General features: G+C 39.6%; 4 protein-coding genes and 1 pseudogene across 4 annotated transcripts in view; all 5 read right to left on the bottom strand.

The window, feature by feature from the left end:
• Positions 1-11,118: 11,118 nt before the first annotated feature.
• On the bottom strand, positions 11,119-12,098 carry LOC119054944 (olfactory receptor 18-like). The gene has a single exon (XM_053658649.1). The coding sequence runs from the start codon at positions 11,947-11,949 to the stop codon at positions 11,119-11,121; it is 831 nt and encodes a 276-aa protein (XP_053514624.1). The 5' UTR covers positions 11,950-12,098.
• Positions 12,099-17,513: 5,415 nt separating this feature from the next.
• Positions 17,514-23,184, bottom strand: LOC128626382 (olfactory receptor 18-like). Its single transcript, XM_053658641.1, has 2 exons — positions 23,064-23,184; positions 17,514-18,439 (listed from the first exon to the last, which is right to left on the bottom strand). Exons 1-2 carry the CDS (start codon positions 23,182-23,184, stop codon positions 17,514-17,516), a joined length of 1,047 nt encoding a protein of 348 aa, XP_053514616.1.
• A 5,359-nt stretch (positions 23,185-28,543) lies between these two features.
• On the bottom strand, positions 28,544-28,736 carry LOC119040553 (H/ACA ribonucleoprotein complex subunit 3-like; annotated as a pseudogene).
• Positions 28,737-42,861: 14,125 nt separating this feature from the next.
• LOC119040552 (putative gustatory receptor clone PTE01) lies at positions 42,862-47,116 on the bottom strand. The gene is given in 3 exon segments (XM_053658642.1): positions 42,862-43,787; positions 46,995-47,091; positions 47,093-47,116. Coding segments are annotated over 3 exon segments (1,047 nt in total).
• A 6,599-nt stretch (positions 47,117-53,715) lies between these two features.
• The window catches only part of LOC128626383 (olfactory receptor 18-like), a 5,299-nt gene continuing 1,409 nt past the window's right edge, over positions 53,716-57,605 (bottom strand). Inside the window, 1 exon segment of the mRNA XM_053658643.1 lies at positions 53,716-54,944. Within this exon segment, the coding sequence (XP_053514618.1) occupies positions 54,025-54,944 (920 nt within the window). The 3' untranslated portion in view covers positions 53,716-54,024.

Consider the following 57,605-nt stretch of genomic DNA (forward strand, 5'->3'; position numbering starts at 1 on the left):
TTTTTTAATTGGAGTGCTTTTCTTCCTGGTGTGGAGTGAGTTCTTTCTACATTTTGGAGATCAAAGTCTTGTCCAAGATATCATTGGCAAATATGTTTTCCCATACAGTTGGTTCCCTTTCCATTTTTGCTCAAAATAAAGAACAAACTTTCAATAACAGAGGGAAAGGGATAACAAGGGAAAGAATGAGAAAGGGCAAGAAAAGGAACTCCAATAGAGGACTTATAGTCACAGACAATGGGGGGGATTGACTGTGTGGGTGGTGGGACAGGGTAGAGGAGAGATGCAGAAAAGGCAGGACAATTGTGACTGAACAAAAATTTTTAAAAAGAGAAATATGGTATTTTCCCCAGAATTTAATGCCATAATTTCAGCATGTTGCTCAGTAAAGATTCACCAAGATGGAGGATGAGTGCATGTCTAATTTACAAGTATTGAAAATGTGAGCGGTATATATAGATAAATAAGTAGGGCGACTCCTAAACACACATACACACCCGCACACAGTTGATCAAAAACTAGTAAGTTATTCAGTCCAGTCTAATTTTCAGGTAAATTCATTAAGACATGAATCAGAATCCAGACAATGACAAAGTCTACCAGAAAGGGGGACATATCTTCAGATATGGTTCCAGGGCAGAGCACTGCATTATAGCTCAAGAGCACTAATTGAGCCTCAGAATTGCCACTCAAGGTATGTGATGCTGTGAGATTCAGGTGATACAGAATATGTTAGGACCTGTAGATTTCCTGATATATCATGTTTAGCTCATATTGATAGGGGACTCAAGAATTGGAAAATGTTAGTTTAAGGTAAATACTTATAAGCTGTTGGGAGCTGACCAACAGCTGTCCCTTGACACAGTCAGGATGCATGAGATGCATCTGCACAGCAAAGGCAACTGTGGCTGGATTTCCTGTCTATCTCTCCTGGCATGTTTGTTTCTGCAATTAATAGGTGGTGGGATTTTTAGACAACTGCATTTCAGGCCCAGTGATCCACATGATTCCAATGAAGTTATACAAAATAATTTCTTGGCCAGAGAATAAAGTCCCCCCTAATGAAGTAGCCCCTGAATATGTGAAAGTTGATGAGTAATAGCCCCTCCTCTACCTTGGACAGGAACAAATATTAATTAGAATTAGACAAAGAAACAGGAGAACCTGGTTAGCTATTACAAACTAAGCATGTTGAATCAATTACCAAGGAGTCAGAGTCCATATTACATGAAGAAACATTTTAGGCAGAAAGATAGATAGCCAATTTAGACATCCCAAAGGCCTTATTTTTTTTTTAATTTTTTAAATTTAATTATTGTTCAAGTACAGTTTTCTGTTTTATACTCCCATCTCAGCCCACCCTCCCCCAGGGGTCCCCACCTCCCTCCCATTTCCACCCCCCTTAGTTTTTGTCCATGTGTCCTTTATACTTGTTCCTGTGAATCCTTCCCCTTTTCCCCTGAAATTTTCTCCCCTTTCCTCTCTGGTCCCTGTCAGCCGGTTCTGTAATTCAGTGTCTTTGATTATATTTTACTTGCTTATTTGTTTTGTTGTTTAGGTTCCTGTTAAAGGTGAGATCATATATAATTTGTCTTATAATAAATTTCCTATAACCTCTGCTCAGTCTAGCATATCCTTTTGCCCCATGCCAAATTCTAAAAACTTTAATAAACAATAAGACATTTAAACTCTGTACAATCAGCTATTTCTAATTGTCTGATTCATGGCTCTCCTGGACAAAACGTTTGTTTAATATAACTGAAACTATGGAAATTCTTGTACTTTTCCTGGTTACCTCTGTATTGGTTTTTTCTGCTTAACTGATCACTCCATACATCTGTTCCTTTAATGTTATGTAACAATCTCTATAAAAATAAAGCCTAAATCAAACTCTGAGAGTTTGGTCAGACCCACAGAGGCTGGCTAGTTTCCGGCATCCAATCGGGTGTCTAACTCTTCATTTGTCGCCTGCACCATCCACCCTTCAGGGACCCTGAGACCTGCCCAGGCTGGACCCCAGCAATAAGCCTAGTAAGTAACACATATGTTAAAGCTATTGTTTCAGAAACTGCAGATAAGGCCAATCCTGACCCCTGGGAGGGACAGCTGGTCTCCTGGGGCACAACTAAAGATTATCACCTGGGACAAGTGGAGGCATCCTGACCATTGTGTTCTGGGAAGACTACCACCCCTGGGAACAGCAAAATGTCCAAGGCAAAAATACTGCAGTTTTTTATTTCATCTAATTTTTCCATATTTTCAAGACCCCTAACCACACTTTGTTCTCTGTTATAAAAAGGCTGGCTTAGAAGGAAATGTAAGTAGGTCTGTTAGGGTGCAAACCCTCCATCTTCTCAGATCACTGGACATCAGAATAAAGTGCCCAGATAGATGCAATTCCTGTCTCTGCTTATTGGGTTGAGTATGTGACAGGAAGCATGAGTGCCTGTCTTTTCTGGTTTCAATATCTTCTTCACCATAAAGAAATTGGGTTTCTTCCATCTTTGGATAGTGGTGTTTCTCAAGGCACAGTAGGCAGGAAAGGATGACATAAATGGAGGAATATTTATTTCCCTTGGTAAACATGAATCGCTATTAACCCCAGAATAGACGAAGTGCAATGGAGTCACCTTGCCACAAACTGATCTCCAAGAGGGGTATCTGCACCCAATTAACCTAGGATTTGAGTCTGAAAACAGGCTTGGGTTTGGTAACTGAAAAATGAATCATAATTTTTATTTGTGATAGCTGACATCTGACAGTTTCTTGCTTGCCATTGATATTTTTGGGGTTGTCTAAGTTGAGCAATGCTTTTCATGTTTCCTCATCTATGATATGTTTCCACCACAACAGACCTGTATGTCACAGACCCCAGCTGCCATTCTGGATTTGTTGTTCAATCATCTACCTACCTTGCCTCTCAGTTACAGCTGCCATCTGATTTTAAACCTTCAGGTACTTGTAAACATAATTTAAGGCCTCTACTTTGGTTAGGAGTTTTACTAAAGGGACCAAATTCAAAAACCAAAGAATTACAACATTAAAACAACAGTGGAAATTTTGGATATCAATTGACTCAACCTTTACCTCGTCTCAGCTAAACTCAAAGCATAGCCCTGTTTGGTTGTATGTGTCTCTGTGGGTTGAGTTCCAGCCCCAGTACCAAAGGCTTACCAGTTCAATTCCCAGTCAGGGCACACACATGTGATGTGTTCCAGGCCCCCAGAAGAGGGTGTGTGAGTACAACCACACATTGATGTTTCTCTCCTTCTCTGTCTTGCCCAACCCCTTGCCTTCCATGTATGAATAAATAAATGAAATCTTTTTAAAAAGGAAAATGTTTAAGCATATTACAAACTCAAGTATATTTAGTTTTGATTTGGCCTCTGACCTCTCTTTCCTCAGAACATTTACTTTGGAGAAGTTCTCACTGCAGATTTCTTAAACCCCTTTGAAATGTAGATAAATTTTCCTCCAGCCTCTAGTGAGTTTTGCAACCAAGGAATGTCTTTCTTAAACACCTGGAAGCTTTCCCTTTGAAATGTAGTCATCCAGAAGGGGAACGTTCCTATCACCCAGCTTCTGGAGGTGGCTAGGAGTCTAAATGCAGTAAGTAGCAATCAGTAAACACATAAAGCCTAATCACATTATCCAACCTCCTAAGAACATCTTCTGCTACTTATCTCTTGGCTCGCCCTTGCTTTAAAAATCCTCCTGCCTTAAACTGGACAGGTACATGCAAAAGAATGAAACTAGACCACCTTCTTACACCATACACAAGCACAAACTCAAGATGGATTAAAGTCATAATGTAAGAATCAAAGCATAAAACTCCTAGAAAAAAACATAAGCAGTAAACTCCTTGACATTGCTCTTAGTAATATTTTTTCTGATGTATTCCCCCAGGTGTGGGAAACAGAAGGGAAAATAAGTAAATAGGACTATATCAAACTAAAAAGTTATTTGCACAGCTAAGGAAATCATCAACAAAAGGCTAAGAATACCTACCTATTGGGAGAAGATATTTGCCAATGATATTGATAGGAAACTCAAGACTTCGAAAATTTTAGTCTAAGGTGAAAAGTTATAAGACTAGTGTATAATGTATGTGTTAAAGCTTTTGTTTCAGAACCTACAGATAAGACCCATCCTGAGTCCTGGGAGAAACAGCTGACCTCCTGTGGCACTGCTAAAGATTAACACCTGGGGACAACTGGAGGAATCTGGTCCATTGTGTTCCTGGGAGAGACAGACAACACCCAACCCTGGGAACAGCTAACTTCCCAGGACAAGAAAGCTGCAGCTCTTTTATCAAATTTTCCCTGAATGTCAAAACCCCTCATTGCACTTTGTTCTCTGTTATAAAAGTCTGGCTTGGAAAGAAAAAGCAAGATGGTTTGCTTTAGGGTGCAAACCTGCTGTCTTCTCAGACTGCTGGCCATCTGAATAAAGTGCCCATAAAGATTCAATCCCCATCACTGCTTTCTGGGTTTGGTAGTGACAGGCAGCCCAAACACCAGTGTCTTTTCAGGTGTCAGAATCTAAAAACAAAATAAACAAATAAGACAGAAGCAGACTCATAGATACAGAAAATAAACAGATTGTTGCCAAGTAAAAGAGTGATTAGGGGACTGGATGAAAAAGGTGAAGTAATTAACAAATATAAACGGTAGGTACAAAATAGACAGGGGGAGGTTAAGAATAGTATAGGAATAGTAGAAGCTAAAGAATGATATGTACAACCCAAGGGCATGAGCTAAGGGGCTGGGGGATGTGGGTGAGAGGGAGGTGCAGGGCAGAGGAGAATAAATGGGGGAAAATGGGACAACTCTAAGAGTATACTCAATAAAATATATTTTAAAAAATGAACAAATACAAATTCATAGTCACTACTAAATAGTCATGAAGATATAACACACAACATAGGAAATATATAAATATATGAATATATAAAATATAGTCAATAATATTCTAGGAACTCTTTATGATTAATTATGAGGAGATCACTTCATACATTATGTTAACGTCTAACCACTATGTTGTACACCTGAAATTAACATAAAATAATGTTGAATGTCAACTGTGATTAAGAAATGTTTTTGAAAAAATCTGGACCTGTGAAAAGTCCTTCCCCATTCCCACACTGCCCCTACTCCAGACAACTGGTAATCTACTTTCTGTCTCTATGGATTTCCCTCTGCTGGGAACCACACTGCCCGGTTTCAGAACCTGTAACCCACTGTGGCTAAGGCTAAGTGAGAGACCTGGAGATCCTAAGCCACTAAAGAGACAAAGTTTATCTCCCTACCAGTGGTGCCAGCACTGCCCTCTTTATGTCACCATGCCTGACCCTGAGTGGATAACTGGTTAGCCAATAACCAGTAAGATTCCTCAAAAAGTATGACCTAAGACAGGCAAGATTATGAAAGGACTCTCAGGGAAGAACTTGGGGGGGGGGGGACTATAGAAAACGGGAGTGATGGACTCTAACCCCCCAGCTTTAATATAGCCTGAGTCTTCATTCTGTCTGCAAGAAGTCTCCTAATGTCTTGGATGCCTTACTTCCCCTTCCTGACTTAAGCCTGAAACAATGCCAGAGGTGGGTGTGGCCCTGTGCTGGAAAGGGCAGGTTCCCTGAGGCAATCAGGCCTAAGAAACAATGCATAAAATGCTTGGAAACCTGCTTTTCTATTACCCTCAATTTAAATGATAAGAGTCTAAGCAGGAAATGAGTGTGTTTCCCCAAAGTTTAATGGCCCTTTAGCTATCTGACACTAACTCAAGCCTTCATATTTCTTTGAATGTTATCTATTGTTTGATTATTACTGCCTGACAATGACTCATGAGCTTTAAATATAAGCTCTGTATTCCTATGCAAATAAACCAAATAAAGCCCATTAGGGTACAGGCTCCTGGCCCCTCTCCTTTGAGAGATCAGACAGCTTTCCTCTCCTAGCAGATTGCATCTTGCTAGACTGATTCTCATTCTTGGTAGGCAGGGCAGGGCAGGCGGCCTCTGCAGGTGGAGACCGCCCCCCTTGAGGAGAGTCTCTTTTGAAAATTTCATATAAGTGGAATCATACCATTTTAGAAATCCTCCTGCCTTCTCTTTCAGTGGAGTTGAGTTCAATCTCTCCCTTACTGCAATCATCTTTGCCCACACTGTATAGTCTTAAGTAAACTCTTCCCTACCTGTTTGATGTCTAATGTAATTTCTCTTTGCTATATTCAACAACTATTACAGAACCTCCTTTATAATGAATTTCTACCAAAGAATCTTAATGGTAGTGACAGTGTCCAGTGTCTTCCCTGTTTATGCCAACAATACCACATTTCACAAAAAACTTTGGATTGGAAGAGGACCAAAATTCATTTACTTCAGGACTCAAATCACTTTAATTTAGAACAGAGTAGTTGAGGCAACATAGTACAAATATTTTCTTTTTTAATACTCAAAACATGTGAGTTCACTCCGAAGGTAATAACAGTATAAGAGGGATGCAGACTAAACTGGATGAAGAAACTATCAGGAGAATTTAGATGGGTGTTCAGGCATCTTAAGTGCAGTATTTAAATGGAGACTTGAGTAACAAAGAGGAAGAACATTCTAGACATAGATAATCAAGTTTGATGGTCTTCAGGTTAGAAAGAACATGGTTTGATTGAAGAACAAGAAAGACGATGTGGGTAAACAAACTTAGCAAGCAACAGAATCGCTTTTAATGGGTTCCAGCTGCAGAGGTTCTGATTCTCCAGGTCTTGAGCAGGGCCTGAAATTTAGCACATATAAGATCCCAGGGTAATTCCATTAAATGGACCAGTGACCAGTGATGGAGTTCCAAAGGTATAGAAAAAACTAAACCATGAAGGGTTTATACACCTTAGCAAGGAGTTCTGATTACACCTAGAACAAAAAAACAAAAACTGGCTTCCATATAAAAGGAGAGAAAGTGAACAGTCATAAGCCTTTTTGGACACTCTTGCAAGAGTAGGAAATACAAATCACCAGCAAATCTGAGCAGCTATACTCTCATAAATTTTGAGAGAGGAATCAAGAAGTGAACTAAGTAGTATGTCAGCCAGCTTGCAATTAAAGGTCCTTCTGTTACCGAACTAGAGGTCCAATGAGGGGGGGCAATATTTGGCCCACCTAGGGATGCCAAAAACTGCTACAGAACAACAGGAGCCCCTCCCAAGGACAGAATACTAATATCTACTGGGCTCTTCTGTCCACCGCCAATTGGAAGGACATCTCTCAATACCAGAGATTTGTGAAAAGGACCGCCAATTGGAAAGACATCTCTCAATACCAGAGATTTGTGAAAAGGAAACAAAATGTTATTTAATGCTAATTAGGCCTAATGCCGCCACTAAAATATCAAAGTCCTTTAGGGTATACACCTGCACATACACACACAGCTCTCCCTTCTCCCACTGTCCCAACTCCGGGTACCATAAATCAGGAAAAGAGCACACGTCTGTTTTTCAGGCCGCTGGTATGGTCAGCTGTGTCAGGCAGGATCTTTAGTTAATCCAAAGTACTGTGGTACCCTCTTTGGTCCACTGGCAAGAGTTCTTTGTACCCAGTTCCAGTCAAAGTCTCTCCTGCTTTCCAGGCCACGCGGCCAAAGGGGGCACCCCAAAGCCCGTGGGCCTTTTCTCCCAAAGCTGCAGGGGTCTGCACTCCACCAAAAGCATGTGCCTTTCTTCTTCACCTGGCTGCAGGGATCTCCATTCTGGCAAAGCTGCATGGTTTTCCCTTTCACCTGGGAAAGAGGGGGTCTGCACTCTGCCAAAACCACATGGCTCTCTCTTCACCTGTCCAAGAGGGGATGCTTACTTTACTGAAACTGCATGGCTCTCCCCTACATGACTGCAGAGGTGTGCCCTCTGGCCAAAAACGCATGGTTCTCCTCTCAGTGGCTGCCGTGTCTGGGTTCAAATCTCCGCACCCATCCTCCTTTGCAGCCCCATTTCCGACTCCTCCTAAAAGCAGTTACACCTGCCAGGACTCTCATACCTTCCCAGCTTTACTGGGCTGCCATCATTAGTCTGGGCAGATATGGCCCCATGGCATGGAGCCAATCAATTCCAAGCTCTCAGGCAGGCACTGTAACTCAGGGCAGCAGCCCCTAGTTAAATCCTGGGTAGAAGCTACTCCCTTCTCCCTGGCTCAAAACTTGGCCACAGCTACTTAACATATCTATGAAACCAGTTAAAGGTTATAGATATGTTAAATAATCATTCCAGAGGTTAGCTGCAAAACTGTCGCTATGCAAAACAACTCTCAATGGCCCTGCTCCATTTGTTCCTTCCCCAAACTGACATGGGGTGGCGGAGGGGGGGGGTGAGGACATCTTATATGTCTCTCCAATATTCTTATACACTTTGAATACTAGACATTATTCCAAATATTTTTTGCCCCCCCCCCTTGGCTGCACTCTGTATCACTCACTTCCAGTCTTTGAGGTCACCCATCTGTGCATCTCCATGTTCTAAAAACAGGACTTGGAATGTTCCTCAGGTTTTCAGACACCTCCTCTACCCAGGGAGGACAGCAATGTCCTGAGTGTTAGACAATCTCATGTTCTCAATGTCTTCTGAACCTCAACAACTGAAATCAGGGCAAGCAGACCAAATGTGGAACAAAAATGAGGGACAAATTGGACCATGTGGCCTCTACAAATTTCAAGAATATGACACAAGCCAAATAAATTATCATCCTTAACTCGTATTTTATTTACACTCTAAGGTTTAATATTTTAAAATGAACATTTTTTGAAGTATAATGCTCATGAACATTTTATTATCTCAGACTCTATTCTCCCTTTGTATGAGGCATTTCTAGTCAAGATTTCTAGATTCGTTAAAATTTTCTATGGGACCCACCTACTGTTCCAAAACTTCAATACTTCATTGCCACTCCTAAAATTTTCCATCACTGCACCAAGCACTGGGCTTCTTATTTATAAAGCACTGCTTACTATTTAAGAAAACTACCTTGGAACTGCCTTAAAAATATCCCAAAATAATTTTGTTAGTAACAAGATATCCCAAACTGGCTTCCTCACAAAGAGACTCAGAGACAGTAATAAACATGCAGGAAGGCTACCAGCTAGCACTCCTGAACTCAACACCTGTGGAAGAGCAGATGAGTGGGAATGAATTTGTCCTCACTTACACAGAGATATGAGCTTTTCCCAGGTCCTGGGAGGTAAGCCTTAAGTCCTTGACATTTAGCTAGTGAGAAAAGTGATTGGTTATTGTGGGGGAACCCATGGATGATACTTGATAGTTCATGCTAATGAGATGACTGAAGATGGCAATGGGTTGTGCCAAAGAAACCAAGCATGTATCAAAGTGCTCATACTTTAGGGGAACTGAAGGCAGCCCAGTGTCTGGGGAGGAAGGCTGGAGAGTGAGTTCAACCAAATGGGAAATGACTCAACTTATCCCACCGATGATATGAAGCCTTAATAAAATCTCTGGACACTAAACCTCATGTATATTAACTGGTTAGAAAGACTCTGACTGTTGTCTCACATTGTGGCCAGGATGAGGTAATTAATTTGAATCCCAAGGGCAGAGGACAACAGTAAGGTTTTCCTATCAGACCTATCACATATCTCCCCATGTGTATCTTCCTTTAACTAGTCCTGTTTTGTATTCTTTTGCTATAAGAAAAGTGTAATCATAAGTTTAGCACTATCTTATGTTCTGTGGCTCATTCTGGTGAATTATTGAACCTGAGGGAACTCCCTAAGGTCCCTTAGGTTCCCCTTGAGTCATTCTAGCAAATCATTGAAAGTAAGAGAGTCCCTTTATTGTGGCAAACTCATCTGAAGTGAGGGTGCCTAGGGACTCCTGAACCTGTGGCTGGTATCTTAAGTGAAGACAGTCCTGCAGAGACTGTTCCCTCACTGTGTGGTTTGGCAAACACTTTGTAGCAACCAAGGGCAGTGCAAAAATCAAGCCAAGCTGAAGCCCATCAAAGACCTCCTAAAATCACCAGGCAACTCTGGATCTAGGATGAATCTTTAGAGTTGGCTTGAACTGGTGCCAAGAGGCCAAATCTCATAGGATGTGGCAGCTGCAGAAGGAACCATGACTTTGGTTGTGGTGGCTCTCTGTAGATAGGGCAGGTCCCTGTGGGAGCTGATGCTGAGGGCTGAGTGGTAAATTTGGCATTTGGAGCAACATGTCACTCATCCCTAGTATGACGTCATTTCTTTTATGTAGTAAAATTATCAAATGGAAAATCTGCCATCTTAACTATTTTAAGTGTCCCATTCAGTATGATTAAGTAAACTCACATTGCTGTACCACCATCATCGCCATCCACCTCCACAAGCCTTTTCTTCTTGCAAACATGAAACTCGTTATTTCTCAATTAAATGCTAACACTCTATTCCCTCTTCCCCTATTCCCTGACAACCGATATTCTACTTCATGTCTTATGGATTTCACTACTTTAGGTGCCTCACATAAGTGAAATTTTACAATATTTGTCCTTTCATGTCTGGCTGTGAAATTGATGAGGAGACATTAGGTGGAATGGGAAAAAGAATTATCAGTATATTGAAAACCATACATCCCAGCTTACTACAAATGTCCTAGTTGATAAGTATTTATTCAAATTCAGTATTAATGCCATTCCATCTCAATTTCAAAATAGCTTGGATTGGAAAACGAATTAAATACTCTATCTTCTCAAGCATCAGACCATGATCATGAAAGAGCAAAAATATAGAAAAATGAAGAAGAATCATGGGGAAACTATAGAAAGAATAAATACCAAGCAGGAGAGAACTTTGATTTTTTATAATGATACCATCATGACAATCAGGACCAAGAGTCCTGGGTAATGCACAGGAAAGTGAGAGGGGTATACTAATGGGCTGGGCATAATACTGGAGGGACTCTCACTGAAGTACAGAGTCCAAACAACCTCTGAATTCATTGCGGCTGTGCTAAGAGAAAAAATTGTGTAGACAGAAAACAGATCCATATGGGTACAAACACACCGTGAGACTGCGGATTCAGAATTTCTTGTTACACATGTTTGACTTTGCTACTATTTCTGGTCTATGAGCAAAAAAAAAATCCATAGGTATAAAACTAGGTTATCCTTCTGATCACCCTCCATAGAGCACTCCTGATGTCCCTGTTTCTCAGGCAGTAGATGAAGGGGTTCAGCATGGGGGTGACAACAGTGTACATCACTGAGGCCACTGCACCATTCCTCAGGGAGGATGACACGGTGGAACTGAGGTACACACCAATGCCTGTTCCATAAAATAAGCAAACAACTGACAGGTGAGAGCCACAGGTAGAGAAGGCCTTATACTTCCCCCCTGATGATGGGACTCTCAGAATGGAGGAAACGATTCGAGTGTAAGAAAACAGGATCCCAGAGAGTGGAACACCACCCATGAGAGCACCAAAAAAATAGATAAATATGTTATTAGTGGAGGTGTCAGAACAGGCGAGGCTGAGGAGTTGAGAAGGGTCACAAAAGAAATGAGGAATTTCCACATAGGCACAGAAGGTAAGTTGTGACACCATCAAGTAGTGCAGCTGGGAGACCAAAAGGCTGATGGAAAATGACAGCAGGACACACAAGCCACAGAGGCGGGGGTTCATGATCACCAGGTAGTGTAGAGGCTGACAAATGGCCACCAACCAGTCATAGGCCATCACAGCCAGAAGTAGACTCTCCAAACTTCCAAATAAAGAAAGAAATGTGACCTGAGTTAGGCAGCCTGCATAGGTGATGGATTTGCTGTATGTCTGGAGGTTCGCCAGCATCCTGGGGACTGTAGTGCTGCTGAAACTGATGTCAGCCAGGGACAAATTGGAAAGGAAGAAGTACATAGGTGTGTGGAGGTGGGAGTCAGAACTGACAGCCAGGATGATGAGCAGGTTCCCCAGCATGGTCACCAAGTACATGGCCAGGAACAGCCCAAACAGAAGAGGCTGCAGCTCTGGATCATCTGACAGTCCCAGGAGGAAGAACTGGAAGTCACTTGTTTATTCTGTGTTACTATTCAGAGAGGACACAGTTTGAAAAAGAAGAGAGTGTTGAATAATTAAAACAAGTGTACATCATTACCAAGTGGGATTCATCCCAGGGATGCAAGGATGGTTCAATATTCTCAAATCAGTAAATGTAATACATCACATAAACAAAAGCAAAGACAAAAATCACATGATCATATCAATAGATGCCGAAAAAGCATTTGATAAGGTACTGCACCCAGTAGTGATAAAAACACCCAGCAAAGTGGGAATAGAGGGAGCGTTCCTCAACATAATAAAGGCCATATATGAGAGACCTACAACCACCATCATACTCAATGAGCAAAAACTCAAAGCTTTTCCACTATGATCAGGAGCAAGACAAGGTTGTTCACTTTCATGACTTCTATTTAATATGGTATTGGAAGATTTAGCCATAGAGATCAGACAAGAAAAGAAAATAAAAGGCATCCAAATCAGAAAGGAGGAAACAAAACTGTCACTGTTTGCAGCTGAAATGATAGTGAATGATGGTGTACATGAAAAATTCTATAGACTCCACTAAAAACTGCTTGACCTAATAAATGAATTGGCAAAACAGCAGAATACAAAGTCAATATCCAGAAATCAAAGATGTTCTTGTATACCAACCATGAAACAAGCAGAAGCAGTAATCAAGATAAAAATACCATCCCATATAGCAAAAAGAAAAATAAAATACTTAGAAATAAACCTAACCAATGAGGTGAAAGACCTGTATGCACAAAACTATACAACACTGAAGAAAGAAATGAAGGAAGACACAAACAAATGGAAACATATACCATGTTCATGGATTGGAAGAATTAATATCATCAAAATTTTCATACTACCCAAAGCAATCTAGAGATTCAATGCAATACCTATTAAAGTACAGATGGCATATTTCAGAGACATAGAACAAACACTTCAAAAATTTATATGGAACCATAAATGACCCCAAATAGCAGCCACAATTTTCAGAAAGAAGAGCAAAGTAGGAGGGATCACAATTCCTGATACCACACTGTATTACAAGGCCAGTATAATCAAAACAGCCTGGTACTGGCCTCAAAACATGCACATAAACCAATGGAACAGAACAGAAAGCCCAGAAATAAACCCAAGTCTCAAGAGTCAATTAATATTTGACAAAGGGGGCAGCAACACAAAATGGAGTAAAAATAGTCTCTTCAAAAAATAGTATTGGGAGAACTGGACAGCTACATGCAAAACAGTGAAATTCGATTATCAACTTACACCACACAAAAAATAAATTCAAGGTGGTTAAAAGACTTAAATATAAGCTATGACACCATTAAATTTGTAGAGGAGTACATAGGCAGGGAAATCTCAGATATTTCACGCAGCAACATTTTTATTGATAAGTCCCCTAGAGCAAGGGACATAAAGGAAAGAATAGTCGAATGGGATCCCATCAAAATAAAAAGCTTCTGCCTGGCTAAAGAAAACAGTATTGAATTAAAAAGACAACCAACTGTATGGAAAAACATATTTGCCAATGATACCTCAGACAAAGGTTTAATCTCCAAAATATATAAAGAACTTACAAGACCCCACTCTAAGAAGACATCTAACCCAATTAAAAAATGGGAAAAGGACTTGAACAGACACTTCTCCAAGGAGGACATACAGAATATCCAGAGACACATGAAGAGATGCTCAATATCGTTAGCTATCAGAGAGATGCAAATTAAAACCACAATGAGATACCACTTTACACCAGTCAGGATGGCTATCATAAACAAAGCAACAAACAACAAATGTTGGAGAGGTTGTGGGGAAAAGGGGTCCTTATTTCAATGTTGGTGGGATTGCAGACTGGTACAACCATTACGGAAAACAGTATGGAATTTTCTCAGAAAAATGAAAATCGACCTGCCTTTTGACCCAGCACTTCCACTGCTAGGATTATATCCCAAGCACCCTAAAACATCAATTTCAAAGAACCTGTGCACCACAGTGTTCACAGCAGCACAATTTACAATAGCCAAGAGTTGGAAGCAACCTAGGTGCCCATCAGTAAATGAATGGATCAAAAAATTGTGGTACATATACACAATGGAATTCTATGCAGCAGAGAGAAAGAAGGAGCTACTACCCTTTGCAACAACATGGATGGAACTGGAAAGCATTATGCTGAGTGAAATAGGCCAGGTGTTGAAAGACAAATATCATATGATCTCACCTTTAACAGGAAGCTAAACAACAAAACAAACAAGCAAACAGAATACAAACAGACCTGAAATAGAGGACAAGGGCACAGTGACCAGAGGGAAGAGGGAAGGGAATTTAAGGGGGAAAAGGGAGAGGGATTTGGAGGAACAAATATGAAGGACACAGGGACGAGAACTAAGAGGGGTGGAAATGGAAGGGAGGTGGGAGCACAGGGCGGGGGTGAGGCTGGGATGGGAGAAATAGACAAAAAAACTGTACTTGAAAAATAACTAAATAAAATTATATTTAAAAAATTAAAATTATAAATAAATAAGGGTTTATAGACCTTGGCAAGGAGTTCTGATTACACCTAAAACAAAAAAACAAAAACTGGCTTCCATGCAAAAGGGAAGAAACTGAACATTTAGAAGCCTTTTAGGACACTTTTGCAAGAGCAGGAAATACAAATCACCAGCAAATTGGAACAGCTAAACTCTCACAAATTTTGAGAGAGGGAACAGGAAGAATATTAAGTGGGATGTCACCCAGCTTGCAGTTAAAGGCCCTTCTACTCCTTGAAGTCACCTGTCTCTGCACCTCCATGTTCTAATAGACAAGATTTGGTACATTTCTCAGGTCATCTGATACCTTTTACCAAGAGGACAGCAATATCCTTAGTATTAGACACTGTCATATTCTCAGTGCCTTCTGAACCTAAACAACAGGAATCAGGTGAACCTGACAAAACTTGGAACAAAAAGCATGGCCAGTGGGTGCCTCTGATTGGAACTTAGGGCCTCTGAAAATTTCAAGAAGATGACACAGGCAAAATAAATTATCATCCTTAACTCACATTATATTTATACTCTAAGGCTTAATATTTTTAAATAAATATTTTTGAAGTATAATGCTCATGCAGATGTTATTATCTCAAACTGTATTCTCCCTTTATATCAAGCATTTCTGAAATTGGATTTGTAGATTGATTATGATTTTCTATGGGGACCTATGAGGCAAGCACTGGAATTGCAACTTATAAAGCATTGCTGAATATTTAAGAAAACTACCTTGGAACTGTGTTAAAATCATCCCAAAGTAATCTTATTAGTAAGTAGTTATCCCAAGCTGGCTTCCTCACAAAGAGACTCAGAGACAGTGATGAACATGCAGGAAGGTTACCAGGTAGCACTCCTGGACTCAACACCTGGGGAAGAGCAGATGTGTGGAAAGAATTTGTCATTATTTACACAGAGATATGGCCTTTTCCCCAGGTCCTGGGAGGTAACCCTTAAGCCCTTGAAATTTAGCTAGTGAGAGAACTGATTGGTTTTTGTGGGGCACTCCATGGACCGACCATACCTGATGGTTTATGCTGATGAGATGACTGAAGATGGCAATGGGTTGTGCCAAAGAGACCAAGCATGTATGTGAAGGGTTGGTGCCTTAGGGGAATTGAAGGCGGCCCAGTGTCTGGGGAGGAAGGCTAGAGAGTGAGTTCAACCAAATGGGAAATTATTCAATGTATTCCACCAATGAAATGAAGCCTCAGTAAAATCTCTGGACACTGAAATTCAGGTGTGCTACATCAGAGTACCACAGAGTCTTGCAAGGAAGACTCTGACTGTTGTCTCACATTGTGGCCAGAATGAGGTAATGGATTTAAACCTCATTGGTAGAGAAACACAAGAAGATTTACCTACGTGATATTTCAGATATTTCACCATGTGTATCTTCTTTTGACCAGTCCTATTTTGCATTCTTTTGCTATAGCCAAGTGTAATCATAAGTCTAACACTGTCTTAAGTTCTGTGGCTCATTCTGGTGAATTACTGAACCTGAGGGAATTCCTTTGCTTTGAGTCATTCTAGAAAATCCTTATAAGTAACGGAGTCCCTTAATTGTGGCCTGCTCATCTGAAGTGAGGGTGTCTGGGGACTCCTGAACATGTGTCCAGTATCTGAATTGAAGACACTCCTGCAGAGACTGTTCCCTCACTCTGTGGTTTGGTGAACACTTTATAGCAACCAAGGGCAGTGCAAAAATCAAGCCAAGTTGAAGCCCATCAAAGGCCTCCTAAAATCACCAGGGAGCTCTGGATCTAGGATGAATCTTTGTTTTTTTTTACTTTAAAATTTTTTTAATTTAATTGTTCAAGTACAGTTTTCTGTCTTTTACTCCCATCCCAGTCCACCCCCAGCCCCCACTGGATGAATCTTTCAAGTTGGCTGGAACTGGTGTCAAGAGGCCAAATATCATAGGATGTGGGCAGCTGCAGAAGGAGCCATGACCTTGGTTATGATGGGTCTCTGGAGTTCAGGCAGGTCCCTATGGAAGCTGAGGCTGAGGGCTGAGTGGTAAATTTGGCATTTGGAGCAACATGTCCCTCATCTCTAGTATGACATCATTTCTTTTATGTAGTAAAATAATCAAGTGGAAAATTTGCCATCTTAATTATTTTAAGTGTCCCGTTCAGTACCATTAAATAAATTCACATTCCTGTACCACACCATGACCATCCATCTCCACAAGTCTTTTCATCTTGCAAACATGGCACTTGTTATTTCCCAATTAAATGCTACCTCCCTGTTCCCTCTTCCCCTATCCCCTGACAACGAATATTCTACTCTACGTCTCTATGGATTTCAGTAATTTAGGTAAAATCTAAATTAAGTGAAATTATATACTATTTGTCCTTGTATGTCCAGCTGTGAAATTGATGAGGAGATGTTAGATGGAAGGGGAAATAGAATTATCAGAATACTGGAAACCTAACATCCCAGTTTTTCTACGAATCTCCCAGTTGATAAGTATTTATTCAAATTCAGTATTAATGCCATCACATTTCAATTTCAAAATATGTTGGTGTGGAAAAGAAATTAAATACTCTATCTTCTCAAGCAACTGACCACCATCATGAAGGAGCAAAAATATAGAAAAATTGAGAAGAATCATGGGGAAACTGTACAAAGAATAAACACCACACAGGAGGGAGTTGTGATATTTTGTAATGACACAATCATGACAATCAGGACCAAGAGTGCTGGGTAATGCACAGGAAAGCAAGATGGGTATACTGACAGGCTGCACATTATCCTGGAGGAACTCTCCCTGAAGTACAGAGCCCAAACAACCTCTGAATCCATTACAGCTGTGCTAAGAGGGAAAATTGTGTAGACAGAGAGAAGCTCCATACGGGTGCAAATACACCATGAGACTGTGGATTCAGAATTCTTATTGTACATGTTTGACTTTGTTAGTATTTCCAGTCTATGAGCAAAAAGAAATCCATAGGTATAAAACTAGGTTATCCTTCTGATCACCCTCCATAGGGCACTCTTGATGTCCCTGTTCCTCAGGCAGTAGATGAAGGGGTTCAGCATGGGGGTGACAACAGTGTACATCACTGAGGCCACTGCACCATTCCTCAGGGAGGATGACACGGTGGAACTGAGGTACACACCAAGGCCTGTCCCATAAAATAAGCAAACAACTGACAGGTGAGAGCCACAGGTGGAGAAGGCCTTATACTTCCCCCCTGATGATGGGACTCTCAGAATGGAGGAAACAATTCGAGTGTAAGAAAACAGGACCCCAGAGAGTGGAACACCACCCATGAGAGCACCAAAAAAATAGATAAATATGTTATTAATGGAGGTGTCAGAACAGGCAAGTTTGAGGAGTTGAGAAGCATCACAAAAGAAATGAGGAATTTCCACATAGGCACAGAAGGTAAGTTGTGACACCATTAAGTAGTGCAGCTGGGAGACCAAAAAGCTGGTGAAAAATGACAGGAGGACACACAAGCCACAGAGGCGGGGGTTCATGATCACCAGGTAGTGTAGAGGCTGACAAATGGCCACCAAGCGGTCATAGGCCATCACAGCCAGAAGTAGACTCTCCAAACATGCAAACAGAGAAAAAAATGTGACCTGAGTTAGGCAGCCTGCATAGGTGATTGACTTGCTGTATGTCTGGAGGTTCACCAGCATCTTGGGGACTGTAGTGCTGCTGAAACTGATGTCAGTCAGGGACAAATTGGAAAGGAAGAAGTACATAGGTGTGTGGAGGTGGGAGTCAGAACTGACAGCCAGGATGATGAGCAGGTTCCCCAGCACGGTCACCAAGTACATGGCCAGGAACAGCCCAAACAGAAGAGGCTGCAGCTCTGGATCATCTGACAGTCCCAGGAGGAAGAATTCAGAGTCACCTGTTTGATTCTGTGGTACTATACAGAGAGGACACAGTTTGAAAAAGAAGAGAGTGTTGAATAATTAAAACAAGTGTAGACACATCCAGTTTTTGCATTCAAGGAATTCACAAAAAAAGGAATCACACTTGAGCTTCAGGACCATACACCACCCACCATCACCCCTTAATCTTCGGCAACATTTCTCAGTTGTGAACCCTTTTAGAAGTATTTCTTAATGGATGTCTGGGCTATACCCCTGTTTCCATAAACACCCACTTTAGACCCCTGGCTCAAAGAATATTAGAGAGGAAAGGACTCTTGAGATAAAAAAAACTTCATAAACAGAGAAAGATATCAGCCTTGTACTTTGGAAGTAAAACTATTGAATGGGCCCTGGCTTGTGTGGCTCAGTGGACTGAGCGCCGGACTGTGAAACAGGGGTTGTCAGTTCAATTCCCAGTCAGGGCACATGCCTGGGTTGCAGGCCAGGTTCCCCAGTGTGGGGAGAGCAAGAGGCAACCACACATTGATGTTTTTCTGTCTTTCTCCCTCCCTTCCACTCTGTCTAAAAATAAATAAATAAATTTATATATATATATATATATATATAAAAATATATATATATATATATATATATAAAATGGGACATATTGTTTTCTAAGAATAAATCATCTTAATTGGAAACCACTAAGAAGCAGCTGAATGTACTTTATTTCACTTAGATGCAGTGCCAGAATTTCTCTTAATTTGGAATATAGTATTGAAGAGCTAAAACCACATTAATTGTATTCTATCTTCAAATAAAATGTTCATAAGCAGATAGACTTTTGTATGGCAATTATCTTCAAGGGTTTCATCTTTACTTGGATCTATGACATCCATCTTCCATGCAGATAAGTGTTCACTCAAATATGTGGGTTGTCTTGTCAAAGTCAGTCCTTCAACTGTAACTCAAATATGTATAATTTTGGCCTTAGTGGACTTCGTGTTTTGCAAAATATGTCTTTGTTAAATGCACAGAATTATACAGCATCCCTGATCTCAAAGATGGTGGTAGTTTACAGTGCACCAGTGATTAAATAATAATTCATGTTCATGAACACTCTGTACTCACTTTTCTTCTGTAAAAACTTATTTTCTGTCAGTGATACACAATCTCAGAGTAACATCTGTGCTTCAGTTTGTACTTTCCTGTTTTTGTTCATTGTGGCTAGGTAAAACTTACATTTCTCTGTAACCACAAACATTTGTGAAGTGTTGAGTTCTTATCAAATCCAACCCTCTAACAAACGGTTGGAAAACTGAGGACAAAGCCAGGCCTCAAACCATATGCTGGCTTTCTTATGCCAGCCTAAGTCATTTCAAGTCAATTCTTCTTGAGAGAGGGATTGCATTTCTCCTCAGTTCAGCTCCCTAAATGCTACTCAGGTCATTTCTCCTGACAGGTCAAACCATGATGAATTACTGAAGCATTACATTGTCAACATATTTCTTCCTGTGTGTGACATTCTAGATTCCTATGGATATAGCTGGTCATTTCTAATTTGTAAATACTACCTACATTTATATAAACTATATCATAACTATTTCGCATCAAAAGTGATATAGCTTGGGAAAATCAAAAGAGAAAAAACAAAGACTAATATTACCACATTTCGGGAGTTTGTTCATATGTAAAATAGGTATACTAATTGAACTGACATTATAGTGTTGTTGTAAGAAATAAAGTTAAATTTTTTCCATTTTCTAAACTTCATTATTGTTCAAGTACAGTTGTCTGACTTTTCTTCCCCCCACTCCCCCCAACCCCAACCATCCTTACCTTCCTCCCCTGACTCTACCCACCCTTGGTTAATAAAATTATATAAACATAAAATAGTTAAACGGTGGTTATCAATGCTGGTTGATATTATAATTACCTATCCATCTTTTAAAATTTAGAGAGAAGTGATATGAGCCAGTCAGAGAAACACAAGTACCATATGATTTCATTTATATGTAGAATCAAATGAACAAACCGAACTAACAAGCAAAATAGAGACGGACTCATAGATAGAGAACAGGCTGGCAGCTCTGGGAGTGGAGGACTTAGGGGAGGGGGAATTGAGCAAAAAAGAAAGAGAGAGAAAGAACTTATGGACACAGACAACAGTGTGGTCATTGTGGTGGGGATGAGTCAGTGTAGGTAGAAGGAGGTTTAGGGGAGATAAATGGCAACAGAAAGAATATGATAAAAAATAATAATTAAAAAATTTAGTGATGGGCTGGCCATAAACTAGAACCAGTTAAATCAGAAATTCCACACATAAGTCCTTTTTGCATACTATCATAAAGCTAGAGCAGATGACTATTGTCAGATAATAAATGTATTAATGTTATCAGTTCTTTTCAAAACCATTTTAATCACTACCCATATTAAAATATAAATATTTAATAATGCATGCTGTAGAAATTATATTGATTTTTATTGTCGTTCAATTACAGTTGTCCCCATAGACCCTGCCTACCCACCCCTGCCTCCCACATTCAATCCTCCCACCTGCCCTTGCCTTTGTCCATGGGCTCTTTATACACTTATTATTGATAAAACTTGAGGTTTTTTCCTATCCCTGCATGATCTTCTCCTGTGCTTCAGTTGTCCAAAAGCAGAAACTGTCATGAATCTAGTGGATGCATTTTCCTTTCAATATTTTCATATTGATAATGATTTATGTATTTTTATCAGTTTTCCTAAAAACTAGCCTAAATACTTACATGCTACAATATGGTTCCCTGAGTTCTCATTTACCATAGCTTTGCATTTTAAGTCTCTCTGTGAAATACATACATTTATTTCAGCACTTTATTTCTTAAAGATCATATTTATTTATTTTTAGAGAGAGAGGAAGGGAGGGAGAAATACATCAATGTGTGGTTGCCTCTCATGAACCCCCAACTGGAGACTTGGCCCACAACTTAGGCATGTGTCCTTACTGGGAATCAAACCAGTGATCCTTCAGTGCACAGGCCGGCAGTCAATCCACTGAGCCATACCAGCCAGGGCATATTTCAGGACTTTAAATGATGCACAGCATTGCCTGTGCGGTAAACTTTATTTTATTCTTTTTTTATGTTGTTTTTATTATGTTACTGTTGTTTAATTACAGTGGTCTGCGTTTACCATCCACCACTCCTCCCCCACCCCAACCAAATCCTCCTCCCTTTCTTGCTTCCACCCTTTTGGTTTTGTCCATCTGTCCTTTATACTTGTCCCTGAAAACCCTTCCCCCATTCTTCAATTTTTTGTTGCGACAGTAGTTAAGAAAATTCTTATGCCCCTTTCCACATCATACAAGTGAGAATCTTAAAGACATAAGCATAAAAGAATTGAGTTGTACAAAAATTAATATATGTTCCATTTTACTATTAATTACCTATACTTATTTTCTCAATTAAAAAATGAGACAAAAAATGATTGCCAAAGAATAAAATTAGCAAGTTCCCTGACGTCTGACTAGCAGTAGTCTTTTCATGGTAGAACCACATGAAAGTTCCCATCTCATACGGGGAACAGTATCGCCATATCTCAGCTTTACAAAATGTGCTCACACATGCATTGCTATTCATACAAACCCCCAGGATCCACACATTTATTCAGTAAAAGTCCCTGCAAACCTCTGGGTACATTTTGTTAATTCATGGGTGAGCTCACCCAATCGCAAGAGAGGAATTGGTGGTTGAACCCCTGTTTGCTGATCTGAGGATAAAGCAGGTTTGGAAATAAACAATCAGTGTGAATGGGACAGAGCCCTGGGGTCAGAATCAGGAACGGAGTCCCCCAGCTGTCACTCACTCAATGTGAAGTGTGTGTGATCTCTCCACACCTCTGGGAAGGTATCTCTTTATATAGAAATGAAAGAATAACACTCACCTCTGGGAAACATGTGACATCTAACAGAGGTTTGCCCTCAAGAAATGTTCAGTCATGCTTTTGAAATCAGGTTGAAATAGCAGGTTTGTTGATGAAAACAATTGTGAGAAAGGTGTAATGACATATTATTCCATCAGATAGTGGTGAAGGGAGGAAGCCTATCAAGTCCCAGGTAATTCCTTTGTGGAGTAAGTAGAAATCCTAACATATGTCTCAGTCCACATAGTAACATTGACTTTTCTTTCTTTTCCTGTGTTTTAATTTTTTTCTATTTATGAAAATCTCCACAGTTTTTCTTTATATTTAAGTGTTGTAAATGCTATTAAATGAACATTGATAGATTTCTTAGAAAATCAGTGCCATTGATACATGCAGGCACAGTCGTATCTCCCATCTGATCCTCTGAGACATTGCTGGAAGAATGAAAGCACAGGAAGGACAGCACCTGCTGTGTGGAAGCAATATTGCCTACTCTCTATTTCTGAGATCCAAGGCAGAGTCTGTTCAATATTTAACAGAGATTGTTGTTCTCTGCTGAGCAGAGTGTAGGTCCTGGGGGGTCAGGAATGAATTGGACCATTATTTCCCTCCACATATTCAGAATCTGCCTGTACAGGGATCGAAATATCTGAAACTTTCCATGTTGGTGCCCTCCCATCTGTTTGCACCAACTCTCCTATTTGTCCTAACGATGAAAGAGAAAATGCCCCTGACAGTCCCTGCTCCATCCATCATCTCCACAGTACTCACTGGGCTGTTCTGTCTCTGCTGCAGGAGGACCAGGCAGTGATAATCCACTGCTGCTGCCCTGCATGGGCACTGAAGGTTCAGGCTCCATCCCCAGGGCTGGCAGTATGGCGAAGTTTGTCATGGGCCTCCTGATGCAGTGACGTGAGATGGGAAGACTCCAATGTGAAGCCCACTGGACTGAGATGGAGAACTTCAAGGGCTAGAGGCAAAGCTGATGATTCATTTTTGCATGGACTTGGGAGCTCAATGCTCAGAGCTCATAATTAGCCAAATCAGTCTGTGTTATCCCAGTCTCTGAGGACTTGCTATTATTAACAGAAGGGGAAAATGGAAGGTACTTTCAAGGATTTGGGCCTTCCTTTTCCCAGGAGAAAGCTCACCTATACTCCTCACTTCCAACTTCCAAGTTGCAGGAATTTTATAAATTCAGACAAGTTTCTTTCTTCAATTAAAAAAAGCAGTGTCTGACTTGTATGTCTGCTCATTCATTGAATTGATCATTCTATGGGAAGATAATTATGTTGTCTCTACCAAGAATATGATATAAGTTCTATTTTCTCATTTAAGATTTATGTTTCTAAGGAGAAACTTTCTCTTTTTCTTCTGCAGCCTGCTTTGGGATTTTGAATATTGTGCATTAAGAGATGTTTGTTGTTACTATTTTGAAAGGCAGCCAAAATCCTAATTTTTCCATAAAATTTACATGTGTTATTAAATTAGAAAACCACCTACCATATTTTTTGGACTATGAGATGCACTCCCTCCCCCCAATTTGGGAGGAATAATGGTTGTTAATGCCGCTGTGGAGTTCTGTTTACATTTACATTGGTGAAATATGTTATTTATGTTATTAAATATTTTACCACATTTCTTGCTTCAATTTTTTTTCCTTATTTGCCTCCTCTAAAACCAAGGTGCATCTTATGGTCCAAAAATATAGCCCTTTAAATATGCGGAATGGCTATTTTCATAAATCCATCTGGGGGTCTCACAGATATCTGTGATGTAGATGTAGGGCTGCTGTCATATCAAGTCCTTTTCTTCTTTTTTTACATTGAATTTGTTGGGGTGACATTGGTTAATAAAATTATATAACTGCCAAGTGCACAATTGTATAGTACATCATTTGTATATTGTGTGTTCACCACCCCGAGTCAAGTTTCCTTCCATCCTCATTTAATCCCCTGTTCACCTCTTCTACCTCCCCCACAGCCTTTCCCTCTGGCAACCACCATACTGTTGTTTGTGTCTACATTGAATTTTCATTTTCCTTTTTTTTCCTTAATCCCATCACCATTTAACTCTACCCTCTTTCCCCTATGACAGCTGTCCATTCATTCTTGTTATCTATGAGTCTGTTTCTAGTTTGTTTGTTAGTTTATTTTGTTCATTTGGTTCCACATATAAGTGAAACCATATGGTACTCATTTTTCTCTGACTGACCTATTTCACTTAGCATACTACTCTCTGTGTCTAAAAATAATAATAATGAAAACTAAAATATAAAAAGAAGAAAAACTAATTCCCCAGGTCCATCCATGCTGTCACAAAAAGTAAGATTTCTTTTTAATTACAGCCAAGCAGTGTTTCACTGTGTAAATGTACCACAACTTTTTTATCCACTCATCTACTGATGGGCACTCAGGCTGCTTCCAAGTCTTGGCTATTGCCAATAACACTGCAATGAAAACTGAGGCACATATATTCTTTCAAAACAGTGTTTCAGGATTCTTTGGATATATTTCCAGAAGTAGAATCTTTGGGTCATAAAGCAGTTCTATTTCTAATTTTTTCAAGAAACTCCATACTGTTTTCCACAGTGGCTGCATCAATCTGCTTTCCCACCAACAGTGCATGAGGGATTCCTTTTTTCCACATCCTCACAAACACTTGCTGCTTGTTGATTTATTTTTTTAACTTTTCTTTACTGTTGCTTAAGTAGTTGTCTCCATTTCACCCCCTGATCACACCACTCTACCCCAGCCATCCCCACATCCCACCCTTGATCCTACCCGTCATGGGTTTTGTCCATGTGTCCTTTATAGATGTTCCTGAAAACTCTTCCCCCTTTCCTTCCCATTATCCCCTCCTACTTCCCCTCTGGTTACTGTCAGTTTGTTCTTAATTTCAATGTCCCTGGTTTATTTATTGATGATAGCCATTCTGACAGGAGTCAGGTGATAAGTCATTGTGGTTTTAATTGGCATTTCTCTGGTGATTAGCGATGTTGAACATCTTTTCATGTCTATTGGCCATCTGTATGTCCTCTTTGGAGAAGTGTCTATTCACATCCTTTGCCCATTTTTAATTGAATTGCTTGTTTTGTTTTGGTTTGGTTTTTTGGTTTGAGTTGTACAAGTTTATAAATATGGAGTATTAATCCTTTGTAATTGGCAAATATGTTCTCCATTTAATGGGTTGTCTTTTCAATTTGGGGATGGTTTAACTTGCTGTGCAAAAAATTTTTATTTTATTTTTTTAATTTATTTTTTTGTGAGAGAGGAAGGGAGGGACACAGAGAGGGGGAGAAACATCAGTGTGTGGTTGCCTCTCATGTGACCCCCACTGCAGAACTGGCCTGCAACCCAGGCATATGCCTGACTGGAAATGGAACCAGCAACCCTTTGGTTCTCAGCCCACGCTCAATCCACTGAGCTACATGAGACAGAGCAAAAGATTTTTATTTTGATGTAGTCCCATTTCTTTGTATTTTTGTTTCCCTTGCCCAAACAGATATATCATAAAAATATTGCTATGAGAAATGTCTAAGATTTTACGACTGCTTATGCTCCTAGAATTTTTATGGTTTCAGGCCTAAAATTTAAGATTTTAATTCATTTTGAGTTTATTCTTCTTATGTATGGTGGAAGAAGGTAGTTGCATTTAACTTTTTTTGCATGTATCTATCCAATTTTTCTAACACCATGCATTGAATACATTACCTTTATGAACTGTATTTTCTTGCCTCCTTCGGCAAACATTAATTGACCATAAAGGAATGGGATTATTTCTACACTCTTTGTTCTGATTCATTGATCCATATGTCAGTACCATGTTGTTTTGATTACTTTGACCTTGTTGTATAGTTTGATATCAAATAGCATTATTCCTCCAAATTTCCTCTTCTTCTTTGAAATTGCTGGGGCTATTCTGGGTCTTTTGTGCTTCCATTAAATGTTAGGAAATACACCATTGTGTTTTTATAGGAATTGCATTGAATCTATAGATTGCTCTGGGTAGTATTGTCACTTGAATAATGCTTCTTATTCATGAATACAATGTATGCTTCCAATTATTTGTGTCTTCTTCAATTTATTCCTTCAGATTTCTTTCAGGGGGGAGCATTTTCTTTTTATTTTTTAATTATTTGTGCTGTTCCTGTTGATACAATTTTTTCTCCATTTCCCCACATCTACCCAGTCACACTGTTGCAGCCTATCAAGGTCTGGATGGTCCACTCTAGATTCTGGGAGACAGAAGAAAATATGTAGAGCTGTGGGGATGCTAGGCATGCCTTTATTCACAGGTGGACAAGCCACGCACACTGCAAGCTGCATATCTCTCTGCATGTCTCTGCAAGTCTCTGCATGTCACCTGTCCCCTTCTGTGGCATGCAGTGTGCCCCTTGCTCCCCAGCATGGCACACAGCAGGGAACCCCTAGTCCCCTTTAAATACTAGAACAAACAAAGCCAGCTTCAAGCCAGAAAATTATATAATATAGCAAAATTCTGCCCATGTGAGCCCACTTATTGTTATGGGAACAGTTTATTGGACTCCATTTCAAGCCTATGGAACACGACTTATCAGGCCCATTCAAGGTTATGGAAACACTGCTTCCATTAGTTACCCAGGCACCTGGGTGAGAAAGTCAGACTGCCTCAATTTACCCTGCACTCACCCTCTGCCCATCCCAACCCAATCCATATTGTTGTCCATGGCCATGTGTTTTCCATAAATGTTCTTTAGTTAATCTCCTCCTCATCTTTCATCTCATCACCCACTCTGCTTTCCATCTGCTGTCAATTGGTTTTATGTATCTATTCTTCTGTTATTATGTTGTTCAATAGGTTGCTGTGTTCATTAGATTCCACATATAAGTGAGATCATGTGCTATTTTTCTTTCATTTCTACAGATTCTTATAACTTCCCCCATATAGGTCTTTTACATCCATGGTTAAATTATTCCTAGGTATTTTATTTTTTGGTGCAGTTGTAAACGAGATTGCAGTCTTAGTTTATTTTTTGAGTGTTATTGATATATAAAAATACAACTATTTCTGGATATTTATTTTGTGTACTGCTACTTTACTGAATTCATTTATGTTTTAGTAAAGTTTCTTGGTGGAGATTTTGGGGTTCTGTAATATATAGTATCATGTCATCTGTGAATAATGACAGTTTTACTTCTCCCTCTCCAATTGGATGCCTTTTAATTGTTCTTCTCTGATTGCTATGGCTAGGACTTCCAATTCTATGTTGAATAAGAGTGCTGAAAGCAGGCATCTCTGTCTTATTCCTGACCTTAGGGTAAACACTTTTAGTTTTTGTCTACTGACTATAATGTTGGCTGTGATTTTGTCATACTTGGCCTTCATAACATTGAGGTGTTTTTCTGTATTCCCACTTTGCTGAGAGTTTTACCAAAAGTGGGTGCTGGATTTTATCAGTTGCTTTTTCTGAATCTATTGACATAATCATGAGATTTGTATCCTTTAATTTGTTTAGGTGATATATCTTGTTTATTGATTTGTGAATGTACCAAACTTGCATCCCTAGAATAAAACTCACTTGATTGTGGGATATGATCTTTTTAATGTATTGCTAGTTCCAGTCAGCTAGTACTTTGTTGAGGACTATACTGTGTAAGTTCATTACAGATATTGGCCATAATTCTAATTATTTGTACCATCTGGTTTATAATTAGGATAATTCTGGTCTCATAAAATGAATATAGAAATCTTCCCCCCTCTTGAATTTTTGGAAGGGTAGGTGTTAGTTCTTGTTTAAATGTTTGATAAAATTTACCTATGAAGCCATCAGGTCTAGGAATTTTGTTTGTTGGGAGTTTTTTAATTACCTCTTTAAGTTCATTAATTGTAAACCTGACTATTCAGAATTTCTGATACTTCCTGATTCAGTTTTAAAACATTGTGTGTTTCTAAGAATTCATCCATTTCACCCAGGTAGTTTAATTTGTTGGCCTATAGGTTTTTATAGTATTTTCTTTTTCTTATTCTCTTTCAAATCATTTTAATAACCTGACAGTGAGTCAAATACAAAAAGCAAATTCAAACTTGTTCCTTTTAAGGCGATGTTACCATGATTGCCTTGCACATGCATGACAAAGGTAATGATGACACCAGATTCCAAAAAGCAAGGGTGGCCAGAAGGCTTCAAAGTTCACAAATCGAAGAGCTTGATTTTGGAAAGTCCAAGACAGGTTGCAGGCAGCAGAAAAGATGTGAAATTTAAGTGACCCTCAGAGTACAGGGCATGGTTGCTGGGTCATCAATACCCTGAAACGCTTCCTGATGGTGCTTTGGTGTCTAGAGTATTTGTTGTCTGGGGAGAACTGAGCAGGATGGGCAAGCAGGTCTGTTGTCCTGTTGGATAAAACTTCTTCAGGGTGTAGTACCAGTCTCCTGTTCATTGAGGTAATACTGGAGAAACATGATCATGCTGAAGCTGGAAGTTCCAATTCCATCTGCAGGTCAGTTTAACTGATGGCCTCACTTCATAATATTTTCTTACTATGCCTTATATTTTGTTGGAGTCAGTTGTCACTCCTCCTCTTTCATTTCTGATTTCCAGAGAAACAGCTATTAGTTTCATTGACCTTTGTCATTGTTTTGTAGACTCTTTTTCCCTTATTCCTGCTCCAATCTTTATTATTTATTTCTTCTACTCACTTAGGGCTTTCTTTGTTGTTCTTTTTCTAGTTCTTTTAAGTGTAAAGAAAGATTCCTTATTTGAGGTTGTTTTAGTTCCTCATGGTAGACCTGTAATGCTATGAATTCCCTCTTAGGTCTTCTTTCACTGTGACCATAAATTTGGGGTTGTTGTGTTATCATTTTCATTTGTTTCAGGGTATTTTTAAATGTTTTCCTTGATCTTATTGTTAATCCATTTGTTCTTTAGGAATATGTTCCTTAGCTTGCATGTCTTTGTATGTTTTTCAGTTTTTCTCCTTGTGTTTGTTTTCTGGTTTCATATCATTATGTTTAGAGAATAGAATTGATGTGAGATCACTTGTCTTAAATTTCATGAGTCTTCTGTTTTATCCTGACATGTGGTCTGTTCAGAAAAACTTTCCACATGTCCTTGAAAAGAATGTATATTTTGCTCATTGGGGTAGAATTCTCTGAACATATCAATAAAATCTATCTGATCTGGTGTGTCCTTTATGGCTGCTGTTTCCTTGTGATTTTTTTTTGTCTGCACAATCTGTTTATTGATGTCAATGGGTGTTAAACTTTCCTACTATCATGACTTTCATATCCATCTCTCCATTTATATCCATCAAGATTTACTTTATATATTTCAGTGCTCCTAAGTTAGGTGCATAATTGTTTTCAAGAGTTATATCCTCTTGTTATAGTGCTCCATTGATCATTATGCAGTATCTTTCTTACAATAGGCTTTGTTTTAAAGTGCAACATGGAGGTCATGGGGACTCTCCAGGATTTGTCGTTCAAGGTCCTAAGACAGTGTCCCTCACGCATTTGATCCTTTGGCATGATTTAAAAGTAGTTTCTCAGGATCCATCAATCAATGTCTAGGTAGTACTCGAAAGACTTAAAAAGAAAAAACTTACACAGATTCTTGCAGGCCAATATTCATAGCAGAATTAGCCAAAATATGAAAACAATCTAAGTGTCCATCAACAGATCAATGGATAAACAACATGAAATATATATGTAATGGAATATTATTCAAAATTTTAAATGAATGAAATTCTGAATCATGTACAATGCAGTTGAAACTTGAAATCATTTTGCTAAGTGATATATGCCAGACAACAAAGGGAAGGTATTATATGAGTTCACTTTTATGAGGTACATAAAATAAGCAAATTTATAGAGTTAGAAGTAAAATAAAGGTTTTAATGAGGAGGAAGTGAGAAGAATGGGGAGTTGGTGTTTAATAAGTATAGAGCTTCTTTTTGGAATGATGAAAATGTGTGGAAATGGATACTGGTAATGTTTTCATGATACTGTGAATATAGTTAACACTACAAATTGTATATTTATATATTTTAAAATAATTAAATGGCACATACACATAACACTTTATCTATATAAACATACATAGCCATGGTATATATATATATATAAATGAAAGTAAAATAAAGTAAAACCATTCCAATTTTTTTAAAAATGTAGATTCTTGTGCTCTCCCCCTGGAAATGTTGATGAGATGAGTCTAGCAAACATATAAGTCTGGAAGACACATATTAACAAGAGTCTCAGCTGATATTTTGATAAAGCTAAAAATATGAACCACTGCTCAACACAAATGAGTTTCAATGGATTATAACATGGATCAGCAAAATTTGAAAATTGTGAAACTTGTGAAAATTCCAAATTATTAGATCCAAACTCAGGTCCACAAAGGCAGAAATTGGGGAATGAGACCCTGAAATCTGTTCTGACAATTGCTCAAGATCATCTCGCTGCAAGATACAGCTTCAGAGCCATCCCCTAGTGAATGCTGGGACACCTTGCTACTCAATAGTCTATCCAATGAGGAAACTATAAATTGGAAAATGATGAAACCTGGCTCTGGCTAGTATGGCTCAGTTGGTCAGGCATTATCTCACAAACTGAAAGGCTGCTGATTCCATTATAGATCATGGCACATGCCTAGGTATCAAGTTTGGCCCCAGTCTAGACCATACAAGAGGAAATCAACTAATGTTTCTCTCTCACATTAATGTTTTTTTTCCTTTTTCCCCCTCTTCCTCTCACTCAAATAAATAATAAGACATAAACAAATATTTCAAACCAGAAAACGATGACATATTTTTCAAAGAGGAGATCCAAGGAAGACTAGAGTGATTCTTCCCAGAGGAAAAGGATCCAGGGGAAAAGAATCACAGCTGGTCCTGCTATTAGTCTCTCAAAGATAGGGAATTTCCAAGACTAAGACACTTTCCTCTGTGACCCTGCCCCTGAGGAGTCACCGGATCAGGGAAGCAAAGAGGCATTGATCAATTTATCTAACAAGCTTCAGAGAGGAATCTGCCCCCAGGGTCACATAACCTGTGACATATCAACTTATAATCAGCCAGCAAGGTTCTCACGTGCCAGACACAAGACACTCATGCCTTCTCCACCAGATAAAGCCAGGCCCAGTTCCACATGCCAGGCTCTGAATTCTTGCTATTATGGAGGACAGACCTTCCTTTTTCATCATCCACTTTCCATGAAAGAACAAGATTCACACTGTCAAGCCTTCAGAGACCAGTAAGTGTTGTAAGAAATAAGGAAAAGGGATGGGAGGGTGAATAGGGTATTGACCATTGTTAAACACAGGGCAGGGGAAACCTGTGCTGTCTATAAAGAATGAGCTCTAGAGGTTACTTGCTTGGGAGGGTGAATGGCTAGACTCCTTGTTTGAAGCCGCCATTGTGTAATGAGCTTTTCTGTCAGTTATATGTTATATGGTTAGACAGGTAATGAAAATTATAGGAATGGGAACTCAGAAGATACACCCCAATGCCTCTTTGACACCACTGCACTTCCCACAATCATGCTGTGTAGGAGTACAGTCACTAATCTTTGGTGTGAAAATGGATGCCCCCACATACTGATAGGGTTTTAGGTCCTTTACAGTGAAGACTTTTTATTTAGTTAGTTTTCTAGCATTCATGACAATTTATTGGTACTACTACAAGAGTCAAGAAGGCAGTGCAATAAAAAAATCAATGAACAATAATCAAAAGAATTTCTATTCCATAACAAACATCAATTACAGAACATGATAGAAAAAAAGAAACCATTTATGATCATAAGAACTGCAGAATACCTAAAGAAAGAACATAACATGAAATAAACAAAATCTATATGAAGGAAACAGTAAGACTTTACTGACATGTATAAAACATTTAAAAATGATAGTGACAGTGAAGTCTTGATATTCTTCTTTTCCCTTGTTACCTGGTCCAAGAGCTCCAGTGCCTCCATCTTCATTCAACCTACACAAATCTTTCTTAATTCTTCTTTGCCAGCTTCATTTACTTGGGAACACCACCTGTTCCTTAAAAAGGGTCTGTCCTTCCTCTCCTTCTGTACCATTATTCATTGTTCTCATTAGGGACCTTCAAGAAGGAAGAGTCTGAGGTCCCTGGTATGTAAAGCCAGTATATGAAGACTGGGTTGGGGTGGGTGAGAGAGGGAAAGTGAAGGATGTACAAAAGTCCAACAACTAGGCCCTTATTGACATCTTACCCTTCTGCTCTGCGAATTCTGGGAAACACTAGAACTGGCATGTCCCATTTCCATAGTTCCCCTTAACACCACTTGGTGTCTGGTCTAATCCTTAAGCTGGAACATGAAATTATTACCAAGATAAAATTATTTCTTCATCTATTTTGATACATATTCTTCTTATTTAAAATAAATGACTGGCAATATCCAGAAATCAAAGGTATTTTTGTATACAAACAATGAATCAGCAGAAGCAGAAATCAAGGGAAAAATCCCATTCAATATAGCAAAAAGAAAAATAAAATATCTGGGAATAAACCTAACCAAAGAGGTAAAAGACCTGTATGCAGAAAACTACACAGCACTGAAGAAAGAAATCAGGGAAGACACTAACAAATGGAAACATATACCGTGTTCATGGATTGGAAGAATTAACATCATCAAAATGTCCATACTACCCAAAGCAATATACAAATTCAATGCAATACCTATTAAAGTACCAATGGCGTATTTCACAGACATAGAACAAACACTTCAAAAATTTATATGGAACCATAAACGAGCCCGAATAGCAGCTGCTCTTCTGAGAAAGAAGAACAAAGTAGGAGGGATCACAATACCTGATATCAAACTATATTACAAAGCCACTGTAATCAAAACAGCCTGGTACTGGCATAAAAACAGGCACATAGACCAATGGAACAGAACAGAGAGCCCAGAAATCAACCCAACGCTCCACAGTCAATTAATATTCGACAAAGGGGGCAGTAACATAAAATGGAGTAAAGATAGCCTCTTCAGCAAATGGTGTTAGGAGAACTGGACAGCTACGTGCAAAAAAATGAAACTTGAGCACCAACTTACACCATACACCAAAATAAATTCAAGGTGGATAAAAGACTTAAATATAAGCCATGACACCATTAAAGTCCTAGAGGAGAACATTGGCAAGAAAATCTCAGATATTCCACGCAGCAACATTTTTACCGATATGTCCCCTAGAGCAAGGAATATAAAGGAAAGAATAAACAAATGGGATCTCATCAAAATAAAAAGCTTCTGCATGGCTAAAGAAAACAGTATTAAATTAGCAAGACAGACTTCCACCAAGATGGAGGTTTAGCTGGATGTGCCTGCCTCCTCACACAACCAAGTTTAGGGACAACTAAATATTAGCATCACAAAACACAACCAGAACACGGAAAACTGAACTTTTTGGAAGTCCGCTAACAACAAATTCTTCAGCCTGACCGGTAAGGGGCGAAACCGGCGTCGGGTGAGGACTTACAAAGGAGGGCTCCGTCGGACCGGGCGCTGAATCCAGACGCGCGAATCCAGTCGCGCGGGTTCCAAACCCAGGATTGGACCTAGTGAGCCACCGAGCAGCCCACCGGGGGAGCGACACAGTGGGGAGGCGGTGGCAACGAGTTGAATGTGGTTGCCTGGTTGCGCGCGAGTGAGGGAGTGAGCGGTTGGACCGGCCTGGCGGCGGCTGCGGCGGCGGCGCACCATTTCCCGCTCTGACCACGCCCCCACATACAGCGTCACAACCCAGCGACCTGGGACTCCAAGGCGCCGCTTGTCCCACTTAAAGGGCCAGAACAGACCAAAAATGTCTCAGGCAGAACTCAAAGCCCCAGAGATAAATCTAAATGACGAAGAAATAGCAAAACTCTCAGACGCACAGTTTAAAACACTGGTCATCACCTTCCTCACAGATCTGGTGGATTACAGCCACAAATTAGAGAAACATATGGAGGCTAAATTAAGGGAAATGAATGGAATTCCACAGGAATCCCATAGAGATGAAAAGGAAACTGGGACTCAAATCAATGCAGTGGACCAGAAGAAAGCAAATAATGGACAAACAGAAAAGAGTCAAGGAGCAAGAATTCAAAGAAATGAGGAGAGTCTTAGGAACCTCCAGGACATCTTTAAACGCTCCAATATCCGAATTATAGGGGGTACCAGAAGGGGGAAAGACACAACCACCAGTGGAAAAACTATTTGAACAAATAATAAAAGAAAATTTCCCCAATCTGGCAAAGGAAATAGACTTCCAAGAAATCCAAGAAGCCCAGAGAGTACCAAAAAAGTTGGACTCAAGAAGAAACACACCAAAGCATATCATAATTACATTAGCCAAAATTAAAATGAAGGAAAGAATCCTGGAAGCAGCAAGAGCTAAGGGGACAATCACCTACAAAGGAGTCCCCATCAGGCTGTCAGCAGATTTCTCAAAAGAGACCTTACAGGCAAGAAGGGGCTGGAAAGAAATATTCCAAGTCATGAAATCTAAAGACCTACAACCAAGATTGCTCTACCCAGCAAAACTTTCATTTAGAACGGAAGGACAGATAAGGTGCTTCTCAGATAAGACCAAATTCAAGGAGTTCATCATCACCAAGCCCTTATTATATGAAATGTTAAAGGGACTTATCTAAGAAAAAGAAGTTAAAGAAACATGAACAGTGAAAGGACAACAAACTCACAGTTATTAACAACCACACCTAAAACGAAAGCAAACTAAAAGGACAGCTAGATCAGGAGTGGAAACATAGAAATGAAGATCTCAAGGAGGGTTAGCAACAGGGGAATGGGAGGAGGAGATGGGGGGAGAAGGTACAGAAAACAGGTAGCATAGACAGTAGATAGAAAATAGATGGGGGGGCGAGAATAGTTTGGGAAATATAGAACCTAAAGGACTTGAGACACATGGACATAAACTAAAGGGGGGTAATGGTGGGGTTGGGGGGGCAGGGTGGAGGGGAATGGAGGGGGGAATAGAACAACTGTAACAGCATAATCAATTCAAAAAAATAAATAAATTTAATTAAAAAAAATTAGCAAGACAACCAACTGTATGGGAAAACATATTTGCCAATGATACCTCAGACAAAGGTTTAATCTCCTAAATATACAAAGAACTTACACGACTCCACTCTAGGAAGACATCGAACCCAATTAAAAAATGGGAAAAGGACTTGAACAGACACTTCTCTAAAGAGGACATACAGAATTTCCAGAGACACATGAAGAGATGCTCAATATCGTTAGCTATCAGAGAGATGCAAATTAAAACCACAATGAGATACCACTTTACACCAGTCAGGATGGCTATAATAGACAAAGCAACAAACAACAAATGTTGGAGAGGGTGTGGGGAAAAGGGGACCTTAGTTCACTGTTGGTGGGATTGCAGACTGGTACAACCATTATGGAAAACAGTATGGAATTTTCTCAAAAAATAAAAATCCACCTGCCTTTTGACCCAGCACTTCCACTGCTAGGATTATATCCCAAGAATCCTAAAACATCAATTTCAAAGAACCTATGCACCACAATGTTCATAGCAGCACAATTTACAATAGCCAAGAGTTGGAAGCAACCTAGGTGCCCATCAGTAAACGAATGGATCAAAAAATTGTGGTACATATATACAATGGAATTCTATGCAGCAGAGAGAAAGAAGGAGCTACTACCTTTTGCAACAACATGGATGGAACTGGAAAGCATTATGCTGAGTGAAATAGGCCAGGCATTGAAGGACAAATACCATATGATCTCACCTTTAACAGGAAGCTAAAGAATAAAACAGACAAGCAAACAGAATAAAAACAAAGACACTGAAATAGAGAACAAGTGGGCAGCGACCAGAGGGGAGAGGGAAGGGAACTTAAGGGGAAAAAGGGGGAGGGATTTTGAGGAACAAGTATGAAAGACACAGAGATGAGGACTGTGAGAGGGGGAGGGGAATGGGAGGGAGGGGGGAGACCGGGCGGGGGGGGGGGTGGGTTGGGATGGGAGAAATAGATTTTAAAAAAAAGTACTTGAAAAGTAACTAAATAAAATTTAATATTAAAAAAAATAATAAAATAAAATAAATGACTGGGTTCTTCAAATTTACAGTGTAAAATTCACCACTCAACTTCCTTTACCCTCAGTTTTGTCCCCTCTAAATGCATCTTTAACTATGGACACCAGGGAAAATCGTGATACAAATCATCACCGTCCTTTTCTTGCACTTTCTCCACAGCCCCATTCTTTATTTATTACTCTTTTCAAGGTTCCCACAGATGTGGTCACCTCTTCAATCTAATTCTTCACCATTCCCCTCCCCACAGTGTGCTTCGACTAATAGCTAAAATACTCTTGCCCATGGTGCCTCTTACTCAGGGTCTTTCCCCTGCTCTATCCTCTGTTAGCAAAGCTTCTATTCAGTAGTCCACCAGTGTAACTTCTTGCCTGCAGGAATTCTTCCCTAATTCCACCACTCCAGGCTGCATTTGGGATGCCTTAGAGTGTCCATCTCTCCAAACTGACTTTATCTTAAGTCAGTATTAAGTCACTGTAATACAATGACCTGTTTGTGCATCCACTTCTGGAAAAGGCGCCCCCTGAGGTCGAAGACCCAATAGCTGACACTTAGCCTGTCCCCAAAAAGCCCTTGTTACCAAGTAGCTGTCAGGAGTTCTTCAGTGTGTGACAAACAGCCTAGTGCACATTTCGGCACCCCAACAAGGCTCAACAAAACTGTCCATTACCATTAGCTACTAGAAACAGAAGAGAACATATTTATTTGGGGTATCACTAGACAGAAAGGTATAACTGGCAAAGGCCTATATCCTCCAGTTTTGAATTCTAACCTCTGATCCTAATGTTAAAGATTTCTAATATGTGGGAAACTTGTTAAGATGAATATCATTATTCTTTTCACAACACTTTAAATCATAATTCAGCTGCTTCTGCAACTCCAGGTGGTACTTATGTGCAAAAGAGTCACTGTGGTAGATTTCACTTCCGAGAAACTAAGAGCAAACACTGCAGTAGCCAGACCCCTGGCTTTGTCCATCAGAACAAAGTTATCTCTCATTAGTTTCTCTTCCTCATGTTCATTATTATCTTCATTGAATATATTACACTGTCTCAATCTTTTCATTTGTCTTGAGGAAGCAATATTTGCCAATCCTACCAAAAACCCATCTCGTACTTTTATCAAACACACTTCACTTCTTAACCTGGAAGGATTGCATGGGCTCCGCACCCTCCCTCAGAGGAGGCAATAAGCATCTGAGACCACGTGCAGCTTTACAGGCTGACCTCTTCTTTAGCAGTTCCTCCAAGTAAAAAGGTTTGGAAAAGTGTTTTAATACTCTCCTCCATGACCCTCATGAATAGAAGACACCAGTCCTCTATTAATGTCCTCAGTCTGTTCTTGAAACTGGGAAACAACAGGTAACAAAAACAATTTTACTATGAGTCAATCTAATGGATACAGAGAATAGTTCCATTCTATAGCAATCATCAAGCTTATAATAAAACAACATTGAATGAAACTATTTTACTTGAGGATCTGCTGTACTTGTAAGGAGAGAAATTACACCAGGATGTCTGCATATCAACCCAAAAACATGAGGGTCAGACAAGTGATGATGCTTAAAGTAGCACTGGGAAGGTGGAGACAGAGGGCATTGGTCCAGTCTCTGCCTACCTCTGGCTCTCTCCTTGCCAGGGTTTTGGGGTTCTACAATGAGAGGGAAAAGAGTGGGGGTCTTCATTCACTTTCCCATTATCGCTGTCTATTGGAAAGTGGATCTATATGTTCTAGGGAGAGAACACAAATGTGCCGTGTCTGTTCATACAGGGATGAGAGTGTTTAGCAGTTTCACACTGAAGAAAAAGGACTGAGAATGTGAATGCTGTAGGGCTTCCAGCAATGGAATTAAACGGTAATAAATGTCCTCATTTATAATCACAGCAAAATAATTATCTGACAATCTTTTGTGAAATTTGTATACACTTATCATTTCTCTGTGTTGTCTCTCAGTCATCTTCTGTTTGTGCCACTGGATAGTAAGGACAGAAAGTCAGAGGTGTGCACACACGTATTTCAGACAAAGGCTATGGAGAAGAAGTTGCTGATGTTGCTCTGGGTAAAGATCCCAGGTGAGCTGCAAGAACAGGAGCAAATAGGCTAAATTGTTTGGACCTGATAGAGGTCAACCCTGGGAATGCACATTACCCAGGACTGAGAAGAGGATGTGGCTATTTAATATACAGCAACTTTATATTCCTTTTCTGTCTCCATTTCTCTCTTTTCTTTCTCAACATCCTCTCTCTGCATAGTAACCTCCTTGTGGGTAAGAAGTGCTGAAAGTTTTGGAGCAGTAAACACCCAAAGACTATATGAGGAGCTGCAGCAATGAAATAATATTGGTCTGCAGCGCATCTTTTTATTAATTCTACCACCAAACCAATTCAAAGAGTACCCTCTGTGCTAAGAACTCACCTGGTATTGAGAACTGAGGTGGCTTGGAATTACCTAAGACAGTGACAGCCTGTACCATGTATATGGTGACAGGTCGCAATGAAGAGAAGAAAGTAGAGAAAGGTTTAAGCAAAGGGGGAAGGTCCTGACTAGCTTGAGAAATATATGGTGATATGGGCCACATAGGAAAACAAAAGCTTTGTAGAATGGTCAGAAATTAAAATACAAATTGAGAAGTGGTTAGAAATAAGGCTGGGGTGTCAAAATGGAGCCATGATACACTGAGGAGCTTGGATGTTTTTAGCATGTGGCACAAAGGCATTTCAAAGACTTTAGGCAGGAGAGTGATTCCATCCAATTTCCATTTTGAAAATCTCAGTTAGAGGGATGTGTGGAGGAATCAAAGGCGAAAAGAGTTCGGAAGGGAAGCCTGTTCAATAGATGGTAAGACATGAAATTGTTCCCTCTTTTCCAATGCAGTCATTGCTGTTAACATTCACAGCACATTCCAGGGAATATCTGGAATCTCTGGCATCTCCCATGTCCTCTCTCCTATTCTGCTCAATTAAAAAAAAAAAAAAAACCCAATGTGGGAAAGCAAGCTACACTTAGTGAAAGTGAAGAGAGAACCTCCGGCCAAGTTAAAGGAGTAGGTGGAATATTGTGCCTCCTCCCACAACTAAATTCAAGGACAATAAATTTAGAAACAAAAACACAAACAGGACAGACAGAAAATTGAACTGTACCAAAGTCAGACAACAATAAACCATTTGTCCAGACCGGTAAGAGGGGCGGAGTAATCAAAGAGGGGTTGCATCAGAAAAAAGCAGTGGAACATGGATCGAACTGGAAAGCATTATGCTGAGTGAAATAGGCCAGGTGTTGAAAGACAAATACCATATGATCTCACCTTTAACAGGAAGCTAAACAACAAAATAAACTAGCAAACAGAATAAAAACAAAGACACTGAAATAGAGAACAAGTGGGCAGCGACCAGAGGGGAGAGGGAAGGGAATTTAAGGGGAAAAAAGGGGAGGGATTTTGAGACACAGGGATGAGGACTGGGGGGGAGGAAATGGGAGGGAGGTGGGGAGCACGGGGCGGGGGGGGGGACGGGGATGGGAGAAATAGACAAAAAACTGTACTTGAAAAATAACTAAATAAAATTTTAAAAATAAATAAATAAAATATGAAACCTTAAAGTGTAAATAAAATATGAGTTAAAGATGATAAGTTATTTGGCCTGTGTCATCTTCTTGAAATTTGTAGAGGCCATATCACCCAATCTGTTTCTCATTTTTGTTCCAAGTTTGGTCTGGTGACCAGAGCAGAGAGGGGAGTGAATTTCAGGGGGAAAAGGGGAAAGATTTACAGGAACTAGTATAAAGGACACATGGACAACAACTAAGGGGGTGGAAATGGGAGGGAGGTGGGGAGCACTGGAGGGGTGGGCTGGAATGGGACTAAAAAACAGAAAACTGTAGTTGAACAATAATTAAATAAATTTTAAAAAATAAAAATAAAATAAACACTTTTGAAGTATAATGCTCGTGAAGATTTTATTATCGCAAAGTCTGTTCTCCCTTTGTATCAGGCATTTCTGAGTCTGGATTTCTAGATTCATTAAAATTTTCTATGGAGACCAACCGACTGTCCCAAAATTTCAATACTCCACCCAAAATTTTCATCTCCACTTCTCACATTTTTTATCACTGAGTCAAGCACTGGGCTTGTAATTTATAAAGCATTGCTGACTATTTAAAAATACTACCTTGGAACTGTCTTAAAATCATATGGAAATAATTTTATTAGTAAGAAGATATCCCAAGTTGGCTTCCTCACAAAGAGACTCAGAGAGTGATGAACATGCAGAAAGGTTACCAGGTAGCACTCCTGGACTCAAGGGGAGCAGGTGTGCTGGAAGAGCAGATGTGTTGGAATGAATTTGTCCTCACTTACACAGAGATATGACCTTTTCCCACGTCCTGGGAGGTAACCCTTAAGCCCTTGAAATTTACCTAATGAGAGAAGTGAGTGGTTATTGCAGGGGACCCCATGGACCACACTTGACAGTTTATGCTGATGAGATGATTGAAGATGGCAATGGGTTGTGCCAAAGAGACCAAGCATGTATGTGAAGGGTTGGTGCCTTAGGGGAACTGAAGGCAGCCCAGTGTCTGGGGAGGAAGGCTAGAGAGTGAGTTCAACCAAATGGAAAATGATTCAATTTATCTCACCGATGAAATGAAGCCTCAATAAAGTCTCTGAACACTGAAGCTCAGGTATCCTACCTGGTTAGCAAGACTCTGACTATTGTCTCACATTGTGGCCAGGATTAAATAATGGATTTGAACCTCATGGGGAGAAGAAAACAACAAGATTTACTTATGGGACCTTTCAGATATTTTCCCATGTCATGTGTATCTTCCTTTAACTAGCCCTATTTTGTATTCTTTTGCTATAGGAAAAGTGTAATCATAAGTCTAGCACTATCTTATGTTCTGTGGCTCATTCTGGTGAATTATTGAACCTGAGGGAATTCCATTGCTTTGAGTCATTCTAGCAAATCATTGAAAGTAAGGGAGTCCCTTTATTGTGGTCAGCTGATCTGAAGTGAGGGTGCCTGGGGACTCCTGAACCTGTGGCTGGTGTCTGAATTGAAAACAGTCCTGCAAAGACTGTTCCCTCTCTGTGTGGTTTGGCAAATACTTTGTAGCAACCAAGGACAGTGCAAAAATAGAGCCAAGTTGAAGCCCATCAAAGGCCTCCTAAAATCACCAGGGAGCTCTGGATCTAGGATGAATCTTTCTACTTGCCTGAAACTGGTGCCAGGGGGCCATATATCATGGAATGTGGGCAGCTGCAGAAGGAGCCATGACCTTGGCTATGTTGGCTTTTTGTAGCTGAGGCAGGTCCCTAGGAAGCTGATGCTGAGGGCTGAGTGGTAAATTTGGCATTTGGAGCAACATGTCCCTCATCTCTAGTATGACATCATTTCTTTTATGTAGTAAAATAATCTAATGGAAAATTTGCCATCTTAATTATTTTAAGTGTCCTGTTCAGTATCATTAAGTAAATTCACATTCCTGTACCACATCATGACCCTCCATCTCCACAAGTCTTTTCATCTTGCAAACATGAAACTTGTTATTTTCTAATTAAATGCTAACTCCCTGTTACCTCTTCTCCCATTCCCTGGCAACCAATATTCTACTTTATGTCTTATAGATTTCACTACTTTAGGTGCCTCACATAAGTGAAATTATACAGTATTTGACCTTTCATGTCTGGCTGTGAAATGGATGAGGAGATGTTAGATGGAATGGGAAATAGAATTATCAGAATATTGAAAACCGCCCTGGCTGGTGTAGCTCAGTAGGTTGAGCGTGGGCCTGCAAACCACACGATCGCGGTTCGATTCCCAGTCAGGGCACATGCCTGGGTTGCAGGCCAGTTCCCAGCAGGGGACACATGAGAGGCAACCATACATTGATATTTCTTTCCCTCTCTCCTTCCCTTCCCCTCTAAAGATAAATAAATAAAATCTTTAAAAAAAGAATATTGAAAACCATAAATCCCAGTTTTCTACTAATGTCTTAGTTGATAAGTATTTATTCAAATTCAGTATTAATGAAATCGCATCTCAATTTCAAAATACCTTGGACTGGAAAAGAAATTAAATGCTCTATCTTCTCAAGCATCTGACCATGATAATGAAGGAGCAAAAATATGAAAAACTAAAGAAGAATCATGGGAAAACTGTAGAAACAATAAATACCAAACAGGAGAAAGCTATGATATTTTGTAATGATACAATCACGACAATCAGGACGAAGAGTCCTAAGTAATGCACAGGAAAGTGAGAGGGGTATACTGATGGGCTGTGCATAATCCTGGAGGAAATCGCACTAAAGTACGGAGTCCAAACGACCTCTGAATCCATTACAGCTGTGCTAAGAAGAAAAACTGTGTAGACAGAGAGCAGATCTATATGGGTAAAAATACACTATGAGACTGCAGATTCAGAATTTCTTATTACACATGTTTGACTTTGCTACTATTTTCAGTCTAGGAGCCAAGAAAGATCTATAAGTATAAAACTAGGCTATTCTTCTGATCACCCTCCATAGAGCACTCTTGATGTCCCTGTTCCTCAGGCAGTAGATGAAGGGGTTCAGCATGGGGGTGACAACAGTGTACATCACTGAGGCCACTGCACCCTTCCTCAGGGAGGATGACACGGTGGAACTGAGGTACACACCAATGCCTGTTCCATAAAATAAGCAAACAACTGACAGATGAGAGCCACAGGTGGAGAAGGCCTTATACTTTCCCTCTGATGATGGGACTCTCAGAATGGAGGAAACAATTCGAGTGTAAGAAAACAGGATCCCAGAGAGTGGAACACCACCGATGAGAGCACCAAAAAAATGGATCAATATGTTATTAGTGGAGGTGTCAGAACAGGCAAGATTGAGGAGTTGAGAAGCATCACAAAAGAAATGAGGAATTTCCACATAGGCACAGAAGATAAGTTGTGACACCATCAGGTAGTTCAGCTGGGAAAACAAAAGGCTGATGGAAAATGACAGCAGGACACACAAGCCACAGAGGCGGGGGTTCATGATCACCAGGTAGTGTAGAGGCTGACAAATGGCCACCAAGCGGTCATAGGCCATCACAGCCAGAAGTAGACTCTCCAAACTTCCAAATAGAGAAAAAAATGTGACCTGAGTTACGCAGCCTGCATAGGTGATGGATTTGCTGTTTATCTGAAGGTTCTCCAGCATCTTGGGGACTGTAGTGCTGCTGAAACTGATGTCAGCCAGGGACAAATTAGAAAGGAAGAAGTACATAGGTGTATGGAGGTGAGAGTCAGAACTGACAGCCAGGATGATGAGTAGGTTCCCCAGCATGGTCACCAAGTACATGGCCAGGAACAGCCCAAACAGAAGAGACTGCAGCTCTGGATCATCTGACAGTCCCAGGAGGAAGAATTGGAAGTCATCTGTTTGATTCTGTGTTACTATTCAGAGAGGACACAGGTTGAAAAAGAAGAGTGTTGAACAATTAAAACGAGTGTAGACACATTCATATTTTGCATTCAAGCAATTCACAAATAAAGAAATCACTCTTGAGCTTGAGGACCATATACCACTCACCACCCCCCTTAATCTTCAGCAACATTTCTCAGTTGCGAACTCTTTTAGAACTCTTTCCCTGTAAATCTCTGGGCTCTTTACCTGTTTCTATAAACGCCCACTTTAAAGACCCTGGCTCAAAGAATATTAGAGAAGAAAGGACACTTCAGATTCAAAATTTTATCAATAGACAAAAATATAAGCCTTCTACTGTGAAAGAAAAAATATGGAATGGGACATATTGCTTTCTAAGAAAATATCATCTTAATTGAAAGACACTAAGAAGCAGTTGAATGTACTTTAATCATTCAAATGCAGTACCAGAAATTCCCTTAATTTAGAATGTAGTCTTGAAGAACTGAAACCACATTAACTGCATTCTGACTTAAAATAAAATGTTCATAAGCATATAGGTTTTTGTATGGCAATTTTCTTCAAGAATTTTCATCTTTACTTGAATTTATGACATCCATCTTCCATAGAGATAAGTGCTCACTCAAATATGTGGGTTGTCTTGTCAAAGTCAGTCCTTCAACTGTAACTCAAATATGTCTAATTTTGGCCTCAGTGGACTTCATGTTTTGCAAAATATGTCTTTGTTAAATTCACAGAATTATACAGCATCCCTGATCTCAAAGATGGTGTTAGTTTACAGTGTACCAGTGATTAAATAATAATTCATGTTCATGAACACTCTGTACTCACTTTTCTTCTGTAAAAACTTATTTTCTGTCAGTGATACACAATCTCAGAAAAACATTTGTACTTGAGTTTCCACTTTACTGTTTTTGTTCATTGTGGCTGTCTAAAATTTTTAAATTTGTCTCTAACCACATACATTGGTGGAAGTTGATTTTGTATCAAATCCAACCCTCTAACGAACAGTGGACAAACTGAGAATCAAAGCCAGGCCTCAAACCATAAGTTGGCCTCCTTGTGCCAGCTGAAATGCTTTTCAAGTCAATTCTTCCTGAGAGAGAGATTGCATTTCTCCTCAATTCAGCTCCTGGAACTTACAGATACAGACCACAGTGTGGTGATTGTGGTAGGGGTGAGTGGGTGTACGTGGAAGAGGGTTAGGGGAATTAAATAGTAATGAAACAAATACAATACAGTGAAGACATAATAAAAATTTAGCAATGGGTTGGCCATAACCTAAATGGGTTGGAACCAATTAAATCAGAATTTCTACATGTAAGTCCTTTAGCATACCATCATAAAGCCAGAGCAGAGAACCATTCTCAGAAAATGAGTAAACATTGTATTAAAGTTATGAATTCTTTTCCACATCATTTTACCCACTTTTCATATTAAACTATGAATATGTAATAATACATGCTGTAAAATTTGTATTTATTACTGATAAAACTTGAGGGTTTTTTCCCATGCCTGCACGAACTTCCCATGCATTTTAATTGTCTGAAGGCAAACACTGTCATGAATCTGGTGGATGCATTTTCCTCACAATATTTTTATAATATGAGTAGTGAGTTGTGAATTAGGAAAATTCATACTAATTTTTCTAAAAACGTACCTATATACCCACATACTACACATACTGTTCCCTGAGTCTCATTAACCACAGCACTGCTTTTTAAGTCTCTCTGTGATATGCATACATCTATTGCAGCACTTTAAATGATTTCTAATATTACCTGTGGATAAAACTTCACTTTACTATTCAATTTTTTCTGTGACAGTGGGAAGAAAATTCTTATGCCTCTCTCCACATCACACAAGTGAGAATTTCTTAAAGACACAGGCATAAAAGATTTGAGTTGTAAAAAAAGTTGATATATATACAATTTTACTATTAATTACCTATATTTATTTTCCCAATAGAAAAAATGAGACAAAAATGATTGCCAAGGGATGAAATTAGCAAGTTCCCTGACGTCTGACTAGCAGTAGTCTTTTCATGGTAGAGCCACATGAAAGTTCCCATCTCATACGGGGAATGGTATCGCCATATCTCAGCTTTACAAAATGTGCTCACACATGCATTGCTATTCATACAAACCCCTAGGATCCACACATTTATTCAGTAAAGGTCCCTGCAAACCTCTGGGTACATTTTGTTAATTCATGGGTGAACTCACCCAATCGCAAGAGAGGAATTAGTGGTTGAGCCCCTGTTTGCTGATCTGAGGATAAAGCAGGTTTGGAAAGAAACAATCACTGTGCTGCAGTGGAGGGGACAGAGCCCTGGGGTCAGAATCAGGGACAGAGTCCCCCAGCTGTCACCCACTCAATGTGAAGTGTGTATGATCTCTCCACCCCTCTGGGTGGGTATCTCTTACATAGAAATGGGAGAATAACACTCACCTCTGGGAAACGTGTGACTAACAGAGGTTTACCCTCAAGAAATGTTCAGTCATGCTTTTGAAATCAGGTTGAAATAGCAGGTTTGTTGATGAAAACAATTGTGAGAAAGGTGTAATGACATATTATTCCATCAGATAGCAGTGAGGGGAGGAAGCCTATCAGTTCCCAGGTAATTTGTTCACAGAGTGAGTGGAAATCCTAACATGTGTCTTAGTCCATACAGTAAGATTTACTTCCCTTTATCATTTCTGGTCTTTTAAGAAATTTTTTTCTATTTATGAAAATCTCCACAGTTTTTCTTTATATTTAAGTGTTGTAAATTCTATTAAATGAATATTGATAGATTGCTTAGAAAATCAGTGCCATTGATACACGCAGGCACGATTGTATCTCCCCTCTGGTCCTATGAGACATTGCTGGAAGAATGTCTGTGAATGTCTTCACAACAGGAAGGACAGAACCTGTTGTGTGGCAGCAATATTGCCTACTCTCTATTTCTGAGTACCAAGGCAGAGTCTGATCAATATTTAACAGAGATTGTTGTTCTCTGCTGAGCAGAGTGTAGGTCCTGGGGGGTCAGGAATGAATTGGACCATTATTTCCCTCCACATATTCAGAATCTGCCTGTACAGGGATCAAAATATCTGAAACTTTCCATGTCGGTGCCCCTCCCATCTGTTTGCCTCAACTCTCCTGTTTGTCCTAATGATGAAAGAGAAAATGCCCCTGACAGTCCCTCCTCCATCCATCATCTCCACAGTACTCACTGGGCTGTTTTGTCTCTGCTGCAGGAGGACCAGGCAGTGAAAATCCACTGCTGCTGCCCTGTGTGGGCACTGAAGGTTCAGGCTCCATCCCCAGGGCTTGGCAGTATGGCTGAGTTTGTCATGGGTCTCCTGATGCAGTGACGTGAGATGTGAAGCCCACTGGACTGAGACAGGGAACTTCAAGGGCTGGAGGCAAAGCTGATGATCTATTCTTGCATGGACTTGGGAGCTCAATACTCAGAGCTCATAATTAGCCAAATTGGTCTGTGTTATCCAGTCTCTGAGGACTTGCTATTATTAACAGAAGGGGAAAATGGAAGGTACTTCCAAGGGTTTGGGCCTTCCTCTTCTCAGGAGGAAGCCCCCCTATACTCCTCACTTCCAACTTCCAAGTTGCAGGAATTTTATAACTTCAGACAAGTTTTTTCCAATTAAAAAAAGAAGTCTCTTCTCCAAGGAGGACATACAGAAGATCCAGAGACACATGAAGAGATGCTCAATATCGCTAGCTATCAGAGAGATGCAAATTAAAACAACAATCAGATACCACTTTACACCAGTCAGGATGGCTATCATAAGCAAAGCAACAAACAACAAATGTTGGAGAGGTTGTGGGGAAAAGGGGACCTTAGTTCACTGTTGGTGGGATTGCAAACTGGTACAACCATTATGAAAAACAGTATGGAATTTTATTTTTTTTAATTTTATTTAGTTATTTTTCAAGTACAGTTTTTTGTCTATTTCTCCCATCCCAGCGCCCCCTGCCCTGGGCTCCCCACCTCCCTCCCATTCCCCCCCCCCCAGTCCTCATCCCTGTGTCTTTCATACTTGTTCCTCAAAATCCCTCCCCCTTTTTCCCCTTAAATTCCCTTCCCTCTTCCCTCTGGTCGCTGCCCACTTGTTCTCTATTTCAGTGTCTTTGTTTTTATTCTGTTTGCTTGTTTGTTTTATTCTTTAGCTTCCTGTTAAAGGTGAGATCATATGGTATTTGTCTTTCAATGCCTGGCCTATTTCACTCAGCATAATGCTTTCCAGTTCCATCCATGTTGTTGCAAAGGGTAGTAGCTCCTTCTTTCTCTCTGCTGCATAGAATTCCATTGTGTATATGTACCACAATTTTTTGATCCATTCGTTTACTGATGGGCACCTAGGTTGCTTCCAACTCTTGGCTATTGTAAATTGTGCTGCTATGAACACTGTGGTGCATAGGTTCTTTGAAATTGATGTTTTAGGATTCTTGGGATATAATCCTAGCAGTGGAATTGCTGGGTCAAAAGGCAGGTTGATTTTTATTTTTCTGAGAAAATTCCATACTGTTTTCCATAATGGTTGTACCAGTCTGCAATCACACCAACAGTGAACTAAGGTCCCCTTTTCCCCACAACCTCTCCAACATTTGTTGTTTGTTGCTTTGTTTATGATAGCCATCCTGACTGGTGTAAAGTTGTATCTCATTGTGGTTTTAATACTATGTTGCATCTCTCTGATAGCTAACGATATTGAGCATCTCTTCATGTCTTTGGATATTCTGTATGTCCTCTTTGGAGAAGTGTATGTTCAAGTCCTTTTCCCATTTTTTAATTGGGTTAGATGTCTTTCTAGAGTGGAGTCGTGTTAAGTTCTTTGTATATTTTGGAGATTAAATCTTTGTCTGAGGTATCATTGGCAAATATGTTTTCCCATACAGTTGGTTGTCTTGCTAATTTAATACTGTTTTCTTTAGCCATGCAGAAGCTTTTTATTTTGATGAGATCCCATTTGTTTATTCTTTCCTTTATATTCCTTGCTCTAGGGGACATATCGGTAAAAATGTTGCTGCGTGGAATATCTGAGATTCTCTTGCCAATGTTCTCCTCTAGGACTTTAATGGTGTCATGGCTTATATTTAAGTCTTTTATCCACCTTGAATTTATTTTGGTGTATGGTTTAAGTTGGTGCTCAAGTTTCTTTTTTTTTTGCACGTAGCTGTCCAGTTCTCCCAACACCATTTGTTGAAGAGGCTATCTTTACTCCATTTTATGTTACTGCCCCCTTTGTCAAATATGAATTGGCTGTAGAGAGTTGGGTTGATTTCTGGGCTCTTTGTTCTGTTCCATTGGTCTATGTGCCTGTTTCTATGCCAGGACCAGGCTGTTTTGATTATAACGGTCTTTGTAATACAGTTTGGTAACAGGTATTGTGATCCCTCCTATTTTGCTCTTCTTTCTCAAAATTGCAGCAGCTATTCAGGATCATTTATGGCTCCATATAAATTTTTGAAGCGTTTGTCCTATGTCTGTGAAGTATGTCATATGTACTTTAATAGATATTGCATTGAATCTGTAAATTGCTTTGGGTAGTATGGACATTCTAATGATGTTAATTCTTCTAACCCAATGAACATGGTATATGTTTCCATTTGTTTGTGTCTCCCTTGATTTCTTTCTTCAGTGTTGTGTACTTTTCTGCATACATGTCTTTTACCTCCTTGGTTAGGTTTATTCCTAGATATTTTTATTTTTCTTGTTGCTATATCAAATGGGATTTTTTTCTTGATTTCTGCTTCTGCTGTTTCCTTGTTGGTATACAAAAACACCTTGATTTCCGGATATTGACTTTGTATCCCACTGTTTTGCCAAATTCACTTATGAGATTGAGGAGTTTTTTTGGCGGAGTCTATAGGATTTTCTATGAACACTATTATGTCATCTGCAAACAATGACAGTTTTGTTTCCTCCTTTCTGATTTGGATGCCTTTTATTTCCTTTTCTTGTCTGATTGCTGTGGCTAAAACTTCCAATACTATGTTGAATACAAGTGGTGAAAGTGGACAACCTTGTCTTGCTCCTGATCTTAATGGAAAAAATTTTAGTTTTTGCCCATTGAGTATGATGTTGGCTGTAGGTCTCTCATATATGGCCTTTATTATGTTGAGGAATGCTCCCTGTATTCCCACTTTGCTGAGTGTTTTATCATAAATGGTGTACCTTATCCTAAGTGCTGTACCTTATCAAAAGCCTTTTCTGTACCTATTGATATGATCATGTGGTTTCTGTCTTTGCTTTTGTTTATGTGATGAATTACATTTATTAATTTGTGAATATTGTACCGTCCTTGCATCCCTGGGATAAATCCCACTTGGTCATGGTGTATAATCTTTTTAATGTATTGTTGGATGCAGTTTGCCAATGTTTTGTTAAGGATTTTAGCATCTATGTTCATCAGCAACATTGGCCTACAGTTTTCTTTCTTTGTTGTGTCTTTTCTGGTTTTGGGATTAGGATGATGTTGGCTTCATAAAAAGAGGTTGGGAGTGTTCCATCATTTTGGATTTTTTGGAACAGACTGTGAAGTGTATGGGTTAGCACTTTCTTAAATGCTTTGTAGAATTCTCCTGTGAAACCATCCAGTCCAGGACTATTGTGTGTCAGAAGTTTTTTGATTACTGCTTCAATTTCATCTGCTGTTATTAGTCTTTTCAGGCTTTCTGCTTCTCTTCATTGAGTTTTGGAAGATTGTATATCAAAATTTCTTTATAACAAATTTCTATCAAAGAACCTTTTTGGCAGTGAAAGTGCCCAGTGTCTTCCCTCTTTATGCCAAAAATACCACATTTCACAAAAAAACTTTCGATTTGAAGAGGACCAAAACTCATTTACTTCAGGACCCAAATCAGTTTAATTTAGAACAGAGTAATTGAGGCATCCTGGTAGAAATGTTTTATTTTATAATACTCAAAACATGTGAGTTCACTCAGAAGGTAATGACAATACAAGAGGAATTCAGACTAAGTGGATGAAGAGAATATCAGGAGAATTTAGATGGTGTTTAGATGACATCTTAAGTGCAATATTTAAATGAAGACTTAAGTAACAAAGAGGAAGATCATTCTAGACATAGATAATTAAGTTTAATGGTCTTCAGGTTACAAAGAACATGGTTTGTTTGAAGAACAACAAGTAAGAGTATTTGGGTAAACAAACTTAGCATGCAACAAAATCTCTTGTAATGGGTTCCAGCTGCAGAGGTTCTGATTCTTCAGGTCTGAAGCAAGTCCTGAAATTCAGCACGTATAAGCTCCCAGGGTAATTCTGTTAAATGGACCAGTGACCAGTGATAGGTTTGAAAAGGGATAGAAGAAAATAAACCATGAAGGGTTTATAGACCTCAGCAAGGAGTTCTGATTACACCAAAAACAAAAAACAAACACTGGCTTCCATGAAAAAGGGGAGAGAGTGAATATTCACAAGCCTTTTAGGACACTATTGCAAGAATAGAAAATACAAATCTCCGACAAATCTGAGCAGCTATACTCTCATGAATTTTGAGAGAAGAAACAGGAAGTGAGTTAAGTAGTATGTCAGCCAGCTCGCAGTTAAAGCTCCTTCCACTCTTTGAGGTCACCTGTCTGTGCATCTCTATATTGTAAGGATAAGACTTGAAACATTCCTCTCTCATATCGTCAGACACCTCCTTTTCCCAAGAAGACAGCAATATCCTTACTATTAGACACTGTCTTATTCTGAATGCTTTCTGTACCTACACAACCAGAATCAAGGGAAACTCACCAAACTTGGAACAAAGAGCAGGGCCAAGTGGGTGCCTCTGATTGGAACTTAGGGCCTCTAGATATCTCAAGATAACACAGGCCAAATAAATTATCACCCTTAACTCATATTATATTTACATTCTAAGGCTTAATATTTTTAAATAAACATGTTTGAAGTATAATACTTATGCAGATGTTATTATCATAAACTGTGTTCTCCCTTTGTATCAAGCATTTCTAAGTTTGGATTTCTACATTGACTAAGATTTTCCATGGGGACCTACCTACTTCCCCAGAATTTCAATACCTCATCTCCTCTTCTTGAATTTTTCCATCACTGAGCCAAGCACTGGCCTTCTAATTTATAAAGCATTGCTGACTATTTAAGAAAACTACCTTGGATTTGTCTTAACATCATCCCAAAATAATTTTATTAGCAAGGAGTTATCCCAAGTTGGCTTCCTCATAGAAAGACTCAGAAACAGTGATGAACATGCAGAAAGGTTACCAGGTAGCACTCCTGGACTCAACACCTGTGGAAGAGCAGATGTGTGGGAAAGAATTTGTCCTCATTTACAGAAAGATATGATCTTTTCCCAGGTCCTGGGAGGCAACCCTTAAGCCCTTGAAATTTACCTAGTGAGCAAAGTGATTGATTATTGTGGGGGACCCCATGGACCACACTTGACAGTTTATGCTAATGAGATGACTGAAGACGGCAATGGATTGTGCCAAAGAGACCAGGCATGTATGTGAAGGGTTGGTGCTTTAGAGGAACTGAAGGCAGCCCAGTGTCTGGAGAGGAAGGCTGGAGAGTGAGTTCAATCAAATGGGAAATGATTCAATTTATCCCAATGAAATGAAGCCTCAATAAAGTCTCTGAACACTGAAGCTCAGGTATCCTACCTGGTTAGCAAGACTCTGACTATTGTCTCACATTGTGGCCAGGATTAAATAATGGATTTGAACCTCACGGGGAGAAGAAAACAACAAGATTTACTTATGGGACCTTTCAGATATTTTCCCATGTCATGTGTATCTTCCTTTAACTAGCCCTATTTTGTATTCTTTTGCTATAGGAAAAGTGTAATCATAAGTCTAGCACTATCTTATGTTCTGTGGCTCATTCTGGTGAATTATTGAACCTGAGGGAATTCCCTTGCTTTGAGTCATTCTAGCAAATCATTGAAAGTAAGGGAGTCCCTTAATTGTGGCCTGCTGATCTGAAGTGAGGGTGCCTGGGGACTCCTGAACCTGTGGCTGGTGTCTGAATTGAAAACAGTTCTGCAGAGATTATTCCCTCTCTGTGTGGTTTGGCAAACACTTTGTAGCAACCAAGGACAGTGCAAAAATCAAGCCAAGTTGAAGCCCATCAAAGGCCTCCTAAAATCACCAGGGAGCTCTGGGTCTTGGATGAATCTTTCTAGTTGGCTGGAACTGGTGCCAAGGGGCCATATATCATGGGCTGTGGACAGCTGCAGAAGGAGCCATGACCTTGGCTATATTGGCTTTCTGTAGCTGAGGCAGGTCCCTAGGAAGCTGATGCTGAGGGCTGAGTGGTAAATTTGGCATTTGGAGCAACATGTCCCTCATCTCTAGTATGACATCATTTCTTTTATGTAGTAAAATAATCTGATAGAAAATTTGCTATCCTAATTATTTTAAGTGTCCTGTTCAGTATCATTAAGTAAATTCACATTGCTGTACCACCACCATCGCCATCCATCTCCACAAGTCTTTTCATCTTGCAAACATGAAACTTGTTATTTTCTAATTAAATGCTAACTCCCTGTTACCTCTTCTCCCATTCCCTGACAACCAATATTCTACTTTATGTCTTATAGATTTCACTATTTTAAGTGACTCACATAAGTGAAATTACATAATATTTGTCCTTTCATGTCTGGCTGTGAAACTGATGAGGAGATGTTAGATGAAGTGGGAAAAAGAATTATCAGAATACTGGAAACTATACATCCCAGTTTTTCTACAAATCTCCCAGCTGATAAGAATTTATTCAAATTCAGTATTAATGCCATCACATTTCAATTTCAAAATATGTTGGTGTGGAAAAGAAATTAAATATTCTATCTTATCAAGCATCTGACCACGTTCATGAAGGAGCAAAATATGGAAAAATGGAGAAGAATCATGGGGAAACTGTAGAAAGAATAAATACAAAACAGAGGAAAGAGCTATAAATTTTTATAATGATACAATAACAACAATCAGGACCAGAAGTCCTGGGTAATGCACAGGAAAGAAAGACAGGTATGCTTATGGGCTGGGATAATCCTGGAGAGACTCTCACTGAAGTACAGAGTCCAAATGACCTCTGAATCCATTACAGTTGTGCTAAGAGGAAAACCTGTGTAGACAGAGAGCAGATCCATATGGGTACAAATACACAATGAGACTGTGGATTCAGAATTTCTTCTTACATATGTTTGACTTTGCTACTAATTCTGGTCTATGAGCCAAAAAAGATCTATAAGTATAAAACTAGGTTATCCTTCTGATCACCCTCCATAGAGCACTCTTGATGTCCCTGTTCCTCAGACTGTAGATGAAGGGGTTCAGCATGGGTGTGAAAATGGTGTACATCACTGGGGCCACTGCACATTTCCTCAGGGAGGATGACACAGTGGAACTGAGGTACACACCAAGGCCTGTTCCATAAAATAAGCAAACAGCTGACAGGTGAGAGCCACAGGTGGAGAAGGCCTTATACTTCCCCCCTGATGATGGGACTCTCAGAATGGAGGAAACAATTCGAGTGTAAGAAAACAGGATCCCAAAGAGTGGAACACCACCCATGAGAGCACCAAAAAAACAGATACATATGTTATTAGTGGAGGTGTCAGAACAGGCAAGATTGAGGAGTTGAGAAGCATCACAAAAGAAATGAGGAATTTCCACATAGGCACAGAAGGTAAGTCGTGACACCATCAAGTAGTGCAGCTGGGAGACCAAAAGGCTGACTAAAAGTTACAGCAAGACAGACAAGCCACAGAGGCAGGGCTTCATGATGACCAGGTAGTGTAGAGGCTGACAAATGGCCACCAACCGGTCATAGGCCATCACAGCCAGAAGTAGACTTTCCAAACTTCCAAGTAAAAACGTGACCTGAGTTAGGCAGCCTGCATAGGTGATGGATTTGCTGTATGTCTGGAGGTTCACCAGCATCTTGGGGACTGTAGTGCTGCTGAAACTGATGTCAGCCAGGGACAAATTGGAAAGGAAGAAGTACATAGGTGTATGGAGGTGGGAGTCAGAACTGACAGCCAGGATGATGAGCAGGTTCCCCAGCACGGTCACCAAGTACATGGCCAAGAACAGCCCAAACAGAAGAGGCTGCAGCTCTGGATCATCTGACAGTCCCAGGAGGAAGAATTCAGAGTCACCTGTTTGATTCTGTGGTACTATTCAGAGAGGACACAGTTTGAAAAAGAAGAGAGTGTTGAATAATTAAAACTAGTGTAGACACATCCATTTTTTCCATTCAAGCAATTCACAAATAAAGGAATCACACTTGAGCTTGAGGACCATACACCACCCACCACCTACCACCCACCTTAGTCTTTGGCAACATTTCTCAGTTGTGAACTCTTTTAGAAGTCTTTTTTTTATGGATGTCTGGGCTGTTCCCCTGTTTCTATGAACAACCACTTTAGAGACTCTGGCTCAAAGAATATTAGATAAGAAAGGGCATTTGAGATTTTAAAATTCCATCAACAGAGCAAAACATCAGCCTTCTGCTTTGAAAGTAAAAATATGAATGATTGTTTTCTCCAAAAACAATCGTCTTAATTGGAAGATGCTAAGAAGCAGTGGAATTGGTACTTTCTCTCACTCAGATGCAGTACCAGAAATTCCCTAAATTTAGAATGTAGTCTTGAAAAGCTAAAACCACATTAACTGTATTCTAACATAAAATAAAATGTTCAGAAGCAGATAGATTTTTGTATGGCAATTATCTTCAAGGGTTTTCATCTTTACTTGGATTTGCAATATCCATCTTCCATGGAGATACATGCTCACTCAAATACGTGGGTTCTCTGATCAAAGTCAGTCCTTCAACTATAACTCAAATATGTACATTTTTGGCCTTTGTGGACTTCACGTTTTACAAAACGTGTCTTTATTAAATGCACAAAATCATATAGCACCCCTGATCCTAAAGATGGTGTTAGTTTACAGCGCACCAATGATTAAATAATAATTCACTTTTATGAATACTCTGTAGTCTGTACTCATTTTTCTTTAGTGAAAGCTTACTTTCTGTCTGTTTCTCTCAAAGAAACATTCGCACTTGAGTTTCCACTTTACTGTTTTTTTTTTGTTCATTGTGGCGGTTTAAAATTTTTTAAATTTGTCTCTAACCACAAACGTTGGTGAAAGTTGATTTCTCATCAAATCCAACTCTCTAACAAACAGTAGACAAAATGAGAACCAAAGCCAGGCCTCAAACCGCAAGTTGGTCGCCAGCTGAAATGCTGTTCAAGTCAATTGTTCCTGAGAGGGATTGCATTTCTCCTCAATTCAGCTCCTGGACCTTATAGACACAGACAACAGTATGGTGATTATGGTAGGGATGAGTGGGTAAAGCTGGAAAAGGGTTTATGGGGTTAAATGGTAATGTAACAAATACAATAAAATAAAAACATAATTTTGAGAAGTGTCTGTTCAAGTCCTTTTCCCATTTTTTAATTGGGTTTGATGTCTTCCTAGAGTGGAGTCTTGGAAGTTCTTTGTATATTTTGGAGATTAAACCTTTGTCTGAGGTATCATTGGCAAATATGTTTTCCCATACAGTTGGTTGTCTTGCTAATTTAATACTGTTTTCTTTGGCCATGCAGAAGCTTTTTATTTTGATGAGGTCCCATTTGTTTATTCTTTCCTGTATATCCCTTGCTCTAGGGGACATATCGGTAAAAATATTGCTGCGTGGAATATCTGAGATTTTCTAGGTGCCCATCAGTAAATGAATGGATCAAAAAATTGTGGTACATATACACAATGGAATTCTATGCAGCAGAGAGAAAGAAGGAGCTACTACCCTTTGCAACAACATGGATGGAACTGGAAAGCATTATGCTGAGTGAAATAGACCAGGCATTGAAGGACAAATACCATATGATCTCACCTTTAACAGGAAGCTAAATAACAAAATAAACAAGCAAATAGAATAAAAACAAAGACACTAAAATAGAGAACAAGTGGGCAGCCACCAGAGGGGAGAGGGAAGGGAATTTAAGGGGAAAAATGAGGAGGGATTTTGAAGAACAAGTATGAAAGACACAGGGATGAGGTCTGTGGGGAGGGAGGGGATGGGAGGGAGGTGGGGAGACGGGGTGGAGGGGGGGGTTGGGATGGGAGAAATTGACAAAAGAAAACTGTACTTGAAAAATAACTCAATAAATTAAAAATATATATTAAAAAAAACATAATTTTAAAAATTTAGCAATGGGCTGGCCATAACCTGGGACCAATTAAATCAGAATTTCTACACGTAAGTCCTTTGGAACAGTCATAAAGCCAGAGCAGAGAACCATTCTCAGAAAGTGAATAAACACTGTATTTAAGTTATTAATTCTTTTCCATATCATTTTACCCACTTTTCATATTAAACTATGAATATGTAATAATACATGCTGTAGGATTTGTATTTGTTACTGATAAAACTTGAGGGTTTTTTCCCATCCCTGCATGAACTTCCCATGCACTTCAATTGTCTGAAGGCAAACACTGTCATGAATCTGGTGGATGCGTTTTCCTTACAATATTTTTATAATATTAGTAGTGAGTTATGCATTCATAGTAATTTTCCTAAAAACTTACCTATATACCCACATACTACACATACTGTTCCCTGAGTCTCATTAACCACAGCACTGCTTTTTAAGTCTCTGTGTTATGCATACACCTACTGCAGCACTTTAAATGATGCCTAATATTACCTGTGGGTTAAACTTCATTTTATTCTTCAATTTTTTTCTGTGACAGTGGTAAGAAAATTCTTACACCCCTCTCCACATCACACAAGTGAGAATTTCTTAAAGATATAGGCACAAAAGATTTGA

This window comes from Artibeus jamaicensis, unplaced genomic scaffold (assembly GCF_021234435.1).
Source record: "Artibeus jamaicensis isolate MK-2021 breed Jamaican fruit bat unplaced genomic scaffold, CSHL_Jam_final scaffold_537, whole genome shotgun sequence".
NCBI lineage: Eukaryota > Metazoa > Chordata > Mammalia > Chiroptera > Phyllostomidae > Artibeus > Artibeus jamaicensis.

Coding starts and splice junctions, on each gene's coding strand:
- LOC119054944 (XM_053658649.1), bottom strand. CDS start 11,949: ATGTACTTGGTGACCATGCTGGGGAACCTGCTCATCATCCTGGCTGTC.
- LOC128626382 (XM_053658641.1), bottom strand. CDS start 23,184: ATGACAAACTTCGCCATACTGCCAGCCCTGGGGATGGAGCCTGAACCT. Junction 18,440..23,063: donor AGCAGAGACAGAACAGCCCA/GTGAGTACTGTG, acceptor CTCTCTGTATAG/TACCACAGAATCAAACAGGT.